The sequence below is a fragment of the Bos indicus x Bos taurus genome, chromosome 10 (assembly GCF_003369695.1).
Source record: "Bos indicus x Bos taurus breed Angus x Brahman F1 hybrid chromosome 10, Bos_hybrid_MaternalHap_v2.0, whole genome shotgun sequence".
Lineage (NCBI taxonomy): Eukaryota > Metazoa > Chordata > Mammalia > Artiodactyla > Bovidae > Bos > Bos indicus x Bos taurus.
In genome coordinates this window covers 96,959,463-97,031,551 of record NC_040085.1, presented here as the reverse complement: position 1 = coordinate 97,031,551, position 72,089 = coordinate 96,959,463, and the positions used below count along the sequence as shown (strand labels likewise).

General features: G+C 41.6%; 1 protein-coding gene across 4 annotated transcripts; it reads left to right on the top strand.

Annotated features, from left to right (window-relative positions):
* The first annotated feature begins 22,203 nt into the window (after window positions 1-22,203).
* Window positions 22,204-65,700, top strand: TRIM36 (tripartite motif containing 36). Of its 4 annotated transcripts, none has more exons than XM_027552618.1 (11): window positions 22,328-22,641; window positions 35,752-35,986; window positions 39,340-39,369; window positions 43,585-43,910; window positions 46,754-46,900; window positions 50,962-51,057; window positions 54,223-54,476; window positions 54,708-54,832; window positions 58,340-58,630; window positions 61,740-62,037; window positions 63,627-65,700. In XM_027552618.1, the coding sequence occupies exons 1-11, from the start codon at window positions 22,579-22,581 to the stop codon at window positions 63,979-63,981; spliced, it is 2,220 nt and encodes a 739-aa protein (XP_027408419.1). In that variant the 5' UTR covers window positions 22,328-22,578; the 3' UTR covers window positions 63,982-65,700. The 4 variants fall into 4 exon arrangements, with proteins under 4 accessions (XP_027408420.1, XP_027408419.1, XP_027408421.1 ...); XM_027552620.1 differs by lacking the exon at window positions 22,328-22,641 and adding an exon at window positions 33,403-33,702; XM_027552619.1 differs by lacking the exon at window positions 39,340-39,369 and having other exon boundaries at window positions 22,204-22,641; window positions 63,627-65,694.
* The last annotated feature ends 6,389 nt before the right edge of the window (window positions 65,701-72,089 follow it).

The window sequence follows — 72,089 nt, the reverse complement described above, 5'->3', positions numbered from 1 at the left end:
AAATGTATGTATCTTGAATAATAGCTCCAAGCAGCGGTCTTTAGGAGGCAGTCAGAACGCACGTGTGTCCCTCTCCTGCCCCGCCCCACACACCCGTACCCGAAAGTTCATCAGTATTGAGAAGCCTGAAGATTTGGAAGAGGGAAAAATACAGGTAAAGGATACTCGTAGCTCTTGATTTTCTATGTCAGACCTAGCTGTAGGAGACATGTCCAACACTGGAGACGGAAGATGTTTGTATTGAAAAGACTGAGGAAGTGAGGTTTGGCTCGATATTAGCTATTATATTGAAATGTTTTAGCTCAGTCACTCACAGATGAAACCAAAAAATGCAGGAAGAATTTCTAAGTGGAGGACCTATTAATATGTAAGTAGACAAATGACTTTTAGGAAGTACTGCCTGGCTAAGTTTCTTTTTTTTTCAAACATTGTGCTACCTCCTATAAGGAGAAGAAACACAGATTATAGAACACAGTGCTCCAGACCGAATTATCCCAGCTTTTATTTCTACAGCAGGCATGTACCAACTTTACTTTAGTGTCTAAATGGCTTCAGAGAGCTCACTCCAATTCACTAAAAGGAGATTTCATTTAAGTCAGAGATTGCAAACTGGGTTATTATAACTGTTGCATGTTTAATACTCATAGTGTCTATGAATGTTTAATACTCATAGTGTCTATGGAAGTAGCTTCTTCTCTGCTTATAAATATATAATACCATAATGGAAATTATCCATTAAATTTTAACAATGTAGCATCTACCTGGAAAGTGCTTTGCCCCAGAGTTGTGTGATAGTATATGTGGGGGAGACAAAGTGGTAGGAAGGGCATCAATGACGAAGTTAGCCTGTGTTTAAAAAAGAAAACATGCCTTTCCCTCCAGTTCATTTTTTTTTTTTTTTGCAAATTTACGTCTCATTTTTATTTTGTTTCACTGTTGTCTAAAGAGAAGGCAGAAACTGTCAACCAAGGACACAGTTGGAAAAAATTCTGACTTAACAGGGAATTTATTTCAAAGATTTATTTCCTTAATAAATTACTCAGGCCTGGGTAACTTAGCTTCAGGAGACCTGACGACTTTCTTTTTTGCCCCTGAAACACATAGAACAAGAAGAGCTTTAAGACCAGATGATTGTTACTGCCCAAACCAGCAGACTAAAGGGTGTGGCAAATGTCATCATGCGTTTGACCATGGTGACCTCTGTCTTCTCTACTCTTTTTAAAGGCAAGCGATCATATCAGAAAAATTTTAAGCAAGACCACAGTGACACGCTGACCCCGATCCTGCAGCAGCCGTCTGCAGAGGCAACACGTGTGTCCAACTGCTAGAAATGGACCTGCAGATACAGCCACATCCGTGTGAATGTTTATACCCACATGCTTATATACAGTGGCGACCTCGACCAATCTACTCAGCAGAAACCCGAGTTTTCTTTTATTTGACAGAGTCTGGTGTATTCATTTTCCATATTTCTATTTCATTCCTGAGAATATTGAGGAAGTGGGGGCTGGCTCAATGTTTGTTACTATATTGAAATATTGATATTTTATAAGAAAAAATGGTCAGTTTTATCATCTATGTTATATTTTTAGAAAGGACTAAGGGATGACTTAAAATCACTTATAGAAATAATTAAACAATAGTAACTGGGAGGTCATAGAACAAGATCTTGAATTTCTCATTTCCGCTGCTCCTTTGCCACCTCTGCGTAGTGGCAACTTTGAGCTCGGTAAAGTGGGGTTGTTGCAGACACCACCACAGGCTGGATGACCTGTCTGCTGCAGAGGTGGACTGGAAGCAAATTTCAATCTCCTGACACTTAACGCTTGAGGAGAGAAGGCCCTGGGGCCATGCCAACAACCAGTATCAGCCGCTGAGGGTAACTGGGGTTATTTGTTGCAACACTGTGGTTTCTCAATAGAAAACCAGATTGCGGTTCTTACAGCGAGACCTGCTTGTTTGTGCCGGCTCTGTTTCTCCACCTTCCTCACATCATAGAACACATAAGAGATTTTGTTTGTAAGCCACTCAGTCAGCCCAGGAGGCAGCTTTTGGGGGGCATCCAACATCCTAGAGGCTCTGTTGCCCAGTGTTGGTTGCTCAGTCGTGTGCGACTCTTTTCAATCCCGTAGACTGTAACCCACCAGGCTGTTGGCCCAGGTCCTACCCTAGACCCTTCTCAAAGGATTAACAGTAGCATATCTTAGCACACAGGGGATCCATTCCAGCTACTGGAATTGGTGATTATTTGCTACCCAAGTGAGGCCTGAAAAATACTGCAGCGGCAGCATCACCTGGTGCTTGTTGGAAAAGCTGACACTCAAACCCGTCCAGTCAGCATCTGTTTTAACGAGCTCCCCAGTAAGTCTTGTGAACATTAAAGTCTGAGGGGTGGAGTCCATGGAGTAACCACGTACCTCCTTAGCAAGCTGGATAAGGCCCTGGTGAGCTAAGCCCTGCCTCCCTTTGCAGCACTGCCTTTAGTCCTTCCCTTCTCTCCAACCCCTCATACCAGGGGGCACTCTGCTCTCTCTGTTCTTTCCTTTGCATAGACTGCCTCTCAGCCTAGAATGCCCTTTATCTGCCCTTCTGAACTCTTCCTCTCCCTTCAACCGTCAACTTAAAAGTCAGGTTTCACCCGCCCAGCTAAATTGGGCAGAGCAAGATGCTGGCCTGTTTCAGACTTTTGCTTCTGCCCTGTTGCTCCCTAGTTCTGATTATGTGCCTCTGCTAAAGAACTTCCCAGGTTGGACAGTAATTACCTGTTTACTTAAGCAGACTGTGAATGCTTGGTGTCAGCAGCTTCGGTTTATTCATCCTTGGGTAGTGGTAGGTGTGACAGTCATGCTCACTGGATAAATCAATCAGGGAATCTTGTTGGCCATTTTTACAAGAAAGCTATTTCCCTAAAGCAGCAATGTATATAATATTTATAAGTCGTTTCAAAATAATTCTGTTTGTATTCCTCTGATTTGTGGCTGGTTTTCATGAAATGCAGGCTAGCACGTACCCCATTTCTTATCCTTCAGGCCAGATGTACAATTATGCTCTTTTTATGATTTAATATTATCACTGTAACATAGTTGTTACAAGAGAAATTAAATCATATCAAATAAGTTATAGATGAACACATCTTCTGATATGACTACTGTCTAGTAAGCCACCATTCGGTGCTTATTTTTCAACAGTGTAACTCTAAATACTGATTATCATCTTTTCTTTAAAGATGCTAAAAAAAAAATCCTGATTCCTAGCTGGTCTGCATTCACTTTAAAAATCACATTCTCAGATTGTATCCTTTTTTTCCCCTGGGTATTGTAAACTTATGTATGTATCCCCACATACATCCTCAGCCAGCCTTTTAAACGCACCATTTTTAAAATCCAGCTCTAGGTGTGAAAGAAATTTTACTGTTAGGAAGACTCATAAAAGGAAGATGTTATAAAAGACCAATTTCCCCCAAAGGCGGAACAGTTATTGGGGTAATTTACCGAAGAAGTGCAGCCCGTGAGACCACACCGGTGACAGCACCAGCAAATAGAGTCTCTTTCCTCTTCTGGATTTAGGGAAATGAGCATGAAGGGAAGGGTATTAACTCTCTCGGGGTAAGATGCGGCATTGTCTTTGAGAGCAGGAACTTCTAGGACATTGAGAGGGGCTGGTGGTGACAGAAGGCTCCAAGGAGGGATGGAAGAGGGGCCCACTTGCTGGCTGCTTGCCATGTTCCGAGAACGAGGAAAAGGAGCAAATAACTTCAAAAATATATAGAATAAAACTAGCAGATAACAACTGATTTGAGACCTCCCATTTAGGGAACTGCTTCTTTAATTCAGAGACTTGCTACTACAAAGAAAACAATCTCTTGCATTTGCAGAATGGGCTTTGTACAGTACCTCAGACCAGGGCCTAGAGGAGCACAGAGTTACCATGACTCCTTGCATCTCCCACAGGGAGGAAACGGACCAAGCAGAGGTTCACAGCCTACGAAGATCTGCCTGTGCCCTGCTAGCAAAGGGTGTAAGAAAATCGCATTAGTCTATGTGGTCCTGACTAGCTAATCACTAAAGGCACAAACAGAAAATTCAGGCTGTCGACACTCTCCTAGGAGTGCCAACATACCTCACAGTCCAGAAAATCCTGCATGATTTCCCTTTTCCATTTACACTTCAGAGACACAGGAGGAAGCCAAGCAAATTGGACAGTAGCTTCTTTTTCTGTTTTGCTATTCGTGTCTGTTGGAGCCCTTCCATGCGCTCACGGGATCTGGGTCACTGACTGTAAGATCACTGCCCTTCCAGAAAGCGGGTTTCAGTGCTGCAGCCTCACCCCTGCCTCCACGTGACCCTAAGAGGAGGCCTGAAGGGGCTGAGAGGCCAGACGCAGCAGGACCCCTAACGAACTGGGAAATACATTTTCCCTAAGCAGGCCTCACCTGCACCTCAGGCTGAGATTTTGTTTTCTAGGACTAAATAGCCACCTCCTTCCTGGGGGAGCCTTTCCTCTCAACTCTCTCCATGCTCTTCGCTTGTCTGCCTTGGCACTTAGCTCTTGTGTTGAAAATAACTGTTGATGTATTTCTCTCTCCCCACCTGCACCGTGCAGCCTTTGAGCAGGGAGCACCCCATTCAGCTTAAGGCCAGTACTGGTGGGTGCTAGTTGACATCCATCTCCCCACCTAGCCTGCAGGGGTACCAGGAGAGGTTAGCAGTCAGGGCTCCACACCCAGCTCGGCTCCCATCCTGGTGACTTTTAGCAAGCCATGCCTGTGCAAGATCTCATGATTGCATAACACGGGGATCATAAAATGTGCCTCATGGATAGCTCCAAATAATGAAAACTAAGGTGTCTCTCTTTATAAATTGCCCACAGCTCTTCAGACAACAGGGGTGTTGAGTTCCGTAAATGAAAGAACAGTATGTCAGCCAGCCCAGCAGATTCTCACATGTGTGCTAGGACTTGACAATATTGCCCATGTTTGCTCCAAGTTAACAAGCTTTTCATTTTTAGATGTTCTAGATTTACAGAAAAATGCAAAGATGGTCCAGAGAGTCCCCAAACACTCCTCATGCAGTTTTCCATATTATTAACACCTTATGTTAGCAGGGTATATTGGCTATAATTACTTAACCAATACTAATGCATTCTTCTTATTATTAACTCTATTCAGATTTTCCTTAGGTTTTGCTTGGTGTTCTTTTTTTGTCTCAGGATCCCATTCAAGATACCACATTACATTTAGTTTTCATGTCTTCTCTTGACTGTAACAGTTTTTCAGACTTTTCTTCATAACCTGGACAGTTCTGAGTACTGGTCAGGTATTTTGTAGAATCCATTCAGTTGGGATTTGTCTGATGTTTTTCTCATTATTCGACTGGGGTTATGGGTTTTGGGGGGCTTCTCTGGTGGCTCAGTGGTTAAGAGTCTGCCTGCCAGTACAGGAGACATGAGTTCGATCCTCGAGTTGGGAGGATCCTTTGGAGAAGGAAATGGCAACCCACCCCAGTATTCTTGCCTGGAGAATCCCCCTGGACAGAGGAGCCTGGTGGAGTACAGTCTGTGGGGTCACAAAAGAGTCAGACACGACTCAGCAGCTAAACAACAACAGTAGGTTTTGGGAGGAAGATCACAGAAGTAAAATACATTTTTATAGCTTTCTGCTTTTTAAAAGTTCTTTCACTTCCTCTCTCCCCCTGCCTCTGCCAAAACGCTGTTAATACATTGATGATGCCAGTTAGTATCAAGGAAATGGGCCCTATTCCTGCACGTGTTACAAGACATCATTCTCCTCAATTGGACACTGCACACTAGCAGGAATGGACTCTTTAGAAAAAATGTCCGCGGAGAAGTGGCCTTGGAGCCACAGACCAGAAGTTCCTGTGGGCTTTTGATAGTGAACTCAGATAAAGGACCAACCGAAGACAAGCCCCCAGCACAAAAAACAGTACAGTCCTGGTATTTGATCTTGCCTGAGAGATTTTATCATCCTTTGTGAGTAAAGAAAGAGTGGAATAACAAGTCATAAAAATACAACTACAATTAAAGGCACTAGGTCAAATAGTCACACCTCCGCCCACCTGGGGCTTGAAGAGTTGAGGCAGAAGTGGAGAGTTCATGACTAAGACGGATACTGTGTGCAGGCTAAGAGCGTGGGCTCTCTCCTCACTCTGCTGCTGCTTCTCCCAGGGATGCTGGGCAAGTCGCCCCACTGTTTGTGGCTTAGGTAACCTTCTCTGGACATAGCGGATATGGTAATAACTGCCTTGTAGAGTTTTGTCAGGATCAAATGGGATGATATGAGTTAGCACTTATAATGGTGCTGACTCAGAGTGAATGCCTCAGTACATATCAACTGTCTTCATTTTTATATTAAAATTGGAGTGAAGCTAATCTGAGAGGCACTCTAAAGTTAAAACCCTAAGGCTCAGAAGCCTAAATAAACCAGATGGAAAAAAAGTCAGATTTCTGAAAAAGATTTCAGAAATCACTTTAAAAAAAAAAAAAAAGCCTGTTACAACCCACGTGCACCTGCTGGCAGGTGGAGAAGGCAGACAGTTTCTCCAGCATGGCTGAGTTACACGCCCACATGTCTTCTCCCACACAATTGAAACTTGGAATCCTGTTCAGAGGGCAATTAACCAGGGTTAAGTACACTGCACAGTCTAAAGCCATGGAATGGAACCAGCCAGCTGGCCCTCACTGGAACGGCAAACTTGGGCTCCAGCCACTGAGCCCGTCAGCTAGTGACTTGCCAACACAAACGAGCCTCAGCATTCACCTTCATCTCAGCACTCTGGAAAGGCCTAGAGGAACTTGGTTATCTGAAGGTGTTTGCGAATCTCTGAAGTGATTTTAATTGAGAAGCATGCATTATTGTATTATCAGGGTTCTGTTAGGCCCTTTGCCCAGGTCTCTGACTCTGAAGGATGCAGCAAGAAACAAATTCCGCGAATTTGCCTCTTCACACACACTCTCCTTTCACATTTAAACTCCAAGTATGGTATTATGGATGGTACAAGTGCAGAATAGTGACAGACAGGATTCATTGAGCATTCAGTCTGCTCTGCTTACAATTATAATCACTGTACGTGTATTAGTTCATTTAATCCTTATAACAATTCTCTGAGCCAGTACTGTTATTTTGCCCATTTTTAAAGATGAGTAAACTGAGATACAGAAAAGTTAAGTGAATAACTAAAGGCCAAATAGGTATGATGTGGTTCTATCAGTTGGGACTATATTTGGTTGCATGTAACAGAAAACTCAAAAGAAAGAAAGGAAGTGAAGTTGCTCAGTCCTGTCTGACTCTGCGACCCCATGAACTGTAGCCCACCAGGCTCCTCCGTCCATGGAATTTTCCAGGCAAGAGTACTGACGTGGGTTGCCAATTCCTTCTCCAAAAAACATAGTCTAAACAAGTTAGAGTTTAATTTTCTCTTCAGTAAAAGAAGACGGGGGTCGGGGTGGGGGGGGAGTAGGACGTCTAAGGCTAGAAGGGAAGCCCCAAGATTCCTAGAGAACTGGACTCCTCTCTTTTTCTTCTCTAGTCATCCTAATACATGACTTCTATCCTCAGGGTGTCCTCGGGAGTCCGAGCTGGAGGTTGGAGTGCCAGGCATCAGAACTGTGTTTCAGTTAGGAGAGAAGAAGGGAGAGGGCAGAGGGCTTCCCTGGAAGCCGCACGTAACAACTTCCGGTGACATCTCACTGACTACCTCTAGCTGCAAAGACCGCTGGGGTTTTGTTTTTATTTCTCTATGCTGGGCACATTGATCAAGGTTCTATAACAAAGAAGGGGGAGAAAATACATTTGGGACTTAAGTGCCAAAAAATGTGGGCTTCGCAGGTGGCACAGTGGTAAGTCTGCCAAGCAGGAGACGCAGGTTCCATCCCTGGGTTGGGAAGATCCCCTGGAGAATGGCAACCCACTCCAGTATTCTTGCCTGGGAAATCCCATGGACAGAGGAGCCTGGCGGGCTACAGTCCATGGGATGGCAGAAGAGTCAGACATGACTTAGCAACTAAACAGCAAAACAGCCATAAAATACAGCTTTTCAGAGTAGAACTGTGGGGCCAATAGCAGGTAAAGATATGGCTATATTTCTGGTTTTATTTCCCACTTGCAATAGTCATTTGGAAAATACGAATAAGATGGTGTATGCAATTTTTAAAAAGTTATAACTTTACTAAGATTTCCAGCTTTTTCTTATCCACAATTTCAAGTCATAATTGATGAGACTCTGTAAATTCATAGTATTTAAACTATTTTTCCAGACTTTTTTAATTAAAAGAAACACAGAAGTGGTATTTTAGATCAAATAATTTTCTTCCTTATTTTTATTCTGAAATTTTAATCTGAGGCTTTTTATCTGTAAAACATTACTCCCAGGTTTCCCTTTCAAAGAGGAAATGTCCATTATTAGAACTTTCTTTATCCTTTAACGAAATATAGGAAAAGAATATATGAATCATATTTTCAGAGAATTTCCTGAGTTATACATAATTATAGCTAAAAACCTTTCTTTTGACCTCGGTTTCTCCAGTTATAAAGTAGATATATATATATATATATATTCATTCATGAATATATATTCATGAATATATATTGAATGAATATATATATATATTCATTCACTCATTGAATATATACTTGTGGGCTTATTAGGTATTGGATACTTTATATATGATAGTCCTTTTTGTCTGTGTTAACAAAATAATGGGGGTAATTATTAATTATGGAGTTTGGTACTCAATTGGTACTTTTACAGTTAAATTTCTTTTCATACAAGTAAACCAAATTTGATATATTGAAGAAAGAAACTTAAAACTCCTTCTGGAATGAGATGCAAATATTTCAACTAGGTACACATTCAGTTCAGTTCAGTTCAGTCGCTCAGTCGTGTCCGACTCTTTGCGACCCCATGAATCACAGCATGCCAGGCCTCCCTGTCCATCACCAACTCCCAGAGTTCACTCAGACTCATGTCCATCGAGTCGGTGATGCCATCCAGCCATCTCATCCTCTGTCGTCCCCTTTTCCTCCTGCCCCCAATCCCTCCCAGCATCAGAGTCTTTTCCAATGAGTCAGCTCTTCGCATGAGGTGGCCAAAGTATTGGAGTTTCAGCTTTAGCATCATTCCTTCCAATGAACACCCAGGACTGATCTCCTTTAGAATGGACTGATTGGATCTCCCTGCAGTCCAAGGGACTCTCAAGAGTTTTCTCCAACACCACAGTTCAAAAGCATCCATTCTTCGGCGCTCAGCTTTCTTCACAGTCCAACTCTTACATCCATACATGACCACAGGAAAAACGATAGCCTTGACTAGATGGACCTTTGTTGGCAAAGTAATGTCTCTGCTTTTGAATATGCTTTCTAGGTTGGTCATAACTTTCCTTCCAAGTAGTCTTTTAATTTATTGGCTGCAGTCACCATCTGCAGTGATTTTGGAGCCCCCCAAAATAAAGTCTTTTAATTTCATGGCTGCAATCACCATCTGCAGTGATTTTGGAGCCCCCCAAAAATAAAGTCTGACACTGTTTCCACTGTTTACCCATCTATTTCCCATGAAGTGATGGGACCAGATGCCATGATCTTTGTTTTCTGAATGTTGAGCTTTAAGCCAACTTTTTCACTCACCTCTTTCACTTTCATCAAGAGGCTTTTTAGTTCCTCTTCACTTTCTGCCATAAGGGTGATGTCATCTGCATATCTGAGGTGATTGATATTTCTCCCAGCAATCTTGATTCCAGCTTGTGCTTCTTCCAGCCCAGCGTTTCTCATGATGTACTCTGCATATAAGTTAAATAAGCAGGGTGACAATATACAGGCTTGATGTACTCCTTTTCCTATTTGGAACCAGTCTGTTGTTCCATGTCCAGTTCTAACTGATGTGCTGCAAATGTTATCTATTTTTTTAGCGTTCCCTCAGCTTGCTAGGGGGAAGTGTTGTATTTCACAAAGCCATTTCATATTATATTGTTTACTCTTAAATAGGAAAATTGTTAATATTTATCTTCTAGTACCCTTATATGTAATGATTCACAATACATGTTTTGCTATATAGCAGAGAAGATAAATATTGTACTAGATAAGTACTAGAAGATAAATATTAACAATTTTCCTATTTAAGAGTAAACAATATAATATGAAATGGATTTATGAAATATAACACTTCCCCCTAGCAAGCTGAGGGAACTCTAAAATAGATAACATGTGCAGCACATATTTTTAAAATTTATATTAATGTAGCACATATTTTTAAAATTTATATTAATGTAGCTATATTGCTGCTTCTCTAAGGAAATACTTACAGTGTCACTGTGTTCCAGAAATATGTTAGAAAGAAAATCATAGTAGAATCCTCTGTAACGGGAAGTGTCATAATAATGTTTCCCCTGATAGAATTCAAAATTGTGCCCCTCCGGGTAAATGAAGAGAGAGGTCAGAGTCAGAGCTCAAGGTTGGGGTACTGTGGTTTACTCTCAGTTTGTTACTAATTGTAATCACCTTCTGACACTGGCCAAACCAGCAAAACTCTGGACGTCCTCACTTTCCTCTGCCAGCGTACATGGGGCGGCAGCGGTCAGGGTGGAACCTTGGCAATCCTGGGAGCTTCATGACACAGCTGACGACCTGCGAGCGTTAGGAGAGGGGCCGCAAAAGTTATTTGAGCTCTTAAAAGAGAGTATATCTATTTCACATCACAGAAGACACAGGTCCTTGCATTTCAATTCTGGATTCAAATAAGAAGCAGATGAAGTAGAGTCAGTGAGGAGAGGTGAGGCAGCGAGGATAGCCAAACTTGGAAGGAGAGTGTTCCCCGAGAAGGGAATAAATGCGGGAGTTATGGAAGAGCAGCAAGTAGGTTAATAAATAGAAGTTTCATGCATTTTCCCATGTGCCCTTAATCTTATTCAGACAAAGGTGCTACTTTTAAAATTTTGAATATACTCCATAGCTCACCTCTGCCTTGGCTGGCTAATTGTAAGTGAAAATTCTTGACCAAAAGCTTGTCCTTCTTACTGCTTAAAGTCAATGTTTTTATAGTATGATGTTTAGAGCCTTTTTCTTACCATTTTTTTCTACTCTGTAAATTTCTCCCCAGATACTTCTCCCCTGTATAATAGATCATCACTACTTGAAGCCCTATCAACTATCAGTACTTGGATTAACCAGTAAATTGGTGGCCAATATTGATGTTGACATTTTAAACTTCAAATTAATGGAGATATGAGCTGTGTTCTTTGCTGAGAAACAGTGGCACAAAAAGATTTTTTAAATATGTTTTGTCACAAAAGAAAACAATAGATGCACGTTATCACTTTTACCAAAGCCAATGAACTCTGCTATGTGATAATCTTACACTAATTTCTTCCTTTAAATGCAACCCCATCTCCTCACTCACTGCTGCCAAAACCATACCAGATCTGAATCCTGAAAATGACCCCTTCTCCTTCCTCCCATGTCTTCCCTCCCACAATTCTCACAAAAGAAACAACCCTCTACAATAAACAAGGAATTAGAGGAGAATGGTCTAGAGCCAGCCCATTTATTACAGCACTAAGTAACTTCTTTCATCCCTGGCTTGTAACATCTCAAAGCAGCAATGGACTCAAGATTCTCCAGGATGGTTAAAAAACACTGAGACTAACCTGTGAGGCAGAAGAAATAATACAAAGTGAACCTTTGCCCCCAGAGAATGACTGAGGTCCTGCGGGAAGATTCTTCAGCCTTGCAAAGAGCAAACTTATGTGGCAGTAACACAAGCAAGCGTGATGAGAGAAGGAGATCAAAGAAACTAAAAACGGAGTATGTGGTTAAATTATTTATGATCATGCCACAGCTGTATTGATCCGAGGCAGGTTCCTCTCTTAACCCTACCTTCCCCGTACTTATAGAGGGTGTGGATGTCATCCATCCTCCAAAGAATTATGTCCCAATGTGAACGGGTTGGGGACAAGGTGTGGGGTTAGTTTTCAGGACCTTAGTTACAAGAAGCCTGGTTATCTAATATAGTTCTACCATATCTAGTGACAGACAAACCAGTGATCTCTTTGCATATCCCATTTCCTAGGAAAGAAATGGTGTATCATTTCACAGTGTACCTTGCAGGAAAAAAAAGTTCTGCCCTCCCTGCCAGATCATATTACCTTCAGCATCAAAAAGTCTAATACAAAATTGAGGTTTTGAAAGCACAGCATGGTATTGAAAGGGCACTTATATTTTAAGAGTCTTGCTTATTTTGCTCACTGCTGAATCTGCACTGCCAGAACATTGCTGGTCGCACAGTAGGTGGTCAGTCATATTTGATGAATGAATGAATGAATGTTGTTGGTATACTTATCGGGACTCAGTGAATGGACATGGAATGCAGGCATTCAAGTCTCTGTGCTCAGCAGCTTGGCTGATGGGACCGCAGGCTCCTAAGATAGCTGGAACTGGCCATTCCAGGCTTCCTTCTGGGCCCAGTCTTACTTGCTTGAGAAACAAGTGTCCTCTGAGACCATGGATGAATTTAGGATATGTGCACCCAGTTCCAACTTTGTAGTCTGGGAAACTCTGAGACAAGAATTGATACTCTGTCCTTCAACAAACCGCCCTAAAGCAGTTTGCCACCCTCTTTGGGCCAAAGATTGTCTGTGATAAACTTCTGAAGAAAAGAAGCTGGTAGAAAACACAATATCCTTTTCACTTCAAGGGAAAGGGAACTTAAAAGGAAAGTTCTTCTTAATGTTGCTGAGGTAACTAACATTTCATTTGGGGGGAAAAAAATCCTTATTCTGATGCAGAGGGGAAAAAAAGATTGGTAGCTGATCAAGCTGGTTCATTCTAAGAAAGTCTAAGAATTTGTCCCAATTGAGTGTTGAAAAGTCATTTAGGGAAGGCAAATTGTGACTTATCTCTGTAACAGACAACTTTGGCTAATGTATTACTACCTTTATTCCTAACAGCTACATTTTATGGAATTTAACCAAAAAACCACATTAGAAAGAGAAGAAAATGTTACTAGGTAGATGTGTTTAGCTTCTGGTGATAGTTAAACTGATCAGAGAATACTAGAAATTATCAGGTTCCAGCAAGACAATGGCACCCCACTCCAGTACTCTTGCCTGGAAGATCCCATGGACGGAGGAGCCTGGTGGGCTCCAGTCCATGGGGTCGCTAGGAGTCGGGCACGACTGAGCGACTTCACTTTCACTTTTCACTTTCATGTGTTGGAGAAGGAAATGGCAACCCACTCCAGTGTTCTTGCCTGGAGAATCCCAGGGATGGAGGAGCCTGGTGGGCTGCCGTCTGTGGGGTCGCACGGAGGCGGACATGACTGAGGTGACTTAGCAGCAGCAGCAAGAGTCTAAAATGGCATCAACCTTGGAGTTTGAGGAAGAAGGAAATAGAGCCATGCAAAGACCTCTGTTCCTTCCATGTCAGGCTCCTGGAAATGACAGATCTTTTATGCTTTTTTAAAAAATTCATAGCAGTACTAGGAAACAGGAAGTGATACATTGGGCAGGCCAGAAATTATTATAAGGAATCCTGAAATATATGCAAAGCAGATGGAATAATGTTAACAGAGAAAAGCTACTAAGCTAAAAATGGAAATGACTTCAAATGTGCTACTGACTCAGGGCACATACAAGGAACAGGAAGAATCCTAGGCCCCCAGAAAGTGATCAAATGAGACAAATATGGACATTGAAGCAAAAATGCTGAAGAACATGTTGGTACATCAGTAATGTATTAATAGACTTATATATCATAACCAAGCAGGACTTATCCCAGAAGAGATTCAACACTGGAAAAAACTTAACATAATTCACTCTATTATTACATTAAAAATGGAAATCCTACAGTCATGTAAACAGATGCCTCATGAAAGAATTCAATTAATTTCAACATGTATATCTAATAAAAAATTCTTTTTAGCATAGTAGGAATAGAAAAAACTTTCTTACCCCAATAAAAGATATTATTAACCCAAAATCCTTAACCCCCCAAATCCTCAACTACAAAGATGAACTATTTGGAAGGTTTCCATTAAAATCAGAAATAAGTCCAGAATGACTTATCATTTCTGCTAGCCAACATTATAATGAAAAGTGTAACAAAATGGGCAAAAAATTCTCTAAATATTGGCAAAGAATAGGAAAAGTGAGCTATGTCTATTCAGATAATATAATGTGTGTTCTTTTTTTTATTATTATTCCAGGAGACTTAACTAGCAAACTATTAGAAATAATAACAGAGCTCAACAGTGCGACCAGAAACAAGACAGACAGCCTTCAGCCTTAGATGGATGTGTGTGTTCCCTCCAGAGCACTTGTGTGGAAATCCCAACCCCTATTGTGATGGTATTAGAAGGTAGGAGCTTTGGGAGGTGATTCAGTTCAGTTCAGTTGCTCAGTCGTGTCCGACTCTTTGCAACCCCATGGACTACAGCATGCCAGGCCTCCCTGTCCATCACCAACTCCTAGAGTCCACCCAAACTCATGTCCATTGAGTCAGTGATGCCATCCAACCGTCTCATCCTCTGTCGTCCCCTTCTCCTCCCTCCCTCAATCTTTCCCAGCATCAGGGTCTTTTCAGATAAGTCAGCTCTTCTCATCAGGTGGCCAAAGTATTGGAGTTTCAGCTTCAACATCAGTCCCTCCAGTGAACACCCAGGACTGATCTCCTTGGGAGGTGATTAGGTCATAAGAATGGAGCCCTCTAGAATGAGATTAGTGGCTTCTACTAAAGACATATTTTTCTTTCACAAAAAATGTACCTCAGTTAACATTGATATTACTAATTCTTTGAATTCTTTGCCTGGTAAAGAATGAAATGGTTTATTTCATTTTTTTCCCAAGGAGTTTTCTTTTTCTCTTTCAATTGGGACAGATTCCTCTGTCTTCTCATTCTTTCTGACTTTGTCTCTCTGAAATTCTGTGAGACAGTTACCCATTGTGGTCTTGAAGGAGTATGCTCCTTATGTGGGCGCATACTCATTCAGTGAGTGCCCAGTGGCTTTGGCAAGAGAGCTGAATCTGCTGTGGTCCTGAGTCACATCTCCCCCAGGGTGTGCTGGCAGCTACTGGCTTGGTAGGAGGTGCGCTTGAGTTGGAGGGGCTTGGGCTGGAGCCAGGTGTGAGCTAGGTCTTCCTGTCTTTCCCTTGACCATCATCACCCAGTCAGGGGCCGGCTTGGGTCCCAGGTTACTGGAGCGGAAGCCTTGAGGATTGGGTCTGAGCTGTTTCCATTCCCTGTTAGTGAGTTCTCCTGCCCATCCCAGCACCCGTCCCTTCACCCTATGGGGAAGCAGTGCTGGACAAGGAGGTCTGGTGTGGGCCCTTGGTGTGAGTTGGGGCATGGCCTGTAGCAGTCTGGCTGGGGTCAGAGACCCAGGCTGCATTCTGACCTGCCGCCTATGGAAGAACCAGTGACGGCTGGCCCTGCCCTGCTCGGACGTCACATCAGGCCTGAGTCACATGTGGTCTCTCTGCTGAGCCCTCTCCCTGAGCCTTGGCAGCCCCCAGCCCAGTGTAGAGCTGGTTGTGACGCAAGCCGCTGTCTCAGGCTGGGGCAGGCTCGGGAGCAGTGTGCCATCTCAATCCACCGTCTCTGCCTTGCTTCGGGAGCAGGCTGGTGGCCGTGTCCTCCTCATGAGTGGAGTCCCGCTTTCTGCAGGCCTCCTGTTAGCCCCACCAGCCCTCCAGCCAGTCACGGGGGCTTGTCCTCCCCGTGTTGGACCTCAGGGCTAGGGTGCCGGTTTGTGCCTGAATGACTCACTCCCAGGGCGAATCTCCACCCGTGTAATCCCTGTTTGCCTCTGACACTCTCCCAGGACCACAGGTCCCAACCTGACTGTTCCCCTTCCCTTCCCACCTGATTCTGCTGCATGTATCTTTCGTACCGCCTTGGTTGTATGACAGTCTTCTTGCCAGTCACCAGTTAGTTTCAGTGTGAATTGTCCCACGTGTAATTGTATTTTTGATGTGTCCACAGGGGCAGGTGAGTTCTGCATCCTCCTATTCCATCACCTTGCTCTCCACCCTTTCATCACTGATTTGAAGTATCACCTGTATTACTTAGAAAATAAATATAAATCATGTAAAATCTAATCACAAGTTTTAATCTAGATTTTCTATTCTGTCTTATTGATCTACTTACTATTCTTATACCAATTGTTCTAATTATTATGGCTTCATTTTTGTATTTGCTAGAGCGTTGTTCTTTTATAAATTGTTTTGACTAAAATCTTGTGTATTTCTCTTTTGAATTAATTTTATAATTAACTTGGCAAATTCCTGGAAAATCCTGAGAGTACTTTTATTGTGATTATTTTGGATTTACAGATTAATTAAAAGATTGCAGAAATTTGTTGCTAACACACTGTCTTGCAAATATACTAAAGGAGGTTTTCAGAATGAAAGGAAATGACTACAGATAGCAGAAAATGATGAGTACCAGAAATGATAAATCATGAGTAAATAAATTGTGTACATATGTTTTTAAACTCAATTTCTTTTGCAATCTTAGACTGCAATGTTAGACTGTGTAAAGTGCTAATTATAAGAATGTATTCTTGGGTTGATAACATACATAGGTGTTATACATACATAATATATATGGCAATTGAGGGGGGAGAATTGGAACTACCTTCTTAAGCTGCTATAATTTACTGGTATTAAGTCACTATTAACCTAAAGTAGATTGTGACAGGTAATATTTATATCATAACTCTTAAAGTAACTATTAAGAAATAGGAGTTGTTAAAAATCAACAGAAGAATGAAAGTATGTTCATTAAAAAATATTAAACACAAAAGAATACAGTAAAGGAAGAACAGAGGAAGAACAAAGATCTGAGAAATGGAATTCTCTACCCAATAGCAGAATGCACTACATTTTAAGCATACATGGAATATTACCCAAAACATAATATTTTAGGAAATAGTAAACTACTACCCAAGGGCCAGGCACCTAATTTTCCAAAACTATTTTAAGTGTGTAATTCATTGGCATTATTTGCATTCATAATGTTGTACAACCATCACCATTATCTAGACCCCAATTTTCATCATCCACAGCATAGTCTCTGGACCGATTAAATGATAATTCTCCATTTTGAATTTATTTATTGTAGACATTTACATAAGTGAAATTACACAGTATTTGTCCTTCTGTGTCAAGCTTATTTCACTTAGCCTAATGTCTTTAAGGTCTGTCCATATTGTAAACATATATCAGAAGTTCCTTCCATATTATAGACAAATAATATTGCATTGTATGTATCTGTTATACTACATTTTGTTTATCCAGTCATATGTTGATCAGCACTTGGGTTGTTTATACCATTTGGTTACTGTGAGAAATGCACCAGTGAATACTTTGTGTGCAAGCAAGTATCTCCTGAGTCCTGATTTCAGTTCTTCTGAGGGGTGGAATTGCTGGTAATTTTATGTTTAACTTTTCAAGGGACCACTGAACTGTTTCTCACTGCATCATTTTCTACTTCCACCAGCTGTGTACTAGGCTTCCAATTTCTCCACAGCCTTAATATATTTAAAAAACACTGAAATCATTTTTTAAAATGATTTTTGTTCAAATTAGATGAGAAATCAACAGGAAGAAAGAGAAATCTAAATTATTTAGAAATTTGGAATAATTTGGAAATTAAGCAATATATTTCTAAATAGCCTGTGAAAAGGGGAAATTAAAAAACATTTCTCTAAAACATGTATGTATTTTGACTTGTGCCCGTGCTGGGTGTCCATTGCCGTGCACAGGCTTTCTCTAGTCTTGGTGACGGGTGACCCTTTGCTGCGATGCCCGGGCCTCGCACTGGGGTGCTCCCTCTTCTTGGGGAGCAGGGCTCTAGGGCGAGGGGGCTTCAGTGGTTGTGGCACACAGGCTTAGTGCCCCACGGCATGTGGGATCTTCCAGACCAGGGATCGAACCCATGTCCCCTGCCTTGGCAAGCGAATTCTTAACCACTGACCACCAGGGAAAGCCAAGATTGTTTCTAAATGAGTAAAACAAACCCACAGTGTACCAAAATGTATGGAATGTAGCTAAACCAATATTTACGGTTAAGATGGAGTGTGTTTCCCCTACCATTAGGAATAGGCAGGGATGTCAACTCTTGCCACATTTATTCAGTATTATAATGGAGGTTCTAACTAGAGCGATAAGACAAGAAAAATCAAAGTATAAAAACTGGAAAGGAAAAAGTAAAACTTTCTCTAATTACGAATTAATGAATTTTACAACATTGTAAAATACAGTCTACCATGCAATTATTAGTTGCATTTCTATGTACAAACAATAACCCCAAATGAAATTAAGAAATCAATTTCTTTCACAATAATAAGATACTTTGCAGTGCATTTAACAAAAGCAGTGCAATATATCTGAACACTAAAAGCTATAGCTAGAGCACAGCTGGAGAAATTAGAGAAAATCTCAATAAATGGAGAGATATTCCTATGTTTTAGAAATAGATTATGAGATACCTGAATAACTCCATAATCTAATAAAAATTACTAAATTATACCCTTATGATTGGTGGGGTTTATGGTATGTAAATTATACCTCAATAAAGCTGTTAAAAATTGTTTTTTAAATGACCTTTCTGGGTATAGGTGCTGGATGCATTTGTGCCAGAAAGCTCTATTTTATTAATATGTTTGTACTCAAAGACTGCTGAAGTAAATATGCAAGTTAAGATATTTTTATATTCCTAATTCCAGTCTCTAAGTCTTAAACTGCTAAACGTTCATCATCATAGATTTCAGCTTCTAAACTTGTACAATTATTTATTTGTGTCCACAGCCATTAAAAAATTGGAATGTGTATTTTTTGTGTTATTTGTTGAAACTATTGTATTATGTTGTGTACGACAAGGAAGAGAAAATAGGGTGTCTTGGGTGAAAACGAAGCTAAAAGTTGTGGCTCTCTACATGTGCCACGTTGCTTCAGGATTCTCCAGGCAAGAATACTGGAGTGGGTTACCATGCCCACCTCCAGGGGATCCTCCCGACCCAAGGACCAAACCCATGTCTCTTATGTCTCCTGAATTGGCAGGCAGGTTCTTTACCACTAGTGCCGCCTGGGAAGCCCATGGCCCTCTATAGGTTACAATTATTTCAATAATCCACTTAGCAGTCAAGCCGTTATAGTGAAAAGTTATGTCCATTAGATGGAAACTAGCAATTAGATTTCCCTCAGCGAGGGATTCTTCAATATTGCTAGACTTCTCAGTGAGGAAAATTCACACATCATATAATCCCTCTATTAAATATCTTCCTTTTAGGTGGGTAAGTTTCCTGTGAAGCAGCACCTGCCTTGTTACCTTTATTATTTTCGAGAAATGTGAATTCACTTTTTTCTTAATTTTGGTTTCTCTGGGGAATGAAGTTAGGTATTACTTTGTATACTAATCTTACTGTCTTCTCAGAAGTAAGAGAAATAATAAAGCAAGTTTTGTTGGGTGCCAGAGCCTGTGTCTTAGAAGTCCATACAGAGAACGTCAGGGGAAGTGTTAATGCTGTTTTCATTTTGTATGCCCCTCATCTTTGAAAGGGCTTCCCTGGTGGCTCAGATGGTAACGAATCTGCCTGCAATGCAGGAGACCTGGGTTCAATCCCTGGGTTGGGAAGATCCCCTGGAGGAGGGCAGGGCAACCCACTCCAGTATTCTTGCCTGGAGAATCCCCAAGGACAGAGGAGCCTAGTGGGCAGCAGTCCATGGGGTCACTCAGAGTCAGACACGACTGAGCAAGTAAGCACACAGCACATCTTTGAAAAGTTCTTAATGCTCCATAGTGCTGTTCACACGCTGACTAAATGAAGAGCTGTAAATACCACCAGGCATCTGAATACATAAATGCTCAGGGTTCAACTTGTGGACACCTATCTAGACCTCAGGGGCAGTTTCACTCCCTGCCTCTACAGCAGGGATTCTAAGACCCTTGCCCCCAGCCTTGGGGGCGGAACTCAGGCAACTGTTAAGCATATTGTGCCTGAAGTATTTCCTAGTAGCAAGTGATTGGGTGGACAGATCTTTTATAATAGAAGTTTTTTTGGGGGAAAAGAGGAGCAGCTAGTGCTGTCAGGTGGCAAAGGGATCCTTAAATGGGAGATATTATTAGCACTAAGACCATGAAGAGGTTAGAGACAGTTTAGTTCAACATCAGTCATTTTACAAAAGAAAAAACTGAAACTCGGGAAACTGAGTGGATTTACCCCAGGGGTAGCCAAAACTGACAGTTTCCTACTCAGTATCTGTTTCTTCTTCCTCACTAATGAACCCTGGATTTTGTTTAGAGTGGCAATGTTCCCAGAGTAAAAGAATCACCTTCTCAGCCTTCCTTGTAGCTAGGGATAAAGATATATGTCCCAGTCCTCACAAGGGAGATGTACTCGGAGGTCATTGGATGGGGTTTTGGAGAAAGCTTTCTAAAGGGAGGCGTCAGACTTCTTTTTGTCTCTTCCTTCCTCCTTTCTGTGTGTCACGCAGACACAAGACTAGTTGTTTGGCTTTAACATTGTGATTTTTATTATTTCTGGGTGTGAAAAAAACTTTCTCTTTTAAAGCAATACCTCTTGCAATCTATCAAATATTGGTGGAGAAGGACATGGCAACCCACTCCAGTATTCTTGTTTGGAAAATCCCATGGACAGAGGAGCCTGGCAGGCTACCATCCATGGGGTCGCAAAGAGTCCAACACGACTGAAGCAACTTAGCATCAAGTATTGGAGGAATCTGTTCATGAATGCTACAGCTGCTGCTGCTGTTGCGAAGTCGCTTCAGTCGTGTCCGACTCTGTGCGGCCCCAGAGACGGCAGACCACCAGGCTCCCCATCCGTGGGATTCTCCAGGCAAGAACACTGGAGTGGGTTGCCATTTCCTTCTCCAGTGCATGAAAATGAAAAGTGAAAGTGGAGTTGCTTAGTCATGTCCGACTCTTCAACACCCCATGGACTGCAGCCTACCAGGCTCCTCTGTCCATGGGATTTTCCAGGCGAGAGTACTGGAGTGGGGTGCCATTGCCTTCTCCGTGAATGCTACAGATCTTACTTGAATTCTGTACCTAGCTTTTCTTATGGAAGCAAAGGACATACCAAGGTTCTACAGAACCTGAGAAGGACAAGAAGCTTATCAGCAAGACATATGCTTGTTTCTTAGTTTCTCCTGAGCCCTCACTGTGAACCCCCAGCACATTAATTTTTGCTGCTTGCTGTAGGAGGGGATCAGCAGCAACTCAGAGAGGACAGTAACACCACCAACAAAAAGGCGGAGAGGGAAGTAACTCACTGAAGAAGGAGCAAAGTTCTGGTGGAAGAAAAGCACACGTTGTTAGAGCTTTATGGAGAAGTATGAAGGGAAAAGAGAAATTATTATATACTTTAGGATTTCTGGGCCAGAGAAGAAAGGGGTTTTTTTGCTTCTTTTTTTAAAGAGAAAAGTCCATGCCCTTATCACTTTTCTCCTTTTCAAGAAAGATAAAGAGTCTGCATATAGTGCAGGAATAGAGTAGACCTGACTTTGTTCCGCCAAGTTTTCTTCTCAAGAGAAGCAAAGATTGTCAGGTTTGAGTGAAGCAGAGAAAAGCCTAAGGGGCCAGTTTCAGCTGCAGCCTGCTAGGGGAGCTGCTATTTTAAAAGAGAAGTATAAAATACGAGAAAAGCGGCACTTAATGTCTAACTCCATGAAATGAAAATAATTGGAAAGTGAGTTAGTAGTAGCTAAAGGGTGAGAATGTTTATCCAGGAAGCACACCTTGATGGCCAGAATCGTCTTTTTTTTTTTTTTTAATTAAAGGAAAGTTGAGTATCAAGAGGATACAGAGATATAATCGACCTTACACACTTGGTGTGCTTAAAATACAATCCCTGGTGTTTGTTCTCATCTCAGGAGCGCGGGCTTGGTTTTTGTTACCTATCGGATTTCAGGAAGGCTGACTTGAGATGCGGCGTTGCCATTTCCTGGGCCCTCACTTATTCTTTTTTTTCCGGCGCTGTCAGCCAGATCCTTTGTTGTGCCTGCTCTGCATTCATTCTCTCTGCCCTCACACCTCCAGACAGTGGGATGGGGATTTTTCCCGGGCCTTGCAGGAAGAGCTCCGGACGGCCACCGTCTCAGGCATCAGATAAAGGGCAGCTTTAACCAGCCAGTGGGTGTCGGGGCTGGGTCGGCGCCACGCCGGGAGCAGACACGCTTTTGTGTCGGTGTTTGTCTCGGCGGCCGTCCGACCCCCGGGCAGGAGGCGCGGGCCGCGACCCCCAAGGAGGCGGGGCCTCCGAGCCGGGCTCCGCCTGGTGTGGATTTCACGGTCGCCGCCGCCGCCCTCGTTTGTTCCGTTACATCGCCCTGTCCTGAGCTAAGAACGCCAGTCGTGGCTACCCAGGAGCCCTCCATGGCCTTCCTTCCACCCAACTCTGCATTTTGCTTTTCCCCCTCGCTTTCTCGTTTTTCCTCGTTAACAGCATCCTGGCAGGGCGCTTGGCAAAACTCAGGCTAAAAACAGAGAAAAGAGAGGAAAAGGACAAATTCGGTGCACCTGCCTCCTTCCTCCAGAGTTTGCGAAGGATCTTAACCATGTCTGAGTCGGGGGAGGTTAGTGAATTTGGCTACATCATGGAATTGTTAGCCAGAGGCAAGGTAAGTGCCGGGGCGCGCGGAGCTGCGGCCTGGGTTCCGCCCCCAACCCCACCCCCCGCCCCCAGCTCCGGGCACTACTTGGCCTGTGGCTGCAGATGTCCCGGGCCCTGGCAGCCCCCGGGGAGGGCGGGACTGGAGTCCCAGGTCCGTGTCCTCAGCCAGGACGCCCAGCCGCTGCTGAAAGCAAACCAGACGTCTGACCTCCCACCCTCTCCACCCCCATTAATAGCGCGGCATCTCTGAAATGAGCCAAAAAGGACTTGGCCAGCTGGGTGACGGCGGGGGCTCTGGGGACCGAAAGGGGCAAGGGCTTAGCCTGCGAAGATGGGCAGGAGGGCCGGGCGTTGGCCAGGGGGCGCTCCTCGACGCGCCCAGGGCTCCTAAGCGTGGTTGACATCGTGTGGTTGACCTGGTCTGTCCAGGCGCAGAGTGCGGAGGGAAGGCTGGACCAGACGGTGGATAGACTATGAGGGTGGGATCGGGTTCACGCAGTCCGACCTTACGGCGGATAAGTAGGGGCAGAACCCCGGTTCTCCCAGCCCTGGTGTTTTCAGGTCCTCGGCCGTTGTCCTAGGCCCGGAACATTTCAGGCGTCCTTCCTTTGGAGGGCAGAGGGAGATGCAAAGGCACCGGGTTTCAGCCAGGCACCTGTTCCTTTCGGAGTCCTTGGAAACCCAGGCTGGCGCTGTCGGTGACGCCTGGTGACCCCGCCCTCTGCCGGGCGGAGTGGCGCCTTGCTGAAGCGGAAAGCCTTGCCGGAGTCTGCCTTCGGAGCTACATCTGAGAAAGTGCCTGGAGAGGCTCCTATGTGGTTTACAGGCGGGAAGAACTGGGAAATGTGAAGGTCCCGCGGTCCGCCAGGATTCGTCTGTGCTTAGAAAGCGAGAAACGGCGTCTGCATTTGTCCTCTGCAGCTGGAGTTTCGAGAAAAGGTTATGGCACAGACGAGAAAAAGATGCCCTGCGCAAGGTCATCATGAAAAGAAGGATGATCTGCAGCTATGCTGTGAGCCCCTGGAACATGAGTCTCGTATCTCACCAATCCCGGCAACGTGGATGCTTCAGGCCAGACAGTGCCACGGCTGGGGAGCAGGTTAACGTCCTCCCTGACCAAAGGGTCCCGGGCTAACTGTGGGCCTCCTGAATTCCCTCTCTTGTTGTGCAAACAAGGAATACACGCACCCAAAACAGAATGCTTATTCACTTTTCTTTAGTAGAGTCAGTGTTTCAGGCCATCCCTGACATTTACACCCTGGACCAGAAGCAGAAACGGAGGACACCGGTTCGACTTTCTTTCATGTCCCGAGGCTCCATCCTACACTTCGAGGGGCCTCCAGCACACGCGTAGGGACATTCTGGCCAGCATCTCCAAGCTCTTTGTCGCCCCAAACAGCTTCCCCTTGGCCACAAGCACCTCCCTTCGCCACCCCCGGTCTGGAGTGCGTACCACAACCCTCTCCACCCTCTGGAGGATCGACCCTGGGGAGAGAAGTTCAGAAGAAAGTGCTGAGCGAGGAGGCTGGCTTCCAGGGGGCAATCCTGGCCTGTCTAAAGCACACAGCAGGACCCTGGTTGCCCAGGAACCAGACGGGGGAGGAGGATGACTTTTGTTGGTTACAAAATCAATGGCCCACCCTAGATGGGATCAGGAGCAGAATGGCTGAGAGGTCAGTTTAGGCCCCTGGTGCTCAGGCATTCTTCAGAGTTAGCTGGAATTGTATTCCTTGGCTAATACTGTCCTTCAGTAAGCAGGCAACACTTGATATTAGGAGAGAATAGTTTTGAGGTAGGATCCAGGGATCTGCAAATTGACATCCCAGGTGATTATGAAGCAGGCAGGTGAACTTCTCATGAACACTAAATGGGCAAGGAGGGCGGAATCATTCATGAACCCTTAAAACGTCTTATAATAAAGTCAGGTGAAGGAAACGAACCTCTTGCAATTAGCATTGTGTTTCACAGTACGCTCACTGTAGTGAAAAAAGACGACTCAGAACCTCCTGGCTTTATCCCCTGAATTTCTCTGCCTCACTCTCCACTAGGTGGACCCTCTTCAGAAAAGGGCCTGTAGCCGATGTGGAGGCGTGAGCTCAGCTGACTTCCAGAGTCAGAGGGGCAGGTGTGCCTGTGAAATCTCTGGGGTGGGAAAGTGGACTCTCACAGTAGGGTCTCTGCCTTTTATCTGGTGGAGTGAGGGGTCAGGAGTAGCCTCTTAACCATTACAACTCAAGCTTCTTCTCTGCCCTCTTTCCTTATAACTCTGCTCCTCCTGGTTCTGCTTAAACCCTCCTCATATACGTGATTATATAGGATTTGAACACTGAATACCTTACTGAGCATTAGCCATGGACTAACAGACCTCTGAGGTTTGACTTGCTTTCTTTTCCTCTGAGAAGTTAGGTTCCACTTTGTAGCTCAAGTTGGTAATGTAAAGAATAATATGAAATGGATCTAATTACACCAGGTTTGTGAAGTTTAAAACAAAAGAGTTGAGGCTCTTGTCTTCTTGCCCCCTCCCCTTTCCTCCCCTTCCTTCAAAGTTGGGACCAGTGGGTTGACCATCATCATAATTTCTTTCACTTTTCTCTGATGGCTTTAAAATTTTAAAACATTTAATATATGGTCATTGCAAAATATCGGAGAAGGCAATGGCACCCCACTCCAGTACTCTTGCCTGTAAAATCCATGGATGGAGGAGCCTGGTAGGCTGCAGTCCATGGGGTCGGGAAGAATCGCACACGACTGAGCGACTTCACTTTCATTTTTCTCTTTTATGCATTGGAGAAGGAAATGGCAACCCACTCCAGTATTCTTGCCTGGAGAATCCCAGGGACGGCGGAGCCTGGTGGGCTGCCATCTATGGGGTTGCACAGAGTCGGACACGACTGAAGCGACTTAGCTTGCAAAATATTCAAATTTTATCGAAAACTTTACAAAGTCAAAGGTGGAACTTCACTCCCACCTCCAATCCACTGCGTTTCCCAGGGGCAGCAGTTTTCTTTGTGTCTACTTCAAATTAAATTAGCCTGCCATTGTGTTCTCTGAATGTGGGAGGTGAGCCTTTCATCTCAGGGTAACATAAAACCCACATGATGAACTTGATCAGCTTATTGACTCTACTGTGATGATTACTTTAATATTTAAAGTACACAGTGATCTCTCCCACTGTGGTCTTTCTGTTCACCCAACAATACTCTATGAGTATGGGTGATACCTATGATTTATTCTCAAGAGGTTTAAAAATCAATGTAAATGGACTCCTTATATTTCACTATCACAGAAATTTGTACCATTTCTGGAAGCCACTTTCTGAAGTTTGAGGTTTTTTTTTTTCCCCCAAAAAACTTCATATTTTGTACTGGGGCCTAGCCGATTAACAATGTTGTGACAGTTTCAGGTGAACAGCACAGGGACTCAGTCATACATACACATGTATCTATTCTCCCCCAAACTCCCTTCCCTTCCAGGCTGCCACATAACATTGAGCAGAGCTCCATGTGCTATACAGTAGGACTTTGTTGGTCATCCATTTTAAATATAGCAGTGTGTAGATGCAGAGAAGGCAATGGCAGCCCACTCCAGTACTCTTGCCTGGAAAATCCCATGGACAGAGGAGCCTGGTAGGCTGCAGTCCATGGGGTCGCTAGGAGTCAGACAGGACTGAGTGACTTCACTTTCATGCGTTGGAGAAGGAACTGGCAACCTACTCCAGTGTTCTTGCCTGGAGAATCCCAGGGGCGGGGGAGCCTGGTGGGCTGCCGTCTATGGGGTCGCACAGAGTCAGACACGACTGAAGCGACTTAGCAGCAGCAGCAGCAGCAGCAGCAGTGTGTGGGTGTCCATCCCAAACTCCTTAACTATCCCTTCCCCCCATCCTTCCCCTGTTCAGCCCGCTGGCCTGTCTCACCCAGAAACCACAAGTTCCTTCTCTGAGTCTGTGAGTCTCTTTCTGTTTTGTAAGTTCACTCGTATCATATCTTTTTAGATTCCACAAATAAGGGATGTTATATGATGTTTCTGCTTCTCTGTCTGACTTACTTCACTCAGTATGACAATCTCTAGGTCCATCCATGTTGCTGCAAATGACTGGGTAATATTCCATTGATACATGTACCACACCTTTCTTGTCCATTCCTCTGTCAACCTGTGAACATTCAGGTTGCTTCCATGTCTTGGCTATTGTACACAGTGCTGCAATGAACATCGGGGTGCATTATCCTTTCAGATCATGTTTTTCTCTGGATGTATGCCCAGGAGCGGGTCATATGGTAGGTCTATTTTTAGTTTTTTAAGGAACCTCCATAGTGTTTTCCATTGTGGCTGTACCAATTTACATTCCCACCAACAGTGTAAGTGAGTTCCCTTCTCTCCACACACTCTCCAATCTTATCGTTTGTGGATTTTTTTATAATAACCACATGGTTATATGAAGTGATATCTCATTGTAGTTTTGATTTGCATTTCTCTAATAATTAGCAATGTTGAACACCTTTTCCTGTGCTTCTTGACCACATGTATGTCTTCTTTGGAGAAATGGCTGTTTGGTCTTCTGCCCATTTGTTGATTGGGTTGTTTGTTTTGATGCTGTTAAGTGTCATGAGCTATTTGTAAATTTTGGAGACTAATCCCTTGTTGATCAGATCATTTGCAAATATCTTCTCCCAATCTGTGGTTTTGTTTTGTTTTTGTTCTGTAACTCATCTCTTTGGACTAAAAGAGAGCTTTCCAAATCTGTGATCAAAATCTAGCATTACACAATGCAGTGTTTTCAAACTGTTTTGGTCTCTAGAAAGATGTACCTTATTAATTTGTTATCATCTTCACACATTTATTTTTTCTACACCATTGCATACTTTTCTGGAATCATATAATGAAAACTTGATGACAGGAAACCTAGAAGAATTTATATTTAGTGTACGTCTTTATTTAGAGTTTAAACATATTTATATTTATGTATTCATAGCCAGAAAGCACTTATTTCCTACAGTTCAATAGTTACTGTTAGGGCACATCCAAAGAGGCTTTGGAAAGCTTACATTTAATTTTAATAGAGAAACAGTGATGATTCCATTACTTGGTGAATTATTACTTTTAACTTTGAATATCTTTGTCACACAAAGAATTGAAGAACTTTTATAAACACAAAATTTGCTTTCAAACAAGATGCTTATGCACTGAAAGAAGTACGTTTGGAAAACCCTCAAATCTAGTGTGAAGTCTTAAACATCTCCTGGGACTAAAATAAAAATACCACCAAATGATCTGTTTCTGAAGACTCAATAGATAGTTGCTTTCACAACTGGATCTAAACTGGGTGATAATACTAAGGTTGTATCCACTGCAAAGTGTTCTTTAAAATATTTTTTTATATCTTGGGATTGGGCAAAGTGTGTGTGTTGGGAGGAGGGAACACAAAGAGATTTAGGTGTTAGCAATATCACTTGAAAATGGCTAATTTTGTAAATATTAGAATTTTCTTCTGATGTTTTTACTATATTGCTCAAAGATAATTTGGGAGGGAAAAACTTTCTGTGAAATGACTTTGTCAAATAATGTTTAATCACATTTTCTATGAAATTGTAAATTACATGTTAGATGCTTACCTGTGGGCAGTGCTAAAGTAGGGAGGCTAGAGTGAGTCTCAGGTTTGAATCTTAGCTCTTGGTGTGTAGGCATGTGTCCTTGATGGTATTACTTAATCTCTGGATAAAGCTGGAGAGAAGTTGTCATTGTTAATGTCCCCTCTGAAGGGAAGTATACCTATTTCACAGGGTTATTGCAAGGATTAGATGAATATTTTGTGCAAAGTTCCTAACACTGTTATTAGCACCTAGTAGGCCTTCAATAAGTAAAGCTATTACATCTACTTACTTTGACGATAGGTTTTGGTCTTGAGACACCTTATATGCAAATTATGATTATTTAACAATGGAAGGTAGAGGTGCCAGATAAAATGCCAGATGTAGAGTTAAATTTGAATTTCAGGTAAACAACCAATTTTTTAATCTAAGTATATCCCATTCAATATTTGAGATATACTAAAAAAAAGTTCATTATGTATGTGAAATTCAGATTTATCAGGGTGTCCTATGTTTTTATTTGCTAAAACTGGAAACCCTAAGTATAGGAATAGTGAGAGGCAGTTATAGGGACCTGCTAACAGCCTCTAAGTATTATTGATGTTCATCCTAAGTTGGCTAAAGGACCCCTTTGTCTACCAGTTACGCAGCCAATACACTCCTGTCATTAATGGGAACATGTCTACCAGGGCAGCGCTGTGTACCTCCTACCAACTCTGAAATTGTTGGTCTGGTGCTACCAGTTAGCTGATGAATGCCTCCTGGATTTTCTTTTAAACAAACAAAAGCTTGAAATGGATGGGGAGATAAAGTTTATAAAACGTCAGACATGAGTGTATGGAATAAGAGCATGTAATTGTGTTAAACTGAGCAGTAAGGGGAGTACTCGAGCAGCTCAGAGTAAGGGGAACTGATCAGTGAGAACTAGACTCATGAGGATGGAGACTAGATCTGCAGCTTGAAAGGTGAGCAGAAGTTGGCCCACCAAGGGAAATCTGAACTTCCTGGCTGGCTGGACTCCTCTCCTCTGAGGTTGTTCCCATAGAAACTCTTTATGACAGGTGAGCTGGGCCTGCCAGAGACTTAGGTCAGTAACTGGTAAGTGTCATTTATTGTCCCTTTACCTGTAACTTCCTGGTACCCAGCAGCACAGACAGTGCATGTGCCAATCTACTGGAATGCCCTGTGGTTTGACTTCATTGCCACCTTCCTCACCACCTAAGTCCAGGGCTCTCTTAATTGAAAACCCAGATTGTTTCCAAACAGGGGGCAAGGTTTAGGAGTATGCTGGCCATGTCACCTGGTTGCTCATTCTTGCTCAGGATATACTCACAGAATGGTACTCTGGCTGTTTGACCTCAGACTGAACAGATGAAGAGCCAGTGGTGCCTCATGGCACTGACTGAGATATGCACCATGGCCATTAGGACATGACTCAGCCTGGAATTTAATCTCTTGTGTGGTATTAGGAATCAGTGTGGAAAGAGAGCTGGTTAATTTAATGAATACTGTATAGCCTAAAGGGTATCAGGCTTATATTTTAAGTGTGAGCTCATGAACATTTTTGGGGCCTCTATTTTACCAGACCTGAATAATGTGTGTGTGTGAGTGTGTGTGTGTGTGTGTGTTTTGGGAGTGGTGGTTGTTAGCAGGCGAAGGAGGAGAAATTGTCCTTTTGGACTTCATGAAACAGATAGATTCGAAACAGTTCACGGCCCTGTGATAGAAGAGCAATTACACAATGCCAACAAGCATAAGATATCATAATGTAGGCAAGAGTATAAAGGTCAAGCGACTGAGTGGGTGACAGATGTGGAATAGGCTTCCTTGTGTTGAATTTTGACCCATGTTTTAAAAGAAACTTGGAAAAGAAGGTACTAGGATACTCCAAACTGAGGGGGAGGAGGCACCAAGGGATAGTGTATGCAGGACAAATTGGGAGAATAGGGATTTATAAAACAAAACACATCTTCTGTGTCATTCCTACTTAAACATCTTCAAAAGCTTCCCAGTACCTACTAAGAAGAAGCATGGTAGTTCTAGGCCCCACATACAATACTGGACTCTTGTGTTTCTGCAAGAGCATTTGAAGGCTGTCAGAGAGAGGGATGGGGAAAGGAGAGAGAAGGATTTTTTAAAATCTCCAAACCCATAGGACTTTCAGTTGAGCAACTGAGAAAGGTATTGGTTCTCTTTGATAGATGGATGGGTGTTGGGAGAAAGTGATAAGATGACCCCAAGCATGGCAGCCATGGGAAGAGCAATGACTAGGTAGGTGGGAGAGTGGCAGTTTAGACTGGTGGTTTTCAAATTTGCTTTCTTCTTACCAATATTCACCCTCCCCTGTTTTGCTTTTAAAAGTATATGGATGAGTTTACATAAGTATAAAAACGGTTATGGGTTAAATTACATTAAAAAGTTTCTAGAACTAAAACAGGTACATACTATAAAGTGCAAACAATACAATGTGGAAGGAAAGTGTCTTCCACACCTGCTTCATCCCCTTACTTCTTCACAACACTGTTAGCATTTCTTGTGCTCTATTGCAGACGTTTTTATTTGCTTATTTGTGCACATAAACAATATGCCTGCTTGTCTCATCTTTTTTATTTTTGCCAAAATGGCAACATACAGAATCCATGTGGTTTTTTTTTTTTTGGTTTGTTTTTACACTATTTTAGAAGTCCTTTCCCATCAGTGCATTCATTTTAACTGCTAAATAGTATTCCATGGTGTGAATGTGCATTATGAATGGTAGATATTTAATTTCTACAAATAAAGTCCCTCAGAGATCTGTGTACATATTTTCGTGCATACACACACACACACACACACACACGTCTTTCAGTGGGAAAATTATTAGAAGTGGAATTGCTTAAAAGTAGAAGCACTGAAATTTTTTGATAGGATTTGCAAAATTTCCCTTCAAATAAACCAAACCAATCTGCACTATTACAAAAAAGTTTGAGGGTGCCTGTTTCCCCCATTCTCAACCAAGTGTATTGAGGTAACTTTTGAACTTTGAGAGTAAGATGGAAAATGGCAACTTACTGGCATTTGATTTGCATAATGGAAGGATTTTCAAGTTTACTTGCAGCCAAATGTTGTCTCTACAGTTTTTTTTTTTTAGTTCATGTTAACGAAACCTAATCTCTTTTAGTCTGTACTTCAACTGATTCGTTTTGGACTAACGCACTATTCAAGTGGGGTGGTGTAAGATTAGAGCGACAGGGTAATTATTGAACCAAAAGACCATAATTAAAAACAAAAATTGGTTTATGATGCTTATTAATGGTTGAGCCTTTTAAAATCTATACGAGAACATTGTGTCGGACATCGTACAGGCTACTAAATTTCGCAGGCATTTATTTTCCTCAGTTCCCCCGGATTAGGACGATTCAGACCCCGTGGGGAGGAAGCAGCCTCAACTCCAGCCTGTAAAGCCACGCAACCAGGCATTACTCGGTGAGGTGTTCGTCCTCTCTGCACCTTATCTGTAAACTGAGGGCATTCCATTAAAGACCTTTGCTATGGTCCATTGCTGTTCTCAATTGTACCCTGCCACACTGTCATTTAATTGTCGTCTGGAGAAGAGGCTACCTCTGCTGACAGTGCTGTGGAAAGACGGCGGAACTGGTCACAGCGAGAGACTTGTCCCAAAAGGAAACAAAAGTGGGAAGCGGGTCAAAACCTACTCGGGATTCCGCGCTACAGCTCTGCGGTTCCCTCGCCCAGCTGTTTGTTTAGAGCGCCTGTTTTCTCAGTCTACACATAAGAGAATGGAATTATTTAGCCCGCTGGAAGGGCAGGGGCGTGATCTAACAAGACGGCTTTCAACAAACCCAGGTTCATTTGTTTTCGAATTGTCTTGAAATCTGGAGGAAACGCGCTTGGACTTCAGCAGGTGAATTTTGCGCAGCTAGTCTTCGAGCTCGGAGAAGGCAATGGCACCCCACTCCAGTATTCTTGCCTGGAAAATCCCATGGACGGAGGAGCCTGGTAGGCGGCAGTCCATGGGGTCGCACAGAGTCGGACACGACTGAGCGACTTCACTTTCACTTTTCATTTTTCATGCATTGGAGAAGGAAATGGCAACCCATTCCAGTGTTCTTGCCTGGAGAATCCCAGGGACAGGGAAGCCTGGTGGGCTGCTGTCTATGGGGTCGCACAGAGTCGGACACGACTGAAGTGACTTAGCAGCAGCAGTCTTCGAGCTGGAGAAGCTGGGCCTGACCACTGGCTGGGCGCGCCCACCAGCGGGTGCGTGGGTGCGGGAGCAGTTCAGGACCACCTGTTCCCATTTCCCCGCACCCTCCATGCCGGGGCTGGGTGGCAGGGACCCGCAGAGCAGCGGCGGCATGGACGGGACGCACACCCTAAGTCGGGTAGGAACGCTGCAATTCCTGGCCAGTACCCAGGGAGAGGGACCCCAACCCTCTTGTGGCGTGTCCAAGCGCCACTTGGCAAGAACGTGCCGTGCGTGACGGCGCCGCGCCTTGGTGTGTAAAAGCAGAAGCAGAGCATGAGTGCCTGGCGAGCAGCTCGCCTTGCGCATCGGGCCGAAGAGGAGGGGTGCGGGGCTGGGGCAGGGACCCGCTCGGGGAAACCCCCGGCCCGGGTAGGGCGGTGTGAGCCGGCTCTTTCCCTGGTCGCCTCCCTGCCGCGCGCGGCACCGGTGCGACAACATGGGGAAGGAGGTCTGGGCTCGACCTCGCCTCACCGCCCCGTCTAGGGTCAGGAAGTGGTGCTTGTCTGTGATGCTCAAGGCGCGCTTTACCGAAGGCGCGGACGTCCGGAGGCAGAGCCGAGGGATGGCGCGGAGAAGCGGCCCAGGATGCAGGCGGCTGCGGCGCCGCGGGACCGCTCCACCTCGGCCCCGCCCCGGCTCGGCCCTCCGCCGCCGCCGCCCCTTCCCCGCCTTCGCTTCCGCCCCTCCGAGGCTCCCGACCCCGTCAGGGGGCTTCGGCCGCGGCTCGGGCGGGCGCGCCGGGCGGCAGGGAGCGGGCCGAGGCGGCGGCGGCGGAGCGCGGAGACCCCGGCGCAGGCCACACCCGCCCGCCGCGCGGCCGCGGGCCTCCCCGCCCCCTTTGTGCGGTGGGCGCTGTCGCCCGGGCGACGCCGCCGCCCCGCCCCGCCCCGCCCTCCGCGGCCCGCGCCTGGGTCTCCGCGCGGCCGCCCGCCCCGCCGCAGTCCGCAGGAGCCGCCGCCGCAGCCGGTCGCGGGCCGCGATTCCCGGGGCCGTCGCAGGAGCAGAGCTCGGCTCTCCGCGCCTGTGCTGTAGTCCGCCCTGGCCGCCTCCTGCCCGCGTCGGTCCGCTGGCCGGGGCCGGCTGACCAGCTTGCCCTCCGGGTCCGAACCGAGGCTCGGCGGCCGCCGCGGGAACCCGCCCGCCAGAGCCTCCCCGGGGCCGCGCGTCTGCCTGCTGGGGCCCTGCCGTTGATGACACCGAGGCTGCGATGGAGGGGGACGGCTCAGACTCGCTGGTGGGTAGGGGCGCGGCGGCTGCCTCAGCCCCGAGGGCGGCGCGCCGGGGCCCCGCGCGCTCGGTCTCCGCTGCCCTGAGCCGGGAGCGAGCCTCTCTTCCCGAGGAGCGGGGGCGGGCGTGCGGTGGCCCCGCTTCCTCTTCGCCTTCCTCGCCCCGGGCCGGTTCTGTAACCCCGGGCGCCCCCTGTCTGCCCCTGGGAGGGGAGGGTCGGATTCGAGGTCACCCGGGCCCGGAAGGGGGCGCCCCTCGGGCGCGGCGATGGCCCACCTGAGAGCCTCGGGGAGTTGGGGAGGGGCTCTCCAGTGGCCTTCAGACTGCCGAATTCGCCTTAAGGAGTCGGGGGCCCGCCGCGGCCCCGGGCGCCGGGACCGCCGCCCTTTGTCCCGGAGCACGGCGGGGCTGGCGCTCGAGTCCTCCTCGGACCCCCGCGAGCCCGGCCCGCGGTCGCCGCGAGCGCTGGCTCTTCCCCGGCTTTGCCTGCCCGCGCGGGGCGGACTTGCTCCGGCAGCTGTCGGGGTTCAAGTGCTTTTGTTTCAGGGAGTCGGGTGTGCAGTGCAGTTCTTCTCAACTTGTTGGTTTTCCGTCGAACCTCATTTATTTTGAAATGGCTTAATTGGGGGAGCCACCACACCACATTATTAGTAATCAGATTGCTTCCCTTCAATGTATGTAAAATGAACACTCGTTTTTCTTTTGCGTAAGAATTGCTTTATATCCATCGTGATTAGAAAGCTTATACACTGCTCTGTGTACAAGAAAAGTGGAAATGATTTTAGATCTTCCAATGAGAGGTAAACCTCCCATAAAATAGGGCGTGAGAATCTGTTTTGGATTTTGAAAGACAATATTTCCCTTTGAATTAGGTGTCAAATTCTTTATGAAATGAGATAGGATGTGAAGATTCTGTATTCTTTGATGTGAATTGTGAAGTGTGGATATCTTCCAGATTTTCTAAAACTGACGTGATGCGGGCTTTACAAAATAATTTATTGAGTGATGCAGCAAGAACCGCTGCATTGCACGACCCACGGACAGTGATAAAGCCCGTTGGCTGAAGTACTGTCGTCAGGGATTATTAACTCACTTGGTGTTATTTTAAGGGGAATAGACTCGCATACATTTTTATTTAACTAAAAGAAGTGAACTGATTCAGTTTTAATTTTCTGTGTGTAGTTGAAATGGTTGACTAACGTTGTACCATTATTACAATTGCAAGGATGCTAAATATAGATTCATAGCACCTGAAGCTTGGGATCCATGGAGGGAAAACTGCACAGGCAAAGGATGGGAAAGCTGGTATGAGGTCATTAGACCTTTATAGTTGTGATGAGTCTTAAGTGTTTCTCATTGAAAATAGTGCAAGCTTGTAGCATTGAGAGCACTTATACTGGTTCTTTGTAATCCTCCCTACCCTTTTAGTATTCATAAAGTGCTTTCAACATAACTGCTTTGGTATTCAGCCTGAGAACCTCAAGTATTTTACATACATTACAGTTTCTGCATGTGGAAAATGATCACGTTTAATGTAGAAAATTGCTGATCATTCAGCTTGTAAGTAGATTTCAAATAGGGTCCAGGAACATAATGACTAGTCTAGTTTTTACCAGCTCCTGTTACTTGTCAGTTACAGAGCTAATGTGCTAAATAGGAATAATCCTGTTCTTAGTGCTGCATTCTTTTTTTTTTTTTTGGTGCTATATTCTTAATTTTTATTAAAGTAATCTACTTTCAGAATTTCACTGAAGGCGAAATATTATGGATGCCAAATATTTTATGCTAATTTTTCTCATATTTCAAATATATATATATACTTTTACCATCTCACGTAAAATCTCATGTCCGTTCGTTCACTTCTAGGCCAAGCGATGATGAGGGGGTGGATAAAATAATGGTGTAGACTTTCATAGCCCAAAAAGAAACTTCAGATTTTAAAAAATCTTTAATTCTTTTCGGTAGTAATTATATATGTATTTATACACGGGGTATAAGCAAGTTAATGTATTTACACACTAAAAGCCTTTTGTTCTGATTTCTGCTTCTCATTAAGGTTACCATTAAGAATATCGAAAGAGAGCTCATTTGCCCGGCATGCAAGGAGCTGTTCACCCACCCGTTGATTCTCCCTTGTCAGCATAGCATCTGTCATAAATGCGTGAAGGAGCTCTTACTGATGCTTGATGATTCATTCAATGACGTGGGGTCTGACAACTCCAATCAGAGCAGTCCTCGACTTCGGCTTCCCTCCCCTAGTGTGGATAAAATTGACAGAATTAGCAGACCAGGTATGTGGTAGAACCGGCTGATGAAGCTTGTTTATATGTTCAGAGATAATTGTAGAAGGGAAATTTCATCATTTTGGGGGTTAATCTTTCCAGGTGAATAAATTAAAACTGTACTTATACAAGAATCTCTCTCTCTCTTAAAATGAACTTTTAAAATGTCAGAATGAACTTTTAATTGTCTTTTGATATTCATTTAAAGTGGATATTGGATGTTGAACACCAGCTTTGTGTTAAACCCATTGTTAACTGTGTCTGTATTTTAGGGCATGTTCTATAACCCTGTGATGTCCTTTATAGGAGGGTTGAAATAATGGACTACTGAAGTACTTACTAGGGACTCTTCTATGTTTGGTAATAGGTAAATAAATATGCAAAATTAAAGGGTGAGACTATGTAATGCCTAGTCCCAGAAGCCTTTCAGAGTAATGTTATTTGGTATCATTCTAATACATTTTATTCTTCAGCCATTTTTTTTGATCCAGATTTTAAAATAACAATTTTGAACATCAGCTAAACAGTGGAATTCTGTAATAGTTTATAGAAGTAGATCTCAGTTCAGTTGAGTTGCTCAGTCGTTTCCGACTCTTTTCGACACCATGTACTGCAGCATGCCAGGCTTCCCTGTCCATCACCAACTCCGGGAGTTTACTCAAGCTCATGTCCATTGAGTCGGTGATGCCATCCAACCATCTCATCATCTGTCATTCCCTTTTCCTTCTACCTTCAATCTTTCCTAGCATCAGGATCTTTTCCAAGGGGTCGGTTCTTTGCATCAGGTGGCTGAAATATTGGAGTTTCAGTTTCAGCATCAGTCCTTCCAATGAATATTCAGGACTAATTTTCTTTAGGATGGACTGGTTTGATCTCCTTGCAGTCCACGGGACTCTCAAGTCTTCTCCAACACTACTGGGATGGTATTTTTTTCTTCTGAACATCTATTGCAGGATTAATGTAGATCAAAATGAATTTGAAATCACTGGGAACAAGGCCATTGGAAAATTAAGGGCCAGAATGAGCAGTGAGAATCAAGAGGAGGCAAAGGTTTGGATAGAAATGTCACAGCCTTACCTTCAGCACTTCCTTCCTGTTGAGGAGAGTCCTCTAGTGGCCATGAGCACCAGATCTCAGGGCTTCAGCTCTGCCTGGTTTGGGCTTTGAAGTTTCTAGTTTCATCCTTTGTCCACTCTATTTCTCTTTCGTTTAGGAGTAACTTTTTAATATTGTAAAAAAAAAAAAAAAAAAACAAAAAACAACCCAAAAACGAAACTTTTTTTTTTAAATCAGAAAAAGATCTTTTTCTCATTTGCGTGCTAGAGAATGCCATCACCTCTGGTTGTGCTATGATACGGAATCTCCTTGGGCAGTATTTGTGTCTGTGTGTTCCATTAGAGAGTGGATAAGAGGAGATTTGTGCTAAGAGTGGTACTATGGTATTTTAAATCCATGAATTTTTCTTTAAATGGTAATCACTAGTTGTTTGGAGGGTATTTTACGCACATAAAAGTTGTATGTGTATACATAAAAGGGAGCATTGGGTAACTGGGAGGTGCAGGGTGCATGAGGGTGGAGAGGGCTTTGCTCTTTGTGAAGTTATCACTTTCATGTTTTCCTCCTGAGAGGAGACTGGTGTACTGAGGAGGGTAGGAAAGACGGTGATAGCTTGAAACCATTCTACCAGATAAAAGTTCATCTTCTATTAGTAGATTCTTAGAGAATAATTAGGGACCCTGGCTTGATTGATGAACAAGATCCACTTTTTGTATACTAATGTTCAGCCCAGTCCATTAAATGAGATTCTAGTTAAATACTAGTATTTTTACTGATCTTTAGATTGAGCTCACATGTGTATTTCATGAAATTCTTTATTATGTTTAGGCTTTTAATCTTAAGACTTGGTTAGTTTTTGTAGAATCAGTATAAAACATGAATAAAAAATAGTTAACTGTTTCTGTTTCCAGGAACTTACCTAGCCCAGCAGTTGGTAGCCATTCAATAAATATTTGTCGCATGGATGTTGAATGGCAAACGTCTGCTATGAGATTTGTATAGAGCATGCCATAATGGCTTATCTTCATTGATAATGGCATTGTTTTCCAGGACAAGAGATCAAAAGTAGATTTACTAGATATGTTCTTCCCTCTTCTTTAGGAAGAGCCCTTTTAATCTGAACTGTGTCCTGACAGGGGACAAGTTAGAAAGCTGCTCTGCGGAGAGTGATTAAAGGAAATAAGAATGTTAGCTGGGAGAAAGGTGTGACTGCAGAATATGATGGCTGTCTCATGGGAGAGTAGTAGTGCTCTAGGTATGTTCGCAGCAGACGTTCCAGATCTGTCCAGTATACTGGCCACATATGGCTGTTGAGCACGTGAAACACGGTAGTCTGAATGGAGGGATACATGTGGAGCTCTTAGAAGGAAAAAATGAACATAAATATCTCTAATAATTTTATATTACATTTTGAAATGATAGTTTTTGAATATATTATATTACTAAATATGTATTTCTAAAATTAGCTTCACTTCTTTATTTTTACTTTTTTGATATGGCTATTGGAAAATGGAGGAGGAAATGGCAACCCACTCCAGTATCCTTGCCTGGAAAATCCCATGAACAGAGGAGCCTGGCTGGATACAGCCCGTGGGGTCGCAGAGAGTCGGACATGCCTGAGTGCACACACACTGGAAAATGTAAAATGATGTGTGGCTTACACTTTCACATGCATTTCTTTCAAATTGCATTGCATGTTTCATTTGACACATTTAAAAATAAAAGGATGCCTTGAAGGAGAGCAAGATGTGTATCTATAACATTAGCATATTAAGTTGTAAAATCTAAAAGAGCTGTATAACTGTTCGTTTTTGGTCGTATGTGTGTGTATATATATATACACACAAGATTTTTCTCCCATTTTGTCGTCATGTCCCATTTGTCTGTTGTCATTAAGATACAATCAGTGTTAGTAATATTTATTTATTGTGCTGATTTCGGTCACTTAAAACAAGCAAAGATACTTTACTTTGACTTTGTATTTTCAACAGTTACCATAAGTAATTGTTTAAAAACACAAATATGTGATTGTTTAAAAACACAGATCCACAGGATGAAGTATAGGCTCTTAATTGCTGCACCAACAGTGTTTAATTCTGAACTGTGATAAAATAACCTCGATGAATGCTTTACATTGGTGGCTTTATATAAATACTATGTGTACCAGGAGGAACACATTTTTTACTGTCAATTCAATAATTGTGTTATGTGTAGGACACAGTTACTGCTTTATCTTTTGTTAACATGTTGTGAATCTTCTCTTTGAAATTAAATTCTAAATCCAGCTTTCTGTTCATTGTTCACAGCATCACAACGGAGATCTTTGGGGTGGAGAGGTAGAAAATGCTTTATTGCTTGTGTGGCCGCAGGCAGTATAGTGTTGGATTTAAATTAAATAACTTTATAGAGATAAATTAAAATCATCATCAGTGGTCAAGTCTTCAAAATCATGTAGAAAGTGAACAAATTGGGCTGACATGACTTAAAGGTCAACAGGACTAAATTTTCAAGCAAGTTCTGATGTTTTTAAAGGGAGTTCTGATTATTAGTGCTTGCATTTTGTCATATATGCACACACACGTGTATGTATCCATGATGGGATATGTTTAAAGAAAAAGACATCCCCTTGTTACTATTTTTTTAAATGTTACCTTAAAAATGCTTTACATTTACTTAATGGAGCAAAGCTTAAATTAACAGCCATATTGCTGCCTTGGGGAGGTTAAATAAGCCAGTACCTTAATTTGCCTAAATGTATTGATAATTTCCCTGGTGGCTCAGATGGTAAAACATCTGCCTACAACGTGGGAGACCTGGGTTCGATCCCTGGGTCAGGAAGATCCCCTGGAGAAGGAAATGGCAACCCACTCTAGTACGCTTGCCTGGAAAATCCCAAGGACAGAGGAGCCTGGTAGACTGCGTCCATGGGGTCGCAAGGAGTCCGGCATGACCGAGCGACTTCACTTTGTTTCACTTTATTGATAATTTTGGTAGTTAATACCATAAATCTTTGCTTGTTTATACATATGGTGTATTTTTTGTTAATATTTTAAATTATTTGGGATCTGAGTTTTAACATTTGGGTCTTTCTCATTGTGAATAAATAATGTACATTGCTTTTGTGTGAAAGGTGGGCCAACTCATCATATTAAAATAATTTCTTTTTTTATTCCAGTTGACCTTTAAAGTAAAATTGGCTACTTTTTTTTGAGGGAAAATGCTGGTGATACCTTAAATTTTGGTGGAGAAAATAAACACCTGAAATATTACCCTTTTCTGTTTTCCTCATCTTCTTCTACATGCCTCAATTTAAAAATCTTAAGCCACTTCTAGAAGCCACAGGTAATCCATTCTCTTATAGGTTTTAGTGAGACCCTGAGAATTTGAGGTGTTGAAACTTAGTAATTAGGAGGAGAGGTAGGAACAGTTTGCTTAAAAAAATAATTGCTCATTACCCACTTTTGATTCAAAGGGTAGTGGAGAAAGTTTTTGCAGTTTGAAAATCTAATACTCAAAGGGATAATGTAACTCATAGGCATCAGATGGTCAGAATGTGGCTGCATTAAGGTGGTGCGTAAGGCGGCAGCCTTTGCACAGCACCAGGGAGCCAGCGTGATGTCAACTGAGGAGATACCGTCTACTGTGTGGCCAGGTAGTAACAGTGGGGAGTAGTTTGCAGCCAGAATATGGCAGAAGATAATGCAGTTGGAATAGGTCTGGGATTGGTGATGAATTTTGTTTTGAAATACTCGATATTAAAATGCTTTATTACTATTTTTTGTCATTTAAATGGGAAATTGTGATGGAAAGATGACTTTTGAGGGAGGATTTGCTATAAACCAGTTTGAAATAATTTTGGAGTCTTCATTTTTATGCTTAACTGGTTTAATCTGTCTTTGAAGTTAAAGGTATAGGGGGAAAGTGTTGATTCTGCAAAATGAGAGTGTTCAGATAATTAGCAAATATCATTAACCCAATGAATGGAATTTGACTTGGAAAATTGTCTCGCTTGGCCTGTTTTGCCGCTTTACCTTTCTAAGTGGTCATTACTCCCGTCCTATTATACCGTGCTTTTGGGTAGGACGGTCCACAGACCTTTGTGTGATCATGGAAACGCTTGACCCTGTGCCATCCAAGAGGGTAACCAAAAATGGCTTTTGACAATTTTAAATGTGGGTACTACCAAGGAATTGACTTTTTATATTAAATTTTAAGTAAATTTAAATAGCCGCACTTGGCTAATAGTTACTGGATTAGCAGAGTTATAGAGAAATATTGATTCTGTTATGTTTTATTCTTAGTTCTATTGACTTGATTTTTTTTTTTCCATCTGGCTTACTTCTCAGAATATCTTTAGATTTGTCTTGTTTTCTTTATTGCCCTGAAGTATATTTTATTGTTTATTTTTATGAAAACGATGGTAGAAGATAAGACAGACAAAATAAAAGTTCTTTAGATTCATAAAAAAATTTTGAGAGCTTTTAAGATCTGTTTAGAAAAATAGCCAAGATATATTGATTTAATAGTTTGTCTGGTTTAAGTAGTTCAGTGTGATGCCTTACACCTTACTTTTTATTGTAAAAACAAAAGAGGCTTACAGAAAAGGGATAAAACTTGTTTTTGAAATTTCTGAACATGAGGGTCAAAATCTGGGTGTCACCAGTGTACATGTTAAAGCATGATTTTACTGGCATAATTTATTTTTGTTTTTTCCCCATTACTTAATTGAGCACAACCTTCAATTCATAAAACCAATAATTCCTTTTTTTAAAACATTGACTGTTAAGATTAGTTATCCATTTTAATTTTTATCACCTAGTTCATGTGTGGAAGCATGTAACTAAATATGAATTTCCATTTGTTTAAACTTGACCACTGCACTGTATCACTTCCAGAATTATTTGGCTTGTTTTTTCACTAAATGAAATTTTCATTGGCATGTGTTTTAAAACTAGTTCTGCTGCTTATTTTATTATGTGCCTGCTGTGGTGTGAAATATCTCATACTATATTGCATGTTTTTGGAATTATTACAAGGATATATTTTACATAGGATTTTCACATTTTTATGTGACTGCTTTCTTGGGTATATTTTTAAATGTAAAGTTTAAAAATGTCTAAATTTTTTGAAGATATTTAAAATTTAAAATAATGCAGTTGCATGCTTGTGGCATAAGTAGCTTTGGGGGCCTAATGCTGTTTTGCATGTTGTAAAGTCACTTCAAATGTCTCATACCGTGGACTGATCACTAAATTTTACCTATGTAGTGATATGTCAGACATCTTTAAGATAGTCTTCAGTAATGATAGTAATGTTGCCTAGGCGATATTAATACAGCAGTTTAAAGACATTTTCTAAATGTGATTTACTAGATTTAACCACTCACTTTTGGTATTGGATAGTAGTATGAAAGAAGGCTATAGCCAAAACAGTTTGTGTTTGTACTTAGGGAGTTGTTTTGTGGGCAACCAAGACTACCTGCTTGGACTAGATTTATGCAGGAGAGGAGGAAGCAGGATAGGCATGCCCCTGTGTTAAACAGACCACCCCAGACTCCTGCGAACCTGTGGGCAAGGACTGTCATGCCTTGGTTTCTTGATTTGTTAAAATCAGGATACTACTGAGGAAAGGTGTGTTGTAAAGTTACTTGTAGTATTTTTGGTATATCTTTTGGCTTACTGAATTAAACAATCTTAATGATTCTTTTTTTCAGGTCATAAGAAGATAATAAATGGTTGGTTCCTCTTAAAGTCACTACATTCTAGGTCTATGAATAAGCTTTTCACTCTCTTATAGATTGCATTGAATTAACTAATGATTTTGCCAACTGAATTTTCTAGATAAAACAATACTACAGTGGGATACCCTCTATTGCTTCTTAATAATTTTGTTGTCACGTATTTTTCAGAGAATCTGAGCTATGGATTTGATTGTTTTTTTTAATTTTTTAATTTCTTTTTATTTTTTTGTGCTATGGATTGTTTAACCAGAAAGTATGTATGGATACATAGATACAAAATTTTGCATGCAATTTCAAATAGTTTACTAAACTATTTGAATCTTCCTGTAATCAATCCATGGACCCTGCCTGGGTTAAGGGCTCCTGCCCTTTTGTGTATAAAGTCAGTTACTATCAATCAGCCAAGGATATTTTCATTTAAATGCAAGCCACATTCCTTTGGGTATGATGTATAAAAATAACCATGTTTATATAATTGTTTACTTTCAAAAAATCTTGACCCTGTGTAGTATTGTATGCTTCGTCCACATACCTGATTTAATATGGGATTTATATGGGATTTACTCTAGAATAATTTCTTTCATCTTTGATTTGGTAACTTAGTAGCTTGGGCTTTTGTATACCAAGGAAAAACCATTTAAAAAAAAAAGAATTTTCAGTACACGAACTGATTCATATGCAGCCACTTTGAGTATTACGTTCTTGGAATATATATGTAGATACATACCTTTGCAAAACATGACTCCTTTTTTTTTTCATTCTATTCATTTTCCTACCTATGTAACTAAACAAGAACTTATTAATTACACAGGCTGGAAGCGCAATTCACTGACCCCTAGGACAACCACTTTTCCTTGTCCTGGCTGTGAGCATGATGTGGATCTTGGAGAGCGGGGTATCAATGGTCTTTTTCGAAATTTCACTTTGGAAACTATTGTTGAAAGATATCGGCAGGCAGCCAGGGCGGCCACAGCCATTATGTGTGACCTTTGTAAGCCACCACCTCAGGAATCCACAAAGAGCTGCATGGACTGCAGCGCAAGCTACTGCAATGAATGCTTCAAAATTTACCATCCGTGGGGCACTGTAAAAGCGCAGCATGAGTATGTGGGTCCAACCACGAACTTTAGACCCAAGGTGAGTGATGTTTCTATGAAGTTAGTGTATTAAACTTAATATGATGAGATGAATTATACCAAGTCCAGAACCTGACAGAAGGAAAATAATTTTAAAAGCTGACAGGAGAAATTAAGGCCTTATAGTTGGAGTTGCTGCTGCTGCTGCTAAGTCGCTTCAGTTGTGTCCGACTCTGTTCGACCCCATAAACGGCAGCCCACCAGGCTCCCCCGTCCCTGGGATTCTCCAGGCAAGAATGCTGGAGTGGGTTGCCATCTCCTTCCCCAATGCATGAAAGTGAAAAGTGAAAGTGAAGTCGCTCAGTTGTGTCCGACTCTTAGTGACCCCATGGACTGCAGCCTACCAGGCTCCTCCGTCCATGGGATTTTCCAGGCAAGAGTTAGTGTGTTGCTAAACGTCCCCAGAGCTTAGAAGGCAGTAGTATGGTTCACTCTTATTAAAACACAATGATGTACAATACCTGAGTATTTGTAATGATTACTGAGAAATAGAGGAAAAGTTCTGTCAGATATACTCTCTATACTCTTAAGACTGAGATAGTTAAAGTTAAAAAGCTTTTGTCCTTTAATATGACAAGCCTGTCATTGTCTAAAAGGTGTGGTTGGGCAACATCCTGACATTTTTAGTTACCTAAATTGTACCATGAATAAATAAGAGTAATTACAGCCGAATAGTTTGAAGCTTATGATATAATGGTTATATAGTATCTGAAGTGGAATTTGCATTTTTAAGTATTTGGGTAGTTTCTGTAATAATGTACAAAGGAACTTGATGAATGAGGTTATAGTTGTCTCTGAATGGATATTTATTGAAGCTAGATAAAGGATACATTGTGATTTATTTTATTATTCTTCCAGGTAAATAAATAAATAAACATTACTCTGTTTTTTGAAAAAGGATTCTATGCATTGTGGTTTGCCCTACTATGTGATTCAAAAGCAGAATGTGTTTTTGACATCTTCACTTAATACTGCTTTCTGATTTTATATAGATTTAAAACATGTAATTGATTCTTTTGATTGCTGTTCTCATTCCCCTAAACCTAGTAACTTGTGTGAATATGAATTCTATTTATGTTGTTAAACGTAAGACACTAAGCATAAGACATTTCCATAGAAAAATGGAAAAAAAAAACAGTCTTCAAAGTTATCTTGAAACTGTGAGCTGAATACTTCTCATTTCTTATTAAATGGGGTAGGTGTGGTGGATTAAAACAAGAGCAGCCTGCGCCTGTGCTTTTTGGAATGACTTCTTTCTCAAACTGTGCCAGTGTAGCAATAGACTTCGGAGAAGGCAATGGCACCCCACTCCAGTACTCTTGCCTGGAAAATCCCATGGACGGAGGAGCCTGGTGGGCTGCAGTCCATGGGGTCGTGAAGAGTCGGCACGACTGAGTGACTTCACTTTCACTTTCACTTTCATGCATTGGAGAAGGAAATGGCAACCCACTCCAGTGTTCTTGCCTGGAGAATCCCAGGGATGGGGGAGCCTGGTAGGAGGCCGTCTATGGGGTCACGCAGAGTCGGACACGACTGAAGCGACTTAGCAGCGGCAGCAGCAATAGACTTATTAAATACTTTAAAATTCGCTATTATATTCCTTAGCTCAGCTTAAATGCTTAAGGTCATAGATTTTTAAAAATTTATGACTTCAACCTAGTGTTTGATGTGTCTTTTAAAATATTAATTAAATTGATTAGTACTATTCTATCATGAAGGAACCTATAATTATTAAGTATGTTGGGCTTTAGTTTTTAGGAGTTAATTTCATAAAGTTGACCATTTTTGAGTATAAATTATAGTCTTGTTCTGTTTACAAATGTAAGATTGATAAGAGAATGAAATGTGAAGAAGTTATATTGAGGAGAAGTTTTTTCCCTCCAAGTGTTATTCACTGTAGTAAAATTCTAAAAAGGTGTCTCTTATCCTATAGAATATTTACTTGTAATTTTGAGTTCTTGCATTCTTTGCATGAAGCGAAGTTTTATATTCTAATTGTAATGGCTTTGAGAATGTAGGAACCTGGATGTGCCTAAAAATTTGAAATCTTTTCCATTATTTTTCCTGGAGCTACATATTAGTATTAGGACTTTTTGTATTAGAATTAAAAAAAAATTTTCTAAGCTATCAGACCAGTTGTAGCTGCTTAAAATATTATCTTGTGGAATAATTAACAGCTTTTTGATTAAAACAATCCTTTTCTTCCAAATGAAAACAGCTATATTATATAAAATTCAGTTTAACTATGATGATAGTTTATGGAATAAATAAAAAGGTAGAAACGAAAATCAGGAAAGCACAGTCCTAAATTTGTTCATTGTGTGGGTAAACAATATGTAAAACCAAGCATTTGGAACCTTGTATGATGAAGTGTTCCAAGTTCCTTAGTGACAGATTTCTTGTGAGGATAATGAAGCAATAGGTTCTCATGGTTGTTTGTTTTAATACTTTATAAACATTGATCATAATCATGAATAATTGCCTAGTCATTGTGGTCAGAGGACCTTTCTAGCTTGTTTAAGTGTTTTACTTAAGTCTGATAGGAAAGAAATTTTCAACTCCTTAGCACTAAGTTTAGGGGAAATAACGTTTACATAATTACTTGACCATTTGAACCCTTAAATTAAAAAACAATAATTCTAATGTAGACAATTTTCATACAATGGGCCAAATGCTTTTATTTCTTTTTACTTTTTTATTTCTTTTATTACTTTAGATGGCTTTAGTTAGTGATTTTATAATGCAAATCCTTGTGTTTTGGTACTTTATCCAATTACTTGACATCTTTTGAGTGTATGTAATCTATGAGGACCCTTAATCCCACTTTTATCCTTTGTTCAATAGATTTTGATGTGCCCAGAGCATGAAACAGAGAGGATAAACATGTACTGTGAACTATGCAGGAGGCCAGTGTGTCATCTCTGTAAGTTGGGTGGGAATCATTCCAATCACCGCGTAACCACCATGAGCAGTGCCTACAAAACCTTAAAGGTAGAGCTTGTTTTAGAACTAAATTTTGATTCTTTATAACTTTAGACCCTTAACTTTTTTTTCTGTATAAAATCGTGGCAGATTGTGTGATCTGTTTTGCTGAAATGAGTTAACAGTCTGAAGCATTGCTTAATGATCTGCTAATATTAGGTTGTTAGTATATGTGACCAGGCAGCTCTTCGTCCTTGTAATGTGCTAGTTCTAAAGTCTGAGTGCTGAGAGGGACAAAGGACTCTTCCTTATGATCCATCCCTGTGTGAGCCCAGCGCCATGACCTTGAGTGTGGTTAGTAGCTTTTTGAAAACGCTTGATTTTTGTTGCTTGCCAGTAGAATAAGTATAAACTTTTTTTGTCTATTCTGTGGATACTAGCTAAACCTGAGTTACTTGCTGTCTGTTAACATTATACATGGCCCTCTTAATACTTAAAAAAATTTTTTTTTGTTTCATTCTTTTTTCCTTTTTTAAAAGGAATTCATTCATTTAGAAATCTACCACCCATTTAAATTGTTGTCTCCTTTAACAATATATGTATGTGTTTTTGGCATATCTACCTACAGTTTCATGTTTCGTGTTTTGTGGGTCTGTCATGCTCAGCCTGACCTCTTGAACACGTGGGTTACAGGTTTTGTTTATTGTCCACCTTTGTTTACCTAATTCTGTCAACCTCTGTCATTTGTAGGTCAATTTTGACTGATTTTCCTCATCATTTTGAGTTGGATTCCCCTCCTGCCTTGCAAGCCTGGCAACTTTTGATTGGCTGCCAGGTATTGCAAAGCTTACCTTGTTGAGCCCTGGATATTTTTGTATTCCTACAGTTCTTTGGGGGTTTTCTTCTAGTGTATGATTAATTTACTTGGGAGCAGTTTGCTCCTTTTGGGTCTTAGTGTTAAGCTTTCTTAGGCAGGACAGAACAGCATTTCGGTCTGGGACTAATTTTATCTGACTGTTAAAGTTGTTTGTTTACTCTTGCCAATGCCCTGTGAATTTTGAGGGTTTTAATGTTTTTTTTTTTTAGTCTGGCTGGTGGGGAATAGGCACTATTCTCAACTTGTGTGAGCTCTGAAATTGTTCGTTTCAATTCTTGTGGGTGTTATTTTCCCCAGCCTGTGGCAATTTCCTTACACACACGAATTGACCAAAGCTCTTGTGAATACAGAAGAGACGCCCTTGGTAAATCTCTGGAGTTCTTTTTTTTGTGGCTATCTGTTCTTAGGTGTTACAGTCTATAAACTCTGGCTTTCCCAGACTCTCAGCTCCATTTCCTCTTCTCACAGGAGATCCTGAGCCTAGTTTGAACTCTCTGCATCAGGTCTGGGAAGTCTTCTCCAGAAAATAAGCTGGGGCCACCATATTCCCTTGTGGCTCTGATGGTAAAGAATCCTCTTGCTGTGCAGGAGACCCAGGTTCCATCCCTGGGTCAGGAAGATCCCCTGGAGAAGGAAATGGCAGCCCACTCCAGTGTTCTTGCCTGGAGAATCCTATGGACAGAGGAGCCTGGTGGGCTACAGTCCATGGAGTCGTAAAGTCTCAGACATGACTGAGCGACTAACGCTTTCACCATAGGCTCATCTTGTTTCCCATCCTTCAAGGTCACTGCTTTTTGTTTCTTGATGTCCAGTGTCTTGAGAGCTGTTCCATTTGTTCTGTTAGTTGTTTCAAGTGAGGGAGTAAATCCTGTCTTAGTTTTTCTCTTGTGCCTCACACTGGCAATATACCACTGTTTGCTGATTTTAACTTTGGCTTCTTTTTTGTTTGTTTCTTACTGGTTGCATATTACACAAGTTGTCCAAAAAAATTTTTTTTCTGTTACCTGGAATTAATCTTTGGCAATAATATACACCTAAATTAGCCTTTGTATTCTGTTGTTAATTTCTCTCATTTATGTTTCAGACTTTAGAAAAAATAGACTCCCTATGGAGTTTTCAGTTTATTCACTTTTTAGTAAGGATAAAATGATTTGGGTTGGCTAAAAATAACAAGAAGATCTCCTAAGATCATCCTTCTTACTTGGTTTTAGGTTTTACATCAGAGGGCTTCATGATCTAGGTGACAGGTTTATGATATCATTTCAGTTTTGCTCACCGGAGTGTTGCAGGGGGTGATTACACACTCTGATGGGCCTTAGAGTCTCCTGGGACACTTGGTAAAGTTACAGAGGCCAGTGCTGACCTCCTTCAAAGAACTTGGGCGTCTGTGTTCTCATGGGCTCTCAGGAGATTGGTACTTACCAACATTTGAGAACTAAGCTAGCTTTGAGCAGCTTTGGGTTCCTTGAGAATTTAGCTTCTCATCATTCCTGGAGAGCTGGGGTCTTAGTAGAACCAAGGGGTTTAAACCTGCTCCCCAGATGAGATGAGCTTCCCAGGTAGAGTGTCTAGTATCCGTGTCTGCTGCATATACTTTTTGGAGGCTTATGAATAAACGGGCCACTGATTCTTGGTTAAAACAGATCTCGTCTTAACACAGACTGCCCAGGGTTAAGGGGACTCGGAAGACTGGAGCTGTCTCAGGTAAAGGCTGCTGTGGGATGTGGACTTGCTCTCAGCATCACAGCTCACTGGAACCGCTCAGACCTTGGACCGTGTTTCTGAATTCTGTCCCCTCTGCTCCTCTAGCCTGTTTAGCCCTGCTAACATCATCTGTTGACTTAGAACTAAGTCCAATTCAATTTAATTGTCCAAATTCCTTTCTTTGCTGCTGTAGCTAAAAAGAGTGCCAGCACTCACACTCAGTGGGTTTGGTCCTAACCTGGGCCAGACAGGGGTGGGGTCCTGGAGGAACTGGCGTCTTCCTCACGGCCTGGTGCGGAGGAAGGGCCTCTGCCTGTGGCAGCGTGGTTAGTGTGCATGAGGAAGTTTCCAGTTCAGCCTCTTACTGTGTCATGTTTGTGTTCCGCTTTGGTTTCTTCATCTGTAAAATGCTGTATTAAGACACAAGATTTTAATGTCTCTTCTGATCCTTAACATCCTGCAGTTTCCTCCTTGGTCCCGTCCTGCCCTGATTCCTCAGAAATCTTATTCCTCCACCTAACAGGCCTTTCCTCTCTCCCTCTATTGAGTCGTGAGGGAAACTCACTGGGTTTGATCCTGGGTGTCCCAAAGAGTTGTAAAGGTGGGTCCTGCCAGAGAGACCTGTTACTTTGATTTGTGTACACTTTCTCTTACCCTGTAACATGGTCTAAGTAGGGAAAAAAAAAAAGATGATATAGGAAGGAGATTCATTCCTAAAGCTTTAATTCTCTGCCCTGCTTCTTAATAACCCTTTTCAACCCTTGGTCACCAGTTGTGACCAGGAATGCCCAGATCTTCTGTCAGGGCTACAGCTTGCGAGGTGTTTTCTGGATTTTCTTAGTCTTGCTTAGACTCAGAATACGTTGTCTGTCGTAATTTTTTAGCCCGTCTTACTTCAGGGTATGGTTGTTGGCTTTACAATCCATTTTGGGCATACTGTGTTCTGTGGACTGTGCTAGTAATCTCATCGAAACCTGTGACTGTCTCTGTGGTAAACTGTGCCAGTGCCGAATGACTGCTTCATAAACAAGCTATGCAGTAAGCTCTGCAAGTTACCTATTACACGTCTGTGTTTTCGTCACTGCATGTGGTATGGCTGTTGAATGACCATCTAGGCTGGGTGGACCATGCAGACTATTTTGAAAGGCTCTTTGTTTTTTTTCTGTTGTGTGTGTGCTGCGTCAGTGTTCATGAGTGTGTTGTAAAATCTAATGGAAGAAAACACTATTTGGATTGCTACTCTTCTATTTACTTTGAAGCTTTGTGAGGCATCATTCTGGGAGTAATGATGGGAGACAACAAAACGTAGTTTGTAGCCTCGGAATTTTTGAGTGCTTTACCCTGCTCTTTTTGTTGGTGTGTTTTTAGGTAACCTACTTCTGATTGCTCGTATCTTTGGGCCTGTGTGCTTAAAGCCAGTGACTGTTTACCCGGGGTTAATAACAGTAATCATTAGAGTTGAGAGAGGAGGATGCTGTTAAGAAAATTCTGCAAGCCCTTTGTTCCACTTCTCTTTCTACTTATTTGTGTTTCTGATACGTTCTAACAGGAGAAGCTTTCAAAGGATATTGATTACCTTATTGGCAAGGAGAGCCAGGTGAAGAGTCAAATTTCTGAGCTAAACTTGTTGATGAAAGAAACAGAGGTAAGTGATATTTTTCTTTTCTTTTATATTTCAGAGGTGAGGTTTGCATATTTTTCATTCATTCATCTAGACATTCATTTATTCATTCATAAAATCCTAAGGGTATATTATGAGCTGGGAGTAGAGTTGTATTAGATTTCCACCCCTGCTTTTCTGGGACTAGGAAAACAAAGGTAAGGAATGGAATGCTGTGTGATCAGTGCTGATAGAGGTAGTGATTAAATGATACTGAAACACAGATGAAAACATTATTTTCCTTATGTTGCTACTTTTGAGACCTATCTTTTTTTTTTTTTTTTGAGACATGTCTCAAAAGTAGCAACATAAGGAAAATAATAGCTTTCAAAATTATCTATTTTTTTTTTTACAAAACTAACAAATTGCATTTGAAAGATGTATTGTATGTTAATAGGACTAGGTTTATTTAAATTTCCCAGATATTCTTAAATATATACCTGTCATATGTTCACCAAAAGATGTGTATTAGAATGTTCATAGCTGCAAAAAAAAAAATAAGAAAAAGGTTTTTGTAGCTGTGTTATTTGTAATAGCCACAAAATGGAAAGCACTCAAAAGCCCATCAATAGTGGAATGTAAATAGCAATGATGAATGAATATCTACAACTGTGGGCAACGATGTAGATAAATCCTGCACTAATATGAAGGGAAGATGCAAGACACAAAGGAGGACTCGCTGTGTGAGGCTAAGAGGCGAAACTAGGCTGTGCTGCTCAGGAGAGGAGCTGCTGAAGAGGCGGAGGGCCAGTGTCCGGAAAGGCTACATGGGGTAGCTTCTGGGATACTGGTAGTATTACTTAGTCTGAATGCTGGTCACATGGGTGTGTTCACAAAGACTCTGTGATCTTACACTTACGTGTACATTCTTCTGTTTGCATATTATATTTCAGTAAAAAATTGGAAAAATTGATAGCATTTTAAAAATATAGCAAAAGAGGATAGAATTAGGTTATTTTAAAATTATAAATATTCTTCACTGACTTTGATCCCTGTTTTCTTTTCTTTATTTGAAATAAATTGAAGGTCATTTACTCTTGATCCCTTTAAAAGTTTTAATTAAATATAAAAATATTCTGACTAGCATGAGACTTACATCTTAAAACAAATACTTTCTAAAAGTGGGTTAAATTATTGAAAAATTGGGTGAATTAGCACATTACCAGTATTGCTTTAGTTTTTAATATTTTGTTGATTGCTTTCACCATCCTAAGTAAGTTGGTTTTATGTGTAATTTAAAAGGTAGGGTTTTGTTTTTCATATTTGTGTCTGACTGACAAACTCTTCACAGTTTAATCCCTAACACGTGGCACATTATCACCCAGGCAGGTGGCACATACCACCCAGAGATTGTATCTGTCGTCATTTTAAGTTTGTCCTCATAGTTTTCTCAGTCATCTGCCTTTATTCTTTAAAATGTATTTTTGGCTGTGCTGGGTCTCCACTGCTGTGCAGACTTTGTCGCGCTGCGGCGAGCGGGGGCTCCTCTTGTGCGCAGTGCAGGGGCCTCTCATCGCAGCGGCTCCTCTCGTTGTGGAGCACAGGCTCGAGGGCGTGCAGGCTTCAGTACTTGTGGTGCATGCGCTTAGTGCCCCCACGGCATATGGACTCTTCCTAGACCAGGGATCAAACCGCGTCCCCTGCATTGCCAGGAGGACTCTTATCTATTGTACCGCCAGGGAAGTCTGCCTTTACTTCTGAGATAAGGAAATCCAGTGCTTATTTTTGAGTTTGTCATTCAGTAGCTTGAAAACTGAGGAATTCAGGCATTAAGTATTCGTGTAGGCACTGACTCCTTGAGATCCTGGAGACATCATTTAACATTTTTTGTACCTTTGACCTAAGCTGTATTTGTAGGGTTATCAGTAAGAGTCTTCTGTACTAGAAAATTTGTCTCTGTTCTCGGTGAAGATTGCGACACTGTCTTCTATCTATAATTATACTTTGCTGGAAACAGCCTCCTCTTTACCTGTGTATAATGATATTTCTGAATTTAATGTGCTATGTCACTGAAAAACTACCAGAATGTCATCACTTTCTTTCTCTCTTCCCATCCCCCCTTTAAAAGATTGGCTGTTGGGGTTAGAAAACAAGAGAAGGAAATCTGGAAAAACTTTCCTTTCATTATAAATGTTGGCCAGAAGCCACTGAAAAATGTACAGTGCACTTGTGCCATATATTGTCAGCTTTTAAGAATGTTCTCGAAGACTGTACTGTTGGCTGCTGTTATGAGTGTATTATGAGTGCTTGTAAGTGCTTTGCAGTCTTATTTCCAAAGTCAAGTCAATCTCTGATTTTGTGGACATCCAAAATGTTCAATAAGCATCTTATAGAGAGGATCATTTTATGGCAAAGTAGTGGAACAGCTGTGTATATGGTGAAAATATGTGACATTGAGGTATGCATTTATGTATTAATGAATAATCTTTCTCAATCTTCAGAAAAGCCTACATGGTCTCTCTTATCCCTAGTTTTCAGAACAGAAAAATAAGAATAAAGAAGTTAATTTGCATAACATGTTATTAAATCAGTATTAATTAAATTACAATTTATTTATAGTTACTGGGTTGTCTGAAAAGTTCATTTGGATTTTTGCATAAGATGTTACAGAAAAACCCAAATGAACTTGTTGGGCAACCCAATATATCACTAATACTAATTTGAAGAGAAAAGTTACAATTTTATATCTTAGTAATGTAATTTCTTTCAGTTTTATATCTGTGGGTTACCTTTTTAAAAAATTGGAATATGGTAGAAAGAATAAAATTTCTTGAATTAGAAATGAATAAATAACTGCAGATTTTTTTTTTCCTGTGTCCTTAGTTAAATCAGATAATTTCTGCCTATGTTCCTTCATATACAGATTGAACGTTGCTTTTTATTTCATTGAATACATTGTTTATTGCTGAACTTTGGAGATTGAAAGCTTAAGGAAATACAGTTATTATAAAATCACAAACTGTGTCTAAAAGTTGCTCATCATCCCTCATTAAGTGTATTTGATGTCAAGTTATTGTTCTGACAGCTTCAAGGTGTCAGACAAAATCTTCTTCCTTCCAGGATTTGGGTTTGTTGTGCTGAATTTTGACTCCTTATGAAAAGGCATTTGGATTTAGCAGATAAGCTAATGCTTTGCTTCTTTTACAATAGTGTAATGGAGAGCGGGCTAAAGAAGATGCAATTATACATTTTGAAAAGCTCTTTGAAATCCTAGAAGACAGGAAATCATCTGTTTTGAAGGCAATTGATGCTTCTAAGAAACTAAGATTAGACAAATTTCAGACTCAAATGGAAGAGTACCAGGGGCTGCTGGAGAACAATGGGCTCGTGGGGTACGCTCAGGAAGTGCTGAAGGAGACGGATCAGTCTTGCTTTGTCCAGACGGCAAAGCAGCTCCACGTCAGGTATTTTGATTTGAGCTGACAATCTCTCTAGCCGCATCATTAAACACTGCTCCGAGTTTCCGCTGTAGCTCTGATGGCTTCGGAATGCTGTGCCGTGTGCAGGACCTCTTGCTTCACTCTTAACCGAGTGCTGAGTGAAGTTTTCTTTAGTTAATCTCATTGCAGATGTTTAGTCTGATTTGCCTTTTTAAAGAATCATTTTTATATAAAACATTTTATATCTGTCTATAGAATACAGAAAGCTACAGAGTCTTTGAAGAGCTTTAGACCTGCGGCTCAAACTTCTTTTGAAGACTATGTTGTTAACACATCTAAACAAACAGAACTTCTTGGAGAATTATCTTTTTTCTCAAGTGGTAAGTTTTAATATCCGCATACCTTCGCTTTTTTGGTTGGAAATCATACTGTGTAGACGACACATGGGCTTTCCTGGTGGCTCAGCGCTAAAGAATCCGCCTGCCAGTATAGGAGATGCAGGTTGGATCTCTGGGTCGGGAAGATCTCCTGGAGAAGGAAATGGCAACCTACTCCAGTATCCTTGCCTGGGAAATCCCGTGGACAAAGGAGCCTGGCGAGCTACAGTTCTGGGGGTTACAACTAGTTGGACTCGACTTGGCAGAATACACACAAATTCTCTTCAGCTTGACACTATAAAGCAGCAACTCAGTTGCCCAGACCTTCCTATCCTAAAATTGTATGCCATTTATGTTTTTATAACCATGTTTTTATGCCCCAAAGCTAGGTTCTATTGGTTTGTATGTTTTTAAACATTGTGTGAATGGGCATCACACTGTATGTGTCTTTTTTGGTAAATTGCTTTTTTGAAAAATTAAGTTTAGGATAAATATTTGTTAATATATGAAGTTCTGGTTTACAACTGTATTTTAGCTTTACTGTTCCATTATATAAATAACTTTCCTACTGAGCGACAGTCTGTTCCTGTTTTTTATCTGTTGTAAACAGCTCTATCAAACATCTTAGTCAGTGTTTCTCTGTGCCTGTGTATGAGTCTCCCTAGGGCAGAAGCCTGGAAATGGTATATCCAGGTTAAAGGTGACTCTAAGATGTTTAAGCGTTTACAGTGCTGTATGAGTTTGCTAGGGCTGCTGACACGAAACACCACTGATTGGGTGGTTTAAACACCAGAAATGTGTTTTCTCTGATTCGGGAGCCTAGAGGGCTGAGATGAAGCTATTGGCAGGGTTGGTTTCTCCTTGAAGCGCAGGTGGCCGTCTTCTCCTTGTGTTCTCACACAGTCTTCCCTCTGTACGCATCTGCATCCAGATTTCATCTTAGAAGGACTCCAGTCATACTAGTCATTTTGTACTAGGTCCACCTCACTGACCTGATTTTAACTGTGGTACTTGTTTAAAAGCCCTCTCTCCAAATAAAGGCACATTCTGAGGTATTAGTACCAGGGGCCAGAACCTTACCATGTGGATTTTAGGGCGCATGGTTCAGTCCCTAATGATTGCTTGTGTTTGTGTTCTGCAGCTCACCAGTAGGGGGGTAGTCTGTTCCTTTTTCTTCTCGTCTTGTTCATCTCCTTCAGACTTCTCTCCATGGTGAACAGTTACACTCTTTGGAAAAGGATCTGTGTGTGTCCTTAGTTGCTCAGCTGTGTCCGACTCTGCAACCCCGTGGACTGTAGCCCGCCAGGCTCCTCTGTCCAGGGGATTGTCCAGGCAAGAATACTGGTGTGGGTTGCCATGCCGTCCTCCAGGGGACTTCCCAACCCAGGTCTCCTGCATTGCAGGCGGATTCTTTACCATCTGAGCCACCAGGGAAGCCCAAGAATACTGGAGTGGGTATCCCTTTTCCAGGGGACCTTCCTGACCCAGTAATCGCCTGCATTGCAGGAGGATTCTCTACCAGCTGAGCTACAAGGGAAACCCTTGGAAAAGTATAAGCTTAATTATTGTGTAGATACAGATGTGTAGATTTGTATTTAGTCAAAGGAAATATGTCTTGTTAAAAAGTTAAATACTGAAGGATTATTACTATGACCGTCTTTCTCTTCCAGTCAGTGCCTGAATCTCCTTTTGACTATATACTTACCCAAAATGTATACTTGAATTGTTTTTTATATATATGTTATTGTTTGTTTACTTAGGAGTACAAGGTCCTTCCTCCTCTGGGGCAGGGGGTCCCGGAATTGTCTTTCGAAAGAGGAGATTGAGGTTGGGTAATCTCAGGCTATGCCAGTGCATAACGCAGAACCAGTAAAACCTGTGGGTCAGGATGTAAAGTGGTCACCCGTCTTCCGCCTGCTGGGTGCTCTCCTCACTGTTCCCTGCATAACATTTTTTTAGTAAGCTGTGGTTTAAAAAAAAAGAAAAGAACAGAGGTATAGGGTGAGGCATACCAGTCATGATGGTTGTTTTTTTTTTAACTTTAAAATGTAGTTTGGATGACTTGTTAGATCCCTTGACTGCACAGAGACATGCACAGACACACTTAGGCTGTCCATTGCTTGTACGCAGCTGGAGGATAAAGGAAGCTTCTGCTGTTCATTTCACGTGTTTCTCTGTGATTTGATACAAACGTGTGTCTGTTTCTGTGTGCGTGTGCATGTGTAACCCTTACAGCTTATTTTTACCATATGACCAAAGCAGTTAAGCTGTTTGGAATTTATTCTATGGAAAAGATGATGAATACACACAAATATTTAGCTGTGAAATTTTTATCATTGTATTTTTAGTGAAAAATTAGAAACATGTTTCTGAAAATAGTTAAGTGTTGCTATAGTGGGATACCACTGGGAGAAAAATACTGGCAGGAGCTATACAAAATTATTGTAGTGATAATCTTTGAATTACTTAATTTGTGTGTGTGTTTTATGTAGTTTCTGATTTTCTTACAAAAATGTGTATCTTGTTAATGCCAAGAAAAAGTCATTTTAAATTGCTTTGCAATTCTGAGAAAGATAATATGAAAGGAAATTATATAACATTTTGACATTATTATACTAACCAAACTTAGATTTTTTACTAAAGGTAGTAACTAAGTTACTAAAATAACTTAAAAGAGGACAGAAATTAGAAATTTCACATCCAGGGTTGTTATTTCAGTAAATGGGCATTGAAAGGTATATGGTTAAAAATTTTGATTTATGACATTAAATGGCACCCCACTCCAGTGTTCTTGCCTGGAGAATCCCAGGGATGGGGGAGCCTGGTGGGCTGCTGTCTATGGGGTCGCATAGAGTTGGACATGACTGAAGCAACTTAGCAGCAGCAGCAGAATTAATATGGAAAGCTAAAATTGTTTTACTAATTTTGTCTTATTTTTCATTTTTCTTTCCCCTTTCAGTTTTAAACATAAATATACACTTTGAAAATCTCTATTTTATTTATTACTTTTCTTTTAAAATTTTATTGTAACAAAACTTATCCTGAGATCCACCCTCTTAAATTTTTGATACAGAATGTGGTTTTGTTGTCTATCGTCACAGGGTGTACAGCAGATCTCTAGAGCTTATTCATCTTGCTTAACTGAAACTTTATGCCTGTCTATTAATAAGCACACATTTCTCCCTGCCCCCCAGCTCCTGGTAACCACCATTCCAGTCTTTGATTTCATGAATTTGGCCCTTGTAGATACCTCACATAAGTGGGATCATGACATGAGCATTGGTCTTTCTGTGTCCTGCTCGCTTCATTGAGCCTGTCCTCGGAGTCCATCTGTGTTGTTGTATTTGTAGGAATTATTCTTTTACTTATACACCTTATTATAAATACAGAAAGTTCTTGGACAACAGAGAAATCCTTTAGTTTTTGTCAATAAATCATTTTTACTGAGGAAAAAAATAAAGGTTCTGAAATAATAGTTTAATATTGTTTTCTGTTTTATAATTCTTTCAGGTGTAGATGTGCCAGAGATCAATGAGGAACAGAGCAAAGTTTATAACAATGCTTTGATAAATTGGCACCATCCAGAAAAGGATAAAGCTGATAGCTATGTCCTTGAATATCGCAAGATTAATCGAGATGAAGAAATGTTGTCTTGGAATGAGATAGAAGTGTCTGGCACAAGTAAAGTTATTTCCGATCTGGAGAGTAATTGTAACTATGCTTTCAGAGTAAGAGCCTACAAGGGTTCCATCTGCAGTCCTTGCAGCAGAGAACTGATTCTTCATACTCCTCCAGCTCCAGGTAGTGTGAATACTGGGGATAAGAAAAGCGTACAGTTGGAAGAGACCATGATAAAAAATAAACCTGCTGATGTGTCTGTGCAGACCTACATTAAAGCCACCTCTCATTTGTAAAAGATTCTAGAAAAGTAGATTCTATATCCAGCTAGGATTTAGAAATAGAATGAATACTTGAATTTTACCATGCAGGCTGAGAATAGGATTAGACTTCTAACTGATAACAGATACAGAATAACATGACATTTGAATGTGTAGGGTTATTAATTTGGAATTAAAATAGTGTAAATGCTACCTTACAAGTTTTATATAGTATAATTCTATTTTTTGATCAGTTTATAGAGATCTCTATTAGCATAGGATCTGGGTAGATATTTTAGAAATTTATTGGTATGATAACATGAAGTATAATTTTAGTTAACCTAATTCTGACTTGTCTGGCTTTTCTAACCCAGTGATTACCAGCCCATGGGGATGGAAGGCACATATTAAAGCCACATGGATAGCCCTCCTTCCCCTTCCCCCCACACTGAGAGCTCCTTCTACCCAGCACTGCCTCTCCTTTCCAACCTGGTAACCACCGATACTACTTAAACAAGGCCTGTACATTTTTATAGAATGAGAATGACTTACAGGTTAGTTGATGTTCACTACAGTGTTTCCACGGATAAGGGACGTATAGAAGCAGAGTTATGCTCATCCTGGTGACCAGGAAATCATTTTGCCCTTAGACGTTTCTTCACTTGGCTTTTAGACCCCATCGCGCCTGCCCATTTTAGTGGCTTATGTACCCATATTTTGTGCACTCTGCCCTTCCTTGCCGTTTTGTCCAGGGTGTGCTATTCACTCTTTGTTTTTCATGTATATTGTAGCTAATTAAGAAAAAACAACAACCAAATGCATAAGGTTGGCTAAAAGTACTTTTCTTGAACTTTAATAATATCCATAAGAGAGTTTTAGGGTGCATTTACAAGTATTAAGTAAATATTTTATGGTTTATGCAGTTTCCACTTTATTTTCTAGTCTGACTGAAAGCGGAAGGAAAAAGAAACCTGAAAGCAGCTGCTGTTTTCAGTGACGAAGTGGAGGAGGGTAGAGGAGGGGGAACATTAAAAGCTGTCTTCCTTTTCTCTGGGAGAAGCCATATGAATAGGCTGACCATCTAAATTTATTTTGCAAACTGGGAGACATTTGAGATTGAAAGCAAGCGTGAGTTGTCATGCCAGGACAAACCGGGAAGACTGGTCAGATCTCATTCACGGAAAATGGTTTTAGCTTGTTAGCAACATGGCAGCCCACTCCACTTTCCTCGCCTGGAGAAGCCCCATGGACAGAGGAGCCTGGCGGGCTACAGTCCATGGGGTCGCAAAGAGTCAGACATGACTGAATGTTAAAATTTGCCATTTTAGCTATTTTTAACTGGATGCATCAGTGGCATTAAGTACATTCTGTGCACCCATCATTATAGTCTCTGGAACTTTTTCATTTTTCCAAATCAATACTGCATCCATTACATGGTAACCCCTCCATCCAGCCTTCCTTCTGCCTCTGCCTCTATGAATCTGCCTCTTCTAAGTACCTCGTGTGTGAATGGATTTGCATAATCCTTTTGTGACTGGCTTTTATTTTCAAGCTTCCTTCATGTTGTGGCACCTATCAGAATTTCCTAACTTTTTTAGGTTGAATGGTATTCCATTGCATGTATATCCCACTGTCAACTTAAAAAAAAAAAAAGCCCAATGTGAGAGTGTTATTGGGGGCAAAATGAGGACTGCAGTCTGGGAAAGCAGCCACTCAGACAGCTCTGAGAAACTGCTCCAAAGAGGCAGAGGGGAAGGTCAACACATGTATGATTTTGGTGAAGGGAGAATCCGTGCAATCAAGCACATATTTTTTTATTTTTCAGAAGGTTTCTGCTAGTTACAAGGAGCAGTCGTCACCATGAAGGATTTTAGTGCTTTTTTAGATAGGAGGCGATAACAAGAACTGGGCTCATAAACTAGGCTCCTGAAAATAGAGCAGTCCTGCCAGTCTGCCCTCCCCGCCCGCCCCCTGCACCGAGGGCCTCATTTCTGCTCTCCACCCTGAACTCATTTCAGGGGTGTTGAAAACCGGCAGCTGCAGCAGCACATGATTTAATCCTTGCAGAGATAGACGGCAAGTGCCAGTGGCAAGTGCTAACTTGAAGTTGACACCACATTTTCTTTGTGCGTTCATCTGTTGACGGGCATTTGGGATGTTTCCACTTTCCGGGCTAGCCGCCAATGAATGTTAGGCTTAATGGGTTTAAGTTGATAGGCTTAGGAGAGTAGTGTTGTCTCCATTCTGCAGTTGAGGAAATTAAAGTTTAGGTTAAGCTCCAGTTAAATGTTTGAGCTAGGAATTCAAACCCAGGTGTCTCTGAACCCAAAGCTTATGCTTTTTTTTTTTTTTTTTAAAGCAAAACACTTTCTTGTGTCTGCTATCTTGATTGGTAAGGAGAAGACCTTATTAAAATTGCTAATATTTTCTGTATTTGTAAAATTTGGGCTTCCCTAGTGTCTTGGTTGGGAAAGAATCTGCCTCCAATGCAGGAGACCTGGGTTTAATCCCCGGGTCAGGAAGATCCCCTGAAGAAGGAAATGGCAACCCACTCCGGTATTCTTGCCTGGAAAATTCCATAGACAGAGGAGCAGGAAAGGCTGCAGTCCATGGAATTGCAAAGAGTCGGACATGACTGTGACTAACTTAAAGATAAAATTTGGAATAAATTTTAAGAAAACATGCAGATATTTTTGAAAATATACAACCCCTTATTTTAGGGATAAAAAAAGAACAGATTCAGTAGTATAAGGTGTTTAGGTTTGCTGTATCTATTCCAAGGAGCTACATTCATAAATTTCTCCTACATTGAAAATGTTTCTTCCACTTTGAAATTACTGAAAATTTTCAGGTACAGAGAATTTGCTGGAAATCGTTTCTGAGTTGGGGTTTTGGTTTGTGAATAGGGTAGGATAATATTCTTCCTCCTATCTCTTTTTAGTAATTTCTGTTTGAAAGCCTGTTAAATTTAACCATAGAGTGTAGAAATGCTAATAAATAATTTGCAGGCTAATTTTAAGCTCTGTTTGCAGTTTTCAGTTTCCTCTTTGATGAAAAATGCGGCTATAATAATGAACACCTCCTGCTGAACTTGAAGAGAGACCGTGTGGAGAGCAGAGCTGGCTTTAACCTTCTGCTTGCTGCGGAGCGGATCCAAGTGGGTTATTACACCAGCTTAGACTACATTATCGGAGATGTTGGGATTACTAAAGGGAAGCATTTCTGGGCCTTCCGTGTGGAGCCGTACTCATACCTGGTGAAAGCGGGCGTCGCTTCCAGTGACAAACTGCAAGAATGGCTCCGGTCTCCCCGGGACGCAGTTAGTCCAAGGTAGAGTCTTTTATTGATCTAGAGCTTGATAATTCTTTAATTCTGTAAAATGTAAATATCCTGGTTTAGCACGGCAAGCCTGAAAGTGGACTTGGATTTACTTCCTGCATTTAGAGTATTTAGTATGTAGAGGATGCCTTTCTCAGATTCAGAGGTTTTGGCTGTGCTTATGTGGCTGGCTAAGAAAAGATGTCACGTCGTCTTGTATCACAGTGACTAATGAGCTTTAGCAGTTAAATTCTAATGCTGTGAGGAAACAAGTCTTTTTTGGGTACACCTCTTGATTATGGTATAGCTTCGCAATTTAGAATATTCAAAGGCTTTCATATCAGTTCTCTTAATTATAAATAAAATTGCATAAATGTTTTTTATTTATTTTAGTTGCTCAGTCGTGTCCGACTCTTTGCGACCCCATGGACTGTAGCCCTCCAGCCTCTTTGTTCCATGGGGTTCTCCAGGCAAGAGTACTGGAGTTGGTTGCCATTCCCTTTGCCTCTAAATGCCATATTTCACAATTGGTGCTAAATGGATACAGTTTCTTTAAACAGTCCTATAAGTACTTTAAAAATTTGGTCACGGTAAACATGCTCCCATGGCAAAGAATTTTAGTTACTTGAGAGTGACTATTTAATGTTCTGTACAGTTTAGTTGTGTTACATGATGTAGTGTGAACTAGTCCAGACAGACAGTTTTTGATCACTTACGTCTACAGAAATCCCAGAGTAACAATCTGAGTGACAGGAAAAACTTGTTGCCCTAAGATAAGAAATTGAAACAATAGTGAAAATTGCAATATGGAAATAGTTTCTTAAACACAGTGGCTGTCTACTTGGTAATTTATTAACAATGTTAAAAAAGTTTACAACATGAGAAATACTAGAAGTGAAAAGACCTGATGGAAATGGTTGATGTCCTGTGCTCACAAGTGTACTAACATAAGAAGCACCCTGCACGGGGAAAAGTGGAAGGAACTTTGTATCAAAATTTTCTTTAAAGTTTTACTGTTTTATAATCAAAGGAGACTAAAACTCTTCATGATGCTTGCTTGCATCATAGAGCCATGTAGAAAATCCCAACCAGGAAATAACAGTTCTTAGCAGCAGAATGAAACATGCTTTTTTCTCCTGCTTTATTTTGTAGTGCCCATTTATTTTACATAGTCTGATAAAGTTTTTGGATTAGGAGATCTGTGTTGGTTTCTGTTTTCTTATATATGATTTTATGCTATAAATATTCAATATTTGTCAAGCCCCTTCCATTTCATCCTCCCCTGCTTTATTTTTGATAGGCCAAAATTACTAATTATTTTTAACTTCTCATCTGTTTGTTTATATATATATAGGTAAAAATGGGTGATACTTTATGACAGAATTTGGGTCTGAGTCTGTGGTGTAATTCTAAGTGACACTGTGTAGTCCTTATGTTTCTAACTGATTATGGTTTAGCAGAAAGGTTTTGATGTAAAAGCAGTTACGATTGATTTTAATTGAACTCAATGTATATCATCTGGTGAAAATGTTCTGAAGCGACTTGCAGGCCTTCGGATGATGATGCAGGTGAGATCCTGCTCTGTCTGTGCTGTGTTTTAGGTACGAGCAGGACAGCGGGCACGACAGCGGCAGTGAGGACGCCTGTGTCGATTCTTCGCAGCCCTTTACGTTGGTTACTATAGGTATGAAGAAAGTCTTTATTCCCAAGTCACCTACTTCTTCTAATGAACCTGAAAATAGAGTTCTTCCCATGCCAACAAGTATAGGAGTTTTCCTCGACTATGATAAAGGCAAAGTGGCTTTCTATGACATGGATCACATGAAATGCCTCTATGAGCGCCAGGTGGACTGCTCGCATACGATGTATCCAGCGTTTGCCCTGATGGGCAGTGGAGGAATCCAGCTCGAAGAATCCATCACAGCGAAGTACCTAGAGTACCAAGAGAACATGTAGTCACACATCTGATGTGATTTAGGATGAAAACTGTGAGCAGAGTAGTGCCTCGGGGTTAGCCTCCGTAACTAATTATATATCATCTGAGCGTTGTGTCACCACACTTATTTTTTGTGTCTGTTTCTTCTTCAAACACAGAAAACCTAAGCAGCCTTTCTGCCTTTCACAAATGCCGGGGAGAGACGTTCTTTCTTAGTTAACACTGAGATGGGTAACTGGACTTTTCTTTTTTATGCACAGGAAATCTAATTTATTTGTATCAGCTTGTGTTGCTGATACTTAGACATTCCTTGTTTTGGGCTGGGGGGAAGGGATCCCAAAGTATTTATTACTCTTCTTTTGTGTTTGGTTTTCATTTTTGTATCATGTTTATGTCCTCACAGAAGATATTTTTTAAATGCCTTATGGATAGAAAGTAGTACTAAGCATGGTGTTGTGCATTTGTTTTTAATAGGAAAACAAAGGTATAGATAGATAAAACGAAAAAGGCCATAGAAATAGTAGTATATTTAAATGGAAAATTATGTATTTAAGAATATATTGCCTAGAAAATGAATACTACTGTTTGTTTTCTTCTGAGACCACAAACTGTAAGGACATCTTAGAGTTTTCTTGGCTGGTAATGCCTGTACTTGCATGTGTAAGAAACATGATTTATTGCAGGAAACACAGAATTCTTGGCTAACACATGAAGCTTTTCACTTCATATGATTTTTTGGGAAACTTTTTTCTTCAATTTTTTTTTTTTTTTTAGTTACTCTGTGAGCATATTTGAGCTTATATCAATATTTATTTTTCATAAATACTAGTGACAATAATGATGCCATTCTTTTGTTTTTTGTGTTTTGTAATTTTCATTTTGGGACACAAATATTACATATCAGATTGTCCTGGTTTATGTTTACATATTTGAAAAGTTCACAATATATTTTCAGTGTCATTAAATATGTTATAAAATGTGAAGTAACTATCTGGTCAGTTGTATGGCATTTTCTATGGCTCATTGGTAATAGGTATTTATTATATAAGGAAATAAAAGTATAGATTTGTTTAGAAATAATAACTGAAATCATAATGACTGTGTATACCCTTCTTAAAAGTCGAAAGTTCTTTGAAGAATTACATTTTATCTAAATTTTATCCTCATTTTTGAAAGATACTCTTTCTTGGGTGGTTTTATTTAAACTGGTTAGTTTTTTTAAAGTTAGCGTATTCAGAAACTAAGACCGTTAAGTATATTTAGCGTTAATCATTTCGGAATTCTTTTCATACATTTTAATTGACTAACCAAAACTCTTAGCTCTGGCTTTTTCGTTGTTGTTATATACATATATTAATGGAAATCTGTTATTCAGGTTGGTAACACTAAATTAGTACCTTTTCCCCCAGACCCAAGAAGGAAATATCATGGAGAGTTTCAGTGTTTAGGAAGCTTTGTTCCTTTCCCACCTATGAATGGCAATCTATGACGTAGGCTGAACTGAACAAATACGCGGTGTTATGCGGGTCGCTGTGCAATAAAGCCGCTAACATCACATGTACGGTAATGTCTGATAGTCTCCAGCCTGTGCCGTGCGTAGCATGTAGACATTTTAAATATAAAGCTTTAATAGGGATAAGAAAGCTGGATTTATAAAGGGATATAAAACATTGTATAGTTGCATATAATTGTTCTCTTGAACTTCTTTCATTTTTAATAAAAATTAAAAGTAAGTCAAATGTCATTATTGAAGTTTGCATTCCAGGAGTTCTCAGTGTGTTTACATGGAGAATAGAAGCAGTGTATGAAAAGATGTTTGACTGAATATATTAACCTAGAGGTAAAGTTCTATTTAAAATTATTTTGGGCTTTTGCTAGCTTTAATTCTTGTGGAAGTGATCATTAGAAAAGCTTAACATCAACAGGGACTCTTGAATAATGCAGAATTAGGGGGGAGTCCACTCTGTATGCAGTTGAAAATCCCAGTATAACTTTATGATCGACCTTTTGCATCCTCGGTTCTACGTCTAAGAACCCAACCGACCGGGGATTGTATAGTACCATGGAATGTGTTCACTGAAAAAAAATCCATTGTAAGTGGACCCATGCCGTTTAAACCTGTGTTGTTGAAGGATGAACTGTCTAAACTGATCAGTTGGTCTAATATTTCTATTTTAAAAGTTATCTATTGTTTCTGACTGCTCTGGTTCTTCGGGGTGGCACGTGGGCATTTCTCCTGACGTGGCTCACAGGCCCTGGAGCACACAGGTTTCCACAGCCGTGCCACGTGGGCTTAAGGTCCCTGGCGTGTGGGGTCTGTTCCCTGACCTGGAAGCAAACCCAAGTCCCCGGCACTGGAAGGCACTTTCTTAACCACTGAACCACCAGAGAAGTCCCATTATATTTCTTCTTTGATCTATACTAGGTCAGGTATTTTTCAGATGAGCAGCCCCTCCGTCACATTTATACTCTTCGGTTATGAGGCTCTGGTATAGTTAAGTCTGAATCGCAGTGAATTGTTACTCATGGTTGATGGGTCTTAATTTTAAAATAAATAAGAGTATATTCACAAATAACCCTATAATAGTGTGTAATAACTTCATTCTCATATTCACAACTGCTTTCTTGAAAGTAGTAGAAATCAGACTATTTCTGGGGGATTGAACACCATCTGAACCTGTTACTCTTCTAATAGCCCCCGTCATCTGATAGCCCCTGAGAATGCACACTGTGTGGAAATAGAATCAGTCTTTGGATTGCTACAGGAAGCAGTCGTGAACTAGTGTTGTGGGTAGGAACACTCTTAAGAAATGATGTTCCACCAGACAGATTTGCATTCATTTTAAATGAGTTTTACCTGCTTATGGGAATAACATCGCATAAGAATTGGAGGGTGTCTTGGGACTTGAATTAAACTTGAAGGACTTTTTTTCCAAGTTTGACTTGGAACTACGTCATTTCACAGAAGTCTTGGACTCCTGCTCTTATTAGACGCTGTGCTGTGTAATGGGTAAAAAGTGAACGAGACAGTCTGGTTAGGTTCCTGCCTTTAGGAGCCTACTTTCTAGGAAGGAGAGATGATAAAAATGAAAGGGACCAAGGGGGTGCTGGAGGTGGGAGCTAACACTTGATTTGTGGTCAGGGAAGCCCCTCTGAGGAGGGTGATAGGAGTCTGACACTTGATCTCCAGGAGCTGGTCGGTGTACCAAGGGCTGAGTGCTGAGCATGTTAGGTATAGTGAACGTGAACTGCAAAAAGGCTTTGAGATAATAGAGTTCTGGCTGGTAATAGAATTGCCCTAGCTGGTTCAATTGAAAAGAAGTTAATGGAAGAGTTGCTTAGAGATACGGGCAGCCTTAAAGTCGTGAGATGGCTGGCACGGGCTAGCCACAGCTTAAAGCCATTACCACATCTAGAGCAAGGAGGACAAGGGGAAATAGTGTTCCTAGATCCCAGGGAGAGGGAGACTGGGAAGGGAGGGTTGCCACGGAGGCAGCTGTCAGCACGGGTGGGTGCCAGGCGGGGAGGGGAGGAAGACATACCGTCCTCTGGATCTGCTGGGCTGCCTACTGACCAGGCCTGACTGGCCGCCGCTGGTGCCCTCTGGAGATGCTCACCGCGGGAGTCTTCCTGGGGCAGAAGTGGGGTGACCGGGTCTGTGGTGGTTGTGGAGGGGGTGGTGTAGGGGGAGAGGAATGGGCAGAGCCGGAAGGAGGTTGTTGTCTTTGGGGGAGAAGAGGGGAGGCTGTAGGCCACTGTGCTGGCTGCTTCAGTGAGGGCATTTATAATCTGAAATGTAAACAAAAGGAGGCATTTTGATCCCTAAAGACTTAGACAGCTAACACACTTTCCCCTCTTAGCTTCCTGGTACTTCTCTTCTTTGCTGCCTGTTCTTTACTGAGATCTGAGTCTAATGATGTTGCTTTTTTTCCCGAGTTTGCTGTCTCTTGTCTGAAATACCTTTGAATAGGGAAGAATAATTAAGTGTCATGGTTAAGAAAAAACGTTTCCTTGAAGTTCTGGGCTAGACTGATGCATGCAAGTAAGTTTGTAACATACTGTCAAAATAAAATTGAAGTGTGCCGTAAGTGAATTTTAGACTATAGCCTACCCGTGGATACTAAAAATATTTTTAATAAAATTATTTCCCTTTTTTTAAAGGTGCATTTATTTATCTTATCTGAACACAATGGTTTATTAGGTTTTCAAATGCTATATTGCATATTTTTAGAAGACCTAAAAAGGTTCCTTGGCTTTGTTTATGTTGGGATGTGGTTCAGTTGAGTTTGAATCTTTGCTCACTGGCCAGATTATATATGATTGCTTCCGAAGATCTGCTTGCTTTTCTTCCAAGTCTTGGTCTCATTAAAAGACTATAAATCTTTTAAGTGCAGAGGTAATGTCCTTTGGATTAGTGTACCTGTCATGTGATACTAAAACTGTTGGAGCAACATTGATTTTATTTTCTTAGTAGAGTGGTGAGTAGTCTTAGCTGCTGTAGAAATGTTTTCTCTCTCTTTTTTTTTTTTATTGGGGGGTGAAGGGGAATGGGGGCAGAGGCGGCGCCCCACAGATGGCAGCCAGCCCAGAGTGAGGTGCGGGGGCTCCAGAGGAGAGAAGAACCCAGTCCAAGGCCCCCAGAAGGGCGAGGCGCGCACCCCTGCTCCTGGTCGTGGGAATGATCCAGCCAGAAAGCCACCACGCGATCCAACTCGCGCACCACGCGATCCTTCCAGGCCCGCAGCGTCTCTTGTTCCTTCTCCATGTCCTGTGGAGAGAGACTTGGAGACACGGCTCCCCCAGAGGCCATGCCGTCTTCTCGGGTGCCCGTCCCGTCGGTGGACTCCCCGGGGCCGCAAGTCACCCCAGGCTCGAGTAGCCCCCTAGGGCTGCCTGACTCGGAGCCTCGGGAAGCCCCCCCACGCCCCCCAGGGCAGGCCTGCCCTCCTGACCAAGATGGGCCCCCGGATTTAACTCCCCGTTCCCGCCCCCCCATCCTGGAAGGCCTCCTCCAGGACAACACCGACCATCCCCAGCCCGCACCCCTGCCCGGGCCGCTGAGCACTGGCCTGCCACACTCGGAGACCCCGGCTCATCACTCCCTGTCTTCCAGGAAGCCACACGGAGCAGAGTGCTGTCGCGTGACTGTCACTCAGCTGATCCCTGTTTTCTCTCTCTCTTAAGTAATATCTATATGTCTCCAAAATAACAAGTGCAGGGTTTATAAAGTTAAATAATAGTAAAAAATGCTTAACAAAACCCAGAGACCTCCCAAACCCCCACCTGTACCCCTTCTAGCTCCCTAGAGTCAGTGACATTGACTCTTATTTGTTTCTTCTGTATTTATAGTAATGTTCATTTTCTCCTAATATAAGAGATTACTTACCAACATCCTGTAATATTAAATGAAGGTTTTAACTCTCTAAGTAAACGTCGTTCCATATTCAGCTAAGTAAGTCTGTTATGTCTGCCTTTCTTGTACAACTTTTGTTTTTCTTTTGGAATTAAAAATTGCCTGTTTTGTTGACTTAATTTTCTTTAGCTGTCTGTCTAGCTAAATTGTCCTACCTCTTTCAAAGGTTTGTAAAATGCCTCTAATATGGCAATTCCAGAGGTCAAACATATTTCTATGTTTTTATTTTTCCTGGGGAATCTGCTAGAGCTCTGTCCTCCTGCTCCAATGTGGACTGCTTGGTTCCTGGGCCTGTTACGAATACATAGCTCTCGGGGCTTCCCTTTGCCTTTATGCTAGGAATAACCCATCCTTCTAAGTTGAACCCCATTTCCTGGATCCCATGTTTTTCTTGTAATTTATTTATGCCCTCATTTTATAAGTAAGTATAAGTAAGTATCTTGAGAGATGGTTCAGGGGAGGTAGAATTTTTGGAAATCTTGCATTCTAAAGTTTCTTTACTCTAACTTCCCACTTAACCATTTGAAATAATTCTCCTGTTTTTCAAAGAACTTGTATCTGGTGAGTAGATTCAGTATTTGATAAAATTGGGGCATTTTAAGATGCTATATGACACCTTAATTTGTTTTACTCATTTGAAATCTTTGTACCTAAATGCTCCCTCCATTTTTAAGCACATCTGACTTAAGTGGAAATATTTGTATTCCAGAAGTTATTTTGCTGGTAAGATTTCTTGGGTTACCAATTCTGCCCATAACTTTGACATGTAAGCATTTGAATTCCTTCTTGGAGAGTCCTAGTAACTGAGCAACTTTCATTTTCACTTAATACAGCCTAAAACTGTTGAGTGACAGAGAACATTTAAAAATGTTGTAAAGGTTAGTACATCATGGTGTCTAAAGGGTAATATGTCTAAGAGCAGTTTAAAGGTATGGAGGAAAGGGGAGGACTCCATGAGCAAGTAAGTTTGGCTGTTACTCCATAAATTTAAATTAGATACTTGATGTGTTTTTGACTGCAGGAATTTTCACAGTGTTCACTGCCTGCTGATTTGGCTCAGTCTCGCAGAGAATTCTGTGGATCACATGGACACAGTAGCAGTGGTTATTGTGAATTTTTGGCTTGGACTTACATCTGAGATTTGTCATTTAATAACTGTATGATCTTAGACAAGTTCATCACCTGTAAGCTTTATCTTATCTGTAAGATAGTTCTAGTGCCATGTACTGAGGCTCGATAATGTACACAAAGTACTTAACACAGGGTCTTGTATACAGTAAGTACTTATATATGGTGGCTTCACATACACATTCTGCTTTTAAATAGCGCTTCTGAAAATAGTATTTAACTTTATAAGATATCTTTTACAAATGATAGAAATATATTTGAATACAGAATTATACTAGGGAAGTCTTAGAGTTTTCAGCTGCTATTATTTGCTTATAAAGTTCAAAACCAAACTGGAGAGGTACAGTGGCCCCCCCTTATCCACATGGAATGTGTTCCAAGCCCCTCTGGATGCCTGAAGCTGCAGATAGTGTTAAACTCTCTCTCTATATATATTTTTTCCTGTACCTACATACCTACTGTGAAGTTTAATTGATAAATCAGTCACAGGAAGAGGTTAACAACAACAATAAAATACAACATTTGCAACACTGTGTGTACTTGGTTGCTCAGTTGTGTCCAAACTCTTTGTGACCCTCCTGGACGGAGTCCTGCCAGGCTCCTCGGGATTCTCCAGGCACAGAATGCTTGGGTGGGTAGCCACGCCCTTCTCCAGGGGATCTTCCCAACCCAGGGATTGAACCCAGGTCTCCTGAAGCGCAGGTGGATTCTTCACCGTCTAAGCCACCAGGGAAGCCCCTTTGTAACACTGTCCTGTAATAAAAGTTACCTGGATGTGGTCTCTCACAGTACCTTATTTTCCTGTACTCATCCTTCTTGTGAGATGTTAAAATGCCTACATGATGAGGTGAAGTAATGTGAATGATGGAGGCACTGTGAATCTCGCTAGGCTGCTGCTGATCTCCTGATTCTGGATGTCTGGTGTGGACCCTGTTGGTGGTTGAGAGTTCTGGGCAGGGGGCAGCCAGACAGCGTGAGTACATCCCTGTTACTCAAAGCAGCACAGTTTAAAACTCATGAATTGTTTCTGTCTGGAATTTTCCATTTAATATTTTTGAACTCTGGTTAGCCGTGGGTAACTGAAAAAGCAAAACTGTGGCTGACGGGGGGACTATTGTATATGAATAATTAACTTGAGGAATAATTCAGCCAGTAAGATAATTCAGTTTTCTATGAGATCAAGATAATATGGTCCATGTGTTTCTTTGCTTGTTACTTAACAGGCGAGAGAATGTAAAACACAAAGGGAAAGGACTCGTGGCCTGTGTCGCCTCTACAGGGTCTCAGATAAACTCAGTTCACCCTACATCTTTCAGTCGCTCCTGGAACCTTGTGAGGATCATGTTAATTAAAATGCAGCATGCACAGGGCTTCCCAAGTGGCGCTAGTGGTAAAGAACTCATCTGCCGGTGTAAGAACTGTGGGTTTGATCCCTGGGTGGGGAAGATCCCCTGGAGGAGGGCATGGCAACCCGCTCCAGGACTCTTGCCTGGAGAATCCCTTGTAGAGAGGAGCCTGTGGGCTGCAGTCCATGGGGTCACAAAGAGTCGGACACGACTAAAGCGACTTAGCACGGTACAGCACACA

What these genes read in the sequence shown, in the direction of transcription:
- TRIM36 (XM_027552618.1), top strand. Translation starts at nt 22,579, where the DNA reads ATGTCTGAGTCGGGGGAGGTTAGTGAATTTGGCTACATCATGGAATTG. An exon ending in ATTATCTTTTTTCTCAAGTG is followed by an intron (nt 54,833 to 58,339) that starts GTAAGTTTTAAT and finishes TAATTCTTTCAG; the next exon opens with GTGTAGATGTGCCAGAGATC. An exon ending in TCATACTCCTCCAGCTCCAG is followed by an intron (nt 58,631 to 61,739) that starts GTAGTGTGAATA and finishes CTCTGTTTGCAG; the next exon opens with TTTTCAGTTTCCTCTTTGAT.